The 69561-nt window shown below is 35.5% G+C and overlaps 3 protein-coding genes across 6 annotated transcripts in view; 1 reads left to right on the top strand and 2 right to left on the bottom strand.

Moving 5' to 3' along the window:
* LOC110025408 (CAAX prenyl protease 2) overlaps positions 1 to 17075 on the top strand; it is a 23295-nt gene extending 6220 nt beyond the window's left edge. The window contains exons 6-9 of one of the 3 annotated variants that reach the window (XR_002294118.1): positions 8660 to 8722; positions 8889 to 8969; positions 14770 to 14850; positions 16759 to 16829. Coding sequence is in view for 2 of the 3 variants with exons in the window: in XM_020725866.1 (XP_020581525.1) it covers positions 8660 to 8722; positions 8889 to 8969; positions 16759 to 16892 (278 nt within the window). In the remaining variant the exon portion in view is untranslated. Of the gene's footprint in view, positions 1 to 8659; positions 8723 to 8888; positions 8970 to 10883; positions 11511 to 14769; positions 14851 to 16758 lie in introns of those variants that run through there. The other 2 variants (XM_020725866.1, XM_020725867.1) reach the window with 2 other exon arrangements.
* A 2292-nt stretch (positions 17076 to 19367) lies between these two features.
* Positions 19368 to 19864, bottom strand: LOC110025426 (protein LITTLE ZIPPER 3-like). 2 transcript variants are annotated; one of them, XM_020725893.1, is made up of 2 exons: positions 19789 to 19864; positions 19368 to 19716 (listed from the first exon to the last, which is right to left on the bottom strand). In XM_020725893.1, exon 2 carries the CDS (start codon positions 19646 to 19648, stop codon positions 19433 to 19435), a length of 216 nt encoding a protein of 71 aa, XP_020581552.1. In that variant the 5' UTR covers positions 19649 to 19716; positions 19789 to 19864; the 3' UTR covers positions 19368 to 19432. The 2 variants fall into 2 exon arrangements, with proteins under 2 accessions (XP_020581552.1, XP_020581553.1); XM_020725894.1 differs by having other exon boundaries at positions 19368 to 19710; positions 19789 to 19855.
* A 17206-nt stretch (positions 19865 to 37070) lies between these two features.
* LOC110025243 (acyl carrier protein 1, mitochondrial-like) lies at positions 37071 to 66153 on the bottom strand. Its single transcript, XM_020725593.1, has 2 exons — positions 65805 to 66153; positions 37071 to 37500 (listed from the first exon to the last, which is right to left on the bottom strand). The coding sequence occupies exons 1-2, from the start codon at positions 66003 to 66005 to the stop codon at positions 37324 to 37326; spliced, it is 378 nt and encodes a 125-aa protein (XP_020581252.1). The 5' UTR covers positions 66006 to 66153; the 3' UTR covers positions 37071 to 37323.
* Positions 66154 to 69561: the final 3408 nt, after the last annotated feature.

Genomic DNA, 69561 nt, shown 5'->3' with positions numbered 1-69561 from the left:
TATTATTATTATTATTATATATATATATATATATATTAAAATTTGTGTTTTTAAATTTAAGCTCACATGACTTAAAAATATTTGAAATCGAACTTTTTAGTCTAAGGCTCATAGGTTTTGTAAATCAATTCAAGATTGATTTTATTTCAAACTTAGGCTCCTAGGGACGAAAAATAATTCAAATACGAGTGTGTCTGCTAGTTAACAAAAGATGATCCTTTTTAGGCTTCAAATGAAGTTATGTAAATACAAGATCACTTTTGCAAATTTCTCAAAATTTGAATGAAAATTTGAATGATTTCAAGGCTTTTAAATTTTAAGATTATTTTCTAAATCGAATGCAAAATGCAACACGTGGAGATCCGTGAGAGTATTTAAAAGCCCGCATAAGTTAAAAGTTTGGGTATTCTCAAGTTATATAAATTTAGAACTTCTACGTAAATGAGTCAGCTACGCATGATTTCAACTTGCTGCATATGCCAATTTTTGAAACAAATTATCTCTTAAACACATTTTAAATTAACATCTAAGTCACTTAAAAGTATGTAAAATCCTTGAAAGTGTGCTAAAATATAAAGTCAAACACCCGTATGTGTTTAAATGCTTAAATACTTAGTTCGAGATGGTTGCTCGGGCTACTTAAACTGTATTTCCTATAGATAGGGTTTTAGGTCTTACCCAATTAGTCTGATTCTCATCATCGTAAGGATTGGAGTTGATGAGTTTAACAATTTTGAAATAAATGTTCAGATCTTAAAATAGGAATTTTCAAGTCCAGATCATCTAGTCTGATTTTTCTTCATATAAAGATAGGAGTCAACATGGCTTATGTCTTAGAAAAGCATAACGCAATACATTAAACGCCTCTTCAAATATAAAATTTTCAAATACTTGAGTCCCTGTTGATGGTCATGTTAACTGAAAATATTAAAACCAGAGGTGTTAATTTCAAATCAACATTAAGTATAAGTTTTTAACCAATATTCAAGTGAAATAATCACTGAAAAATCTAAAATAAAAAATCAATTCACCCTCCATTATAGTTTATCGAGAGCGACAAATTTTTGATTGCATGAACTCACAAGAGAGCTGATGTTACTTTGAGTGTACCATTATATTCACAATAAAAGTAATCTCAAGCTAGTGAGGATGTGACACGAGTCATCTTTCTGCATGGTTTTGCGGCCAAATGACACCACAAAGTACTGGTTACTACCAAAACCCCTGACCGGGTTGTTGCCACCAAATGACACCATCATATTACGGTCACTACTGTAGCCCGTATGTTTCCCAATGAGTTTCTATCCTTTGAGTAGTGAACCATAAATGTACAATTGATTAACAAAAATCTTTCTATCAATTAAGACCGACTTAAGCTTGTCGTCTTAAACAAACATCCACCCCAAATATACAAGAATTCCTTAGATGATGCAACCAATGATTGATGACGAGGTTTTTTCAATCAAGTTAGATCAATCACCTCCTTTGACCAAGTAGATCTGAGACCACAAAATTCTGGGACGACGAAACTATTTGAACTTGATTGGGTTTCATAATCTTTTCCCTCATCATCTGCTTTAAGCTTCAATTGATAAAATTTTCAACTTAAATCCTAAGTCTGCTGCCATTATTTATTAAATATTCAATTCTTAATGATTAGTCTTAATTGAAAGTGCTCTCCTTCTTCAGGAAGGGTAATTAAACATAGGAGTTTGCGCTTATGGGAAATTTTGAATGCCATATCAAAAAGTCCTCGCAAATTGAGGGTGAAATCTCTGGGTAGTCTTTGATACGGGGGTTGTTTGCTCACGCCCGCCGACCGGGCGTGATCAAAGACCAATCCAATAGGGACTGATCTAACTTTATTAAAAGCATACTGTCGTGACCTAATCTTCCTCATAGACGTTGTAGCACTTCTTCCTCCTAGTCGTTGCATCCCCGCCTCTTGATTTTCTACCACTCCTGCCCTTCCTTTCTCAAATCTTATCATTGCTAGCTACTAGCCTCTCTATATTTATATGTGTTCTTGCTTAAGCCTTAAACAGTAGTTGATTTTCTGATTTCAGGTATTGTTCCTGGTGTTCTCCCTTTTACGAGGTTTGTATCCTTCGGCAGTGTGGTGCTACGGCTATATCCCGCCAAGGTGGTGTGTATCCCTGCTTTCTCTTATAGTCCCGACGTCACTTACCGCGACTGTCATCCTCCCTCACTCTAGCCAGTAGGGCCACCACGCTCGTACCCCATCACAGACTACAGGAGCCTCTATTCCCTCTCAGCTCCTCTCCGAGCCTTGCCATTCATTTTTGCACTTCCTACGGCCCTTCGTAGCCCCTCCGGGTTCAGGTCCACCCCTCTCCAAGCTACGCCTCCCCCGTCAGCCACAACACATCCAAGACCTCCCAACACCCCTTTCCAGCCAGCAATAGTATTTGCAGCCCACTCCCAACCCTCGTCCAGCCAGCTATAATACCTGCAACCCCCCTCTCGGCACTGCTCTAGCACTGACACTCACCCCAACATCTTCGTAGCTGTCGGTGACACCTCCCCAACCTTCCGACGGAGCTACAAACTCCATCTGAGCTGAATCAGGACTGTTTCTGCTCTTTGTAGTACTTATTTTACTATTTGTTGAGTCGTTATTTCTTATATTATTGTTCACAAATTGTGTTGTTTTCGTCCACTAGTCCATGTTGCACTTTCCTTCGAAATCATCAATAAAATTGTGTTATTTTGAGTCGTGGTTTGGGCTATCTGCAGTATCATTTGATATCAAAGCTAGCCCAATCTTAGTCCTACCCTAAGGTTCACTAGCATTTGCCTCCACCAAACCCACCAAAATTTTTTTCTTGTTCCTCTCCCCTTTTCACCTTTTTTTTTTCCTTCTCTTCTTGATTTCTCCCCATTCATTCTCTCGTCTCTTTCCCAAAACACTTCCGATCATGCCACCACGTCGATATGCACCTCCCCCGACCCGAGAAGAAATTCAACGAGAGATTCATCACTTACAACAACGATTGATCGAGATGGATGATAAGATTAAAGGCGACGTTACTCTCGACTGTGGCATCGAGGGTCAAAGACTAGACCGTGACAACAACCTAAATCCATTTCACCGTGAAAACGTCAACAATCACGAGTATCGCCCACATTGCTTTGGCATTTATTATCACAGGAGACCACACGAGGAGCCCACATTCAACACCCATCGACATCAAAACGGATCTGTCTGAATTCGACAGAACCTGACGACTTCATCGACTGGTTGCAAGCAATTGAACGCTTCTTTGATTACAAGGAGTTTCTCGAGGAAAAAAGAATTAAGCTTGCTGCTATCAAACTAAAGAAAAGTGCGTCGTTATGGTGGGACAACCTACAACTACAACGATAATGCCCTGGGACGACAAGATCACTAAATGGGCCAAAATGAAGAAAGTAATGCAAAATAACTATTTTTCGCTCTACTATCGCCAATACATGTTCCTCCTGCTCCACAAACTACTACAGCATGACCTATTGGTCATGGAATTCACGACACATATCAATCATCTACAGATAAAGTGCGACCTTATCAAACAAAAGGAGCACACAATAGCCCGCTACCTCTGGGATTTAAAGTCCGCCATTAGCAACATTGTGCAACTTCAACAATGTTGGATGCTAAATGATGTTCAGATTCTCGCTTTAAAAGTATAATGATAACCGAAGAAGTCCAATCTCAAAGCTCCTGCTAACAGTCGACCTAAAAACCATCACCTCAAGTCACACAACAAAACCATGACTGAACTTGGCAAGGCACTACTAGGAAACATGAAAACTACCCCGAGAGGCACCAAACCTGAAAGAAGTTTCCCCGGGACAATTCCTACACGAAAATTTTTTGGGTGCCACGGGTACGACCACGTCGCTACCAATCGCCTCACCTCCCGTGTTATCTCATTTACTGAAGATGGCATCGTTGAGGAAGTCGAACAAGTTGAGGAAGCCCAATCTGAAGATGATTCAGAAAAAGCATTGCCCCTCACCAGAGACGAAGACAAATTATTGGTCATATGAAGGGTCCTCCAGTCCGAACTCGAAAAAGAACTTTTATGGCTACGACATAACATCTTTTGTACTGCATGCACAGTCAAATGCAAATTCTGTAGTTTAATCATCAATGATGGTAGTTGTGAAAGCGTCGTCTCCACCATGCTAGTCTAGAAGCTAGGTTTAGCCACAAAAAAAACACCTACTCTTTCACATAGCTTAAAAAGAGGAATGAGTTTCACATTGATCAATAATGCTTATTCAAATTCTCTATCGGCAAAAAAACTACAAGAGCAAGTGTGGTGTGATGTAGTCATAATAGACGCATGTCACATTCTTCTCGAGAGGCTATGACAATTCGAAAATCATAGCACGATGGCTTCAAAAATACATATGCACATTCAAGAGGGATGGAAAACACATCATGTTATTGCCTATAAAAGATGTGCAAGCCTCGACCAACACAAAAGACATGTTAATCTCACGAGCCACCTTCAATGCCCCGATCGCATTAGCTCTGTTCCTCCTAGAAGGTACCAATCAAGATGATGAGATACCCACACAACTTAAACTGCTCCTGCATGATTTCCAAATTGTCAGGACCGACTCCCAGATGGATTACCTCAACTACGGGACATCCAACATACCATTGACCTCATACCAGGGTCGAGTTTGTCAAATAGTCTCGCCTACCGACTACGACCCGCGTGTATGAGGAAATCCAACGTCAGGCACAAGATCTTATTAAGAGGGGATTAGTACGCGAAAGCACCAATCTGTGTGATGTACCCGCCTTCATCATACCCAAGAAAGATGACTCTTGACAGATGTGCATTGACAGTCGTGCGATCAATAAAATTACAATCAAATATCGCTTTCCCATACCACGCCTCGATGATCTCTTGGATCAATTGTGCGACACCATCGTTTTCTCCAAAATTTGACCTACGCAGTGGTTATCACCAGATTAGAATGCGACTAGGAGACGAATAGAAACCCACTTTCAAGACATGAGATGACCTTTATGAATGGACATTCATGCCTTTTGGCCTATCCAACACACCCAACACCTTCATGTGCCTACTGAATCAAGTCTTTCAGGTTCATAGTGGGTGATTCGTGGTGGTCTACTTCGATATTATTCCGGTTTATTGTAAATCCAAAGAAGACCCTCATCTGCACTTTCGGGCAGTATTCGGGGTCTTACGATCCAAACAAATATATGCCCACCCTAAGAAATGTCACTTCCTCACAAACCAACTATATTTTTTGGGCTACATTATGTCTAACACGGGGATGCAAATGGACCCCACAAAGATCAAAGCAAGCATAAGCTAGACCGCGTCACAAGCTTTCATGGAGCTTCGACAATTTTTGGGGCTAGCTTCTTTTACCGAAGATTTGTTCGCAACTTCAGCACCATCACCGCCCCCTCATAGTGCTGTTGAAACATAAAAAATTCACATGGACGGTCACAACCCGGTCCAACTTTGAAATATTGAAGGAAAATCTAACTCAAGCCCCCAATTCTTGCCTTACCCGAGGTTGAGTGTGACACTTCCGGTGTAGGTATTGACACTGCAGGAAGTCATGGTGGTCATTTCATTGCCTATTTCAGTGAAAAACTAAACGAGGCTCGATGAAAATACTTCAACAACGATCAAGAATTTTATGCCATTGTTAGGGTTTTAGAACACTAGACTCACTACCTACTCACATTCGAGTTCACCCTCTTCACAGATCATAAAACTCTAAAATTTTTAAACAGTTAAAATAAATTCAAAGGGCGCCACACTGTCTGGTTAGAATTTTTAGCGTCATTCCATTTCGTACTAAAACACTAAGTCAGGAACCAGAAAAACGTCGTCAACGCTACAACCATCTCCACCTTCTGATCACATCCTTGCAAGCGCACACCGTTGGCTTTAAAGTTATAAAAGACCTATATAAGATTGATGAAGACTTTTAGGAAATCTGGAAACAGTGTCAGGAGAAACCTCATGGGTAGTTCTACTAAACAGACAACTACTTCCGTCACAACAAATTTTGCATTTCTGATGGTCACTACACGAAGCTGTCATCCAAGAGAACCACAGTAGCGGATTAGCCGGCCATTTTGGCACAGATAAAACTCTCACACTCGTAAAAGAACATTTTTTTGGCTCCGACTAACACGAGATATTGAGTGACACGTTCGATAATGTAGGATTTGTCATATCGTCAAAATTCATAGACAAAACACATGATTGTACAGAGCTTTACCTGTCTCTTAGGCGCCTTGGGTCGATGTCAGCGTGAACTTTGTCGTAGGACTACCACACACACAAGAAATAAGGACTCTATTATGGTCGTAGTTGACCGATTCTCAAAGATGGCGCATTTTGTCGCTTTGGACGTTAGATGCGTCTCATATCGCTGACCTGTATTTCCGCGAGATCGTTCTGCTTCACGACATTCCCTGGACCATTACTTCCGACCGGGATGTTAAATTCTTATGCCACTTATGGAACATCTTGAGCAAATTAGGCACAAAACTCCAATTTAGTTTTTCAGCACATTCTTAGACAAATGGCCAGACCAAAGTAGTTAATAGGAGCATTGAGAATCTTCTTAGCTGCTTCGTAGGGAAAAATATTAAATAATGGGATGACATTCTAGCTCAAATCGAATTTGTCCATAATAGTTCAACAAGTCAAACCACAGGCCATATTCCATTCGAAATTGTTTATAAATGTAACCCGATCACATCCCTTGAGCTGGTCCCACTCCTAGCCCCCGTAGATCAGCGAGGATGCTACATAACGTGTTTCCCAAATGCTACAACTCCACGAGGATGTTGGGAAACCAATTTCAAAGCAAAACCACAAATATCAAGTCCAAGCAAATAAGTTCAAGAAAAAAGTGAAATTTCAAGAAGGCGACCTCGATGGATACAAATAAAAAAAGAATGCTTTCCTTTAGGAGCATATTAGGCGATCTCGATGGATACGACTCGAAAAAGAATGCTTTCCTTTAGGAGCATATTGACCTTTCCGCGTTTTAAAAAAAATTTGAACAACACACATATAAAATTAATCTGCCTGGAGACTCTAAAATTTCAACAACATTCAATGCCGTTGATCTCACTCCTTACTACGAAGACCCAGAAGCTTCGACAAATGATGTCAAAGCTCGCCTAACCTCAAGGGATTGACGCGGGGGCCATTCGCTCGCGCCCGTCGTCCGGGCGTGATAAAAGACCGGTCCAACTCTATTAAAAGCACATTGCAATCACCACCCCTCCTCTGCCGCGATCTCTTCTCTCGTGACCTTTGCAATGCCTTTTCCTCCAAGTCGTTGCAGCCCCACCTCTTCATTTCCTTCCACTCCTCCCTTTCCTTTCTCAGATCTTACTGTTGCTAGCAACCAACCTTTTCTTTATTTATGTGTTCTTGCTTAAGCCCTAAAAAATGGTTGATTTTTTTATTTATTTCAGGTATTGTTCCTAGTGTTCTCCATCTTGTGAGGGCTAGATTCTTCGACGACGTGGTGCTATGGCTGTATCCCGCCAAGGAGTTGTGTATCCCCGCTTTGTCTCCTCCTCCCGACATCACTCTCTACAACTGTCATCCTCTCTCACTCTAGTACCCCACCGCAGACCGCAGGAGCCCCCATTTTCTCCCAGCTCCTTTCCGAGCCTCGTCTTTGCACTTCCCATGGCCCTTTGTAGCCCCTTCAGCTTCAGGTCCACCCCTCTTCAAGCGTTGCCTCCCCTTGCTATGCCTTCCCCGTCAGCCTCAACACCTCCAGGACCTCCCAACACCCCTTTCCAGCCAGCAACAATATCTGCAGCCCACGCCCGGCCCTCCTCCTGCCAGCTATAGTTCCTGCAACCCCCCTCCAGGCACTCCAACAGTGCTCACCCCAACATCTTCCTAGTTGCCAACAACACCTCCCCAGCCTTCCGACGGAACCATAGCCTCCATCAGACCCAAATCAGGACTGTTTCAGCTCTTTGTAGTACTTATTTTACTATTTGTGGAGTCGTTGTTTCTTGTATTATCATTCACAAGTTGTGTTGTTTTCATTCACGATTCCATGTTGTACTTTCCTTCGAAATCATCAATAAAATTGTGTCGTTTTGAGTCATGGTTTGGAGAAATTGTATCGTTTTGAGTCCTGGTTTGGGTTATCTCCAGCATCAGTGCCTAATATACAATCCAACCTTCTTTTGAAACCCTTCATAGCTCTCTCTCAAATAAAAAAGAAGAAAACAACATAAATAATGCAGAGAGTTCTGAGGAGGCGTCGGAATTTTCGTAGCCCGCATAAACCTTTATACAGAAATTTTACGAAGCTCTCCATTGAGAACAATAGAAATGCAGATTATTAGGCTATATCAGATTGGTACTATTTTTCTTTTTTATTTTCTTAATCCTTGTTAAATTGCTTCTGCTGTTCTTTAATTTTTTTTGGTTGCAGCTTAGAGTATGGCTGATATCCTTGAGTTTCATTATAAGATAACCTGCTAAAATTTTTATCAACATTTATTTTTTATGTTTCACTGTGAGGTCTTGTACTTTTTGCGCATACATAAAATTTTTTTTGGTACATCTTGCTGATCCTTTTTGTGTTAATATTTCATTACTACTAGGTATACAACTTGGATATACTGTGGTATTTGGATGGTATGCATCTTTTCTATTTCTTCGAACAGGTTTGTGTACTAAGTCTCTCTCCTTCCAATGGACTTGAAAAGTTTCAGAAATACCCATTTTTAAGATTGTGTATTATAGAATTTGTTATGTTGATATCTATGATTTACGAAGCATGGATCACTTTTCTAATTCACGCCATTGGCGTCTTTGTTGTGCTACATGTAGGTAATCTAATATCTGCGGTTGTTGCTCATATAGTTTGTAACGTGATGGGCTTGCCAATAGTGTTGTCTCCTAGGACCAGAGGTTAGTTACTAATTTAAACTGTGACTGCTAATTCAAATTGCTGGGTAGATTTGCCAATTATCTATTATTTTCTGTTACCTTTACTAACATGATATGCTCCAACAAGCTGATTTCATAATTGATGAGTGGTGCTTGCTGGCTATGCTTCACTGTTCTGCATCTTCATCTACTTCAAATCTTATATTCATAGATTTGTTGATGTTGATCTTATAACTCTGAAGTCTACTTATATTCTACTAAATTACAAATGATTTATTAAAGATGGGCAAATACTGGACCAATTATCGAACTACTATTCATGATCTTGCAAAATGATGGGCAGCTTCTACGTGATAATTTTATCATATCTTCATATATTAGTCTGCGATGTAACTGTATACGACCTGCTAATAATTCCTTGTGCTAATAAGTACATGTGTTGGGTTGGGTCAGCTGGGACATTACTGCTTTCACAAGCCTAGCGACTTTTATTGTGCGCGCAATTGCAAAATTGGTTACCTGTCATATGTTATATTAAGCTATGATACTAATGTGGTTGAAGAAGAGAACAAAGAACACCTTTAGACAAACCCAATCTTGTTACATTAAGTCATCACACAAGTAAGATTTTGTTTCCTTTATTTTTCCGCCTTTCCAACATGTAAGTTGGAGCTCTTACTGATTTTGAAATTCTTCCTCCAATTTATAATTAATTCTTACCCTCTAGATGGTAATTAAGATCACTCTGATTGAAGAAGCAAGAAAAGAATGCACCGCATTGGTTGAGAGCTCTTCTATTGTTTCTGCACATGATGCCATTCAAGGGAGGAGTGCAAAACTACTGCAAAAGAAGTGTTGTAGATACTATTGCTTCTCATAATTGCGTTAACAAAATTACTTGAGGGGAACAATTGTTGTAGATCGTTTATAAACTCCTTTAATCAATAAAGAAAGGATGATAACATTTTATCTCTCATGGATCAGCATTCAACGAGAATATTTTGAGAAGGGGGAGGTTCATAAGGTTTCTTTTGAAATACTTTTTGAATCCTTTATGACCTAACTAGGGTGACAGCTTGTGCAACAAACAACCTCATTGATCGACTTTTAGGGGCGACGGGGAAAATCTTATGGAAGCTCCACAAATTTTCTTCTTTAATTATTGCTCCACTGTAATGCCTTTTGGAAACCATGTACATAATATCAAGATGATGCAATGGTATCCTATCACATTTGGGATTGTATTTGTGCTTGCTTAAGGCTTGGGCTGACATCTTAAAGACCCTATACAACATACCAAGAATTGATGGACTTGCAAGTAAGAAGGTCATGGGGGTCGTTTTGAAAGAAACTTGGGATTGTTTTTATGTTAATGGAATTGTGGAACAATGTAGGGGTTCCTCTTGCATCATAATCTATGGCATGCTAATCTTTCATCCATTTTTAACATTTAAGACTTTAATAAAGTTAAAATAAATGGAAGTTTATACCTTTTCCCTAATGGCACCATGTGGATCTCTCGGCAGTTATGGGTTTCTGAATGCTTTAACTTCGGCTTAAAAGTTTCATTTCTTTATTACATTCATCACTTTTGGCTTTTCCATTTTTCTATATCACCATGTCTTTTGGTTGAAGGACTTGGAATTAACTGAGCCCCAATTGTTATGGCCTTGCTTTTACTTGGCTTAACGCGGGGCAGGTTGAGCTCCCACGAATGAACGGGGACGCAGGAAGTTCCGTGACGGGAAGGGGCCTTGATTCGTACCTGGACCGAACCGTTCTAAGTTTTTTTCGATGTTGAGGAGTCGGCCGGTCCACTTGGGCCACTCCTAATTATCCTACTACTATATATTTGTTTTTTCATGTTTTAGGTTTTCAATTGTTTTCATGTTTCTGTACAGGACAACTGTCAATGTCTTGATTTTTCTCTTCTAGGGATGTATCTAAAGGTTGGTGTGCTTTGGCTGTAGCTGGGACGAGGTGGTGACCTTCTTACAAGGGTTGAGTTGTGCTCTGGTTAGAGCTTGTTCCCAAGAGAGTATTTATACCCGACCTTTTCTTCCCCGCACCCCTCGCTTCACTACAACTCCCCATTCCTTGCTACAGTCGCTTTCTTTCCTGCATTTCTCCTTTTTCCAGCCATCTCCCTTCCACAAACCCTGTTGTCCTCCTTCTGAATTAGCCCCAAACCCTCCTTGTTGATTTCGACAGTCCACAGCCTTCTAGCCGCCCCATATCCGTTGTCATCTTCGTTCCAACCGTCCACCCTCAACGCCCTTGCTGTCTCAGCCCTCTGCCGTCGCTACCGCAGCCCGCCACACCTCCCCTTGCTATTTTCCTGCTGTCCAACCTGCCCCAAACAACAAACTGTCACTGTTTGGACTGCCATCCCTTGCTGCCATGTTGTTCCAGCCAACCATAATCACTGTCGCTCCTCATCCACAGCCCGAAAACCTCTTCCCTACCTTGCAGCCACTTCGCCAAGCCCCCTAATTGCACCACCATCAGCCGGGATCCGCACTAACTTGAGTTTGTGTGCCTATGTGCTTGTGTTTAACTGTAACCGCCTATTTGCTTTATGTAATAATATTTATTTTTCCTAACGTGATTTTGGTGAAGGTTAACTCCAATATCACGAGTTTTTTATACTTATTCTACCTTTCATTCTTTAATCCTTATGCTTTTTTACGTGCATATTTCTTTCACAAGGAAATGCTGTGGCATTACTTCAATGAGTTTAACCTTCATATTCCTTGTGAAATTTTATCTAGAACTATTGTAGAAGAGGATTCAAAGAAGATTTACAAAGAGTATATGTTTTTTGAGATAATTTGTGACAGAGAGCTATAAAAAATATTAGTATAATGATTGTAATTATAATTTGAAAACATGTAATTAAAAAATAAAGATTTTAGCCTTTTACTTCACAAAATAAATTGAAAAGGTTCTTCGTGAATATTATTTTAATTTGTTGTAATTATAATAATACTAAATAACAAAATAATACTGCTTGGTTGGATTTCAAATGTGAGTGAATTCAATGATAACAATTATTGATTGAAGGGGCAGAAAACCCTAGATGTAAATGTTGTTGGGATGTTATGCTTGAGATTTGATTGATTTTCAACCAAAATCATACTGCGGAAAAAACACACTAATTCGAGTGATCCAGAACAATAAATTGAGCAGAAGTAGACAACAAGGAAATCCAAAAAAAAAAAGGCACACCAAGATTTAATGTGGAAATTCATGAGAATGGAAAAAAACCACGGTGTCACTTCACAACAAAAATTTCACTGTAAAAGGAGAATAATACAAAATTTTACCACACAGATCCACTCTTTACGGTACTGGAACTTAGAATAATTCACACTCCTTTCTCTCTTGATTTCACAAGAGAAAACACTCGCTGAAATCCACCCTCTTCATCTGGTCCGTCACTTGCACGCCTCCTTGCTGCACCTCCCAAGCTACTTGATCTCGCTAGTCCCTCTGCCCTAGTATGTACTCGAGCTTTTCTTCACTTCTATCACCAATCCTTGTCGCTGCTTGCTAAACCGACTCGCTCCTCCCACTAATCTGAGTCCGCCGCCCTTATACTCTACTCACCCGATCCAAAACAATGCCTAACAGCTCTGTTTATTTACTTATATGTCTACTTTTTATGTTTTAATTTATGTTGTATACAAAAAAGAGAAGAAAATTTGTGATCTATTGTTATTTTTATGTTGTTGTTTCCATTGCCATCAACGAGATGGAGGCTCTAAAGGTATTATTTTAAAATAATCTAAAATTTCGGGTGAATCATTTGAAATTTTAAAATAATTTGAAAATTAGAGCTCTTAAAATGTAGACTTGTAAGATTTTAAAAGTATTTAAAATTTTGGGCTTTTAATATTTAGGCTCTTTAGGCTTGAAATTATTTTAAAATTCGAGCTTTGAAATCTTTAAGCTCTTAAGGTTTTAAAATTTTAAAATCTTTGACTTTTAAAATATAAACTTTCAAGATTTAAAATGCTTAAATTTGGATTTTAGAATTTAAAGATCATGAATTTGAAGATATTTTAAAAATTAAGCTCTTTAAACTCAGGCCCCTAGAGTTTAAAAAGCAATTCAAAAACTAACTTTTTTTGGACTTGGGCTCCTCGAGGGCGATGAATAATTCAAGTGTGGAGCTTCTGAAATTAATCTCCCCCCCCCACCACTAGATTCACAAAACTTTTGGTAACGAATAGAAGACGGTTCATTTTTAAAAGCCTAAAATCATAATACTTTTGAAATATTTTAAGCTTAAAAATTTTGTGGTTATCTCCAAATTCAAATGAGATATTTTGAAATGAGAGTCCACTCTTAAAACTTAGATGAATACTTTTTGAGATACTTTTGAGCTATATTTGCATTAAGGTGTTTATATAAGTAAATTATGCACGTTTTCAAAATCTTGCATATGCTTCTTGTTGTAAATTTTTATTAAATTGTATAAAATATGGCTTAATATTTATGCAAGTATGTAAAGCTTATTAAACTCCTTAAGCTATTTGAATATATGAAAGCTATATGCCAGTGTGTGCTACAACCAAAATATTAAATGTTTAAATATGAGGTTCGAGAATGTTGCGTGGGCTAAGCAGGTCGTTGTATTTATAGGATAAGGTTGTAAGTCTCGCTCAACTAGTTTGATACTCCACCTTGTAAGGACGGGAGTTGACGAATCTTGTAATTTCAAAATAAATGTCTAAATCTAAAATAAGAATTTACAAGTCCAAATCACCTCACTTGTCCGATCCTTCTACATACAAGGATAGGAGTTGATAGGATTTATATTTTGAAAAACTTAAACTATAATTCAGTCATTAAAAGCTAAAAGCAAATTTCCTCTGGTTGGGTCAAGAATTTATGGATCTTTTGGAAGACACAACTCATGGTTGCTGACAAGAATTTTTCTCTCAGGTTGGGTCAATTACCTCCTCTGACTAAGTAAATCAGGACCATGATGACCCAAGATGACAGAATCATGGGATCTTGATCAGTTTTCGTCTTCATTCCCCCATCATTTGCTTTAAGCTTCAAGTGATGAGTTCTACAACTTAAATCATGTGTCTGATGTTATTATATGTTCAATTTTTAATCTTTAATGACTAGTTTTAATCTAAAGTGCTCTCCCGTTACTGGGAGAGACAATTAACCACAAGGGCTTGCGCCTATGGGAAACCTTGAACCGCATATCAAAAAGCCCTCGTGAAATGAGGGTAAAACCTCTGAGTAGTGTATTATCTATAATTCAATCCGTCTTCTAAAAATTTGACCCTCCAAATCTCTCCCTCAACAAACAAAATAAAATAAATGCATAAATTTATCCTGAGGAGCAGTCGTGAATATTCAGAACCCACAACACCAAATTTATCACTATCAACAAACAATTGTGTATGGTAGATGAGATTTATTTTTAGTTCTAAGTGATAGAATTTTGCATGAATATTATGAAATTTATAGCTTGAAATATTGATTTATTTTTTAGTTTGAAGTGATAACCTTTTTCTTAAATTTTTAGATATTTGTAGCTTGAAATATTGATTTTATAAACGAACCTCTTCGTTTGAAATTTGCAATCATCATAGTCATTATGAGGGATTATTTGATTATTCATATTTAAAATTTAATGAACATTTATTACTTGAAGTATGTATTCCTGACAATGCACAAAATCTTTTATAAGCGGAGTTCTACTTAAATTTATCCTCTATAGAGACATTTACCTTAAGTCTACAAGCTTCTATTGAATGAAGCAATCCATGACTTTTGATAAGAATTCTTTTGTCAGGTTGGATCTAACATCTCCTCTTATTAAGTCAACCAAAGACCATGACAACTTAGGACAACAAAACTATAGGATCTTGATGAGGTTCATCTCCATTTCCCCACCGTCTGCTAAGCTCACAGTGATATTTTCATGCTTTCAATACTTGAATCTTTTATTACTATATATTAAATCAAAATACTTAGTGCCTAATGACTGACGTTGATTGAAAGTGCTCGTGCTCTCCCATTTTTCGAGATGGATAATTAACCGTGGTACTTGCACCCATGAGAAACCTCAAACCTTAGATCTTAAAAGTCCTTGTAAATTTTGGGTGAAATCTTTAGGAATTGTATTATCTACTTATCTCATTTACTCTCTGAAATTTAACCCGAAACTCACGTAGAACTCTCACTCATTCTTATTTAATTTTCAATCATTTCAAGGGAGGCTGGGCATCGAAGTTTTGGAGACCACAACCAAATAAACTAGTTTGAATTGAAATTGTCATGGAAAGTTCAGATTTTGTTAAACTCATTTATGGTGTAGGTTAGCACTTATGAGACTTCAAAAAATTTAGTTCAACACAAAATTTCAAACATAATATGTATGCTAAAAGGTTTCTCCTTTCTTTCTATAATAACTAAATGTATAGTTATTATGATTATTTGCTTGGCGCATACAAATCAGGTCAACATGTTTTTTTCCCCGAATTTATGCTAACCCAATATGACTCTGAATTTTGTTAGGTTGAGTTTGAGTTTTAATTGTGTTAGACTCTGGTTGAAGTTTTCAAACTGATTAATAAATGGGTCGGCTTTGGGTCGACTATTTAGATTGGATCATGTTTAGGTTTACCCAGACTCAACCTCTTAACATGAATTAATATCCCTATTCTCAATGTCAACAGTAAAGATAATCCTTTTGACTGCCAAATGCTCTAAAATGGTCTAGTAGCTTTGAATTTGGGCACTAGAAAATTATTGAAGGAAGTCACACGAACTCGTCGAGGAAGGATATGCTTCTTACAGGCAGCTTGGGAAACAACCTCAATGTGACATTTTTGGGTGACACACACCATATAGACAAATAACTAGCTCTTTAGCAAACGATATAGATTCTAATCAGTGGGATTATTTGTGGATGGGAGTCATTAGGAGAAAGTAAGAATTAGAGCAAATAAAAGATGGAAAGACAATGAAAGACAAACTATATTCAGTGTTGACCCTCGAGTGTTATTTAAAAACCTGAGCAGTTGGCTTGATGCAATTTGTGCATGATTAGATCCCTCAACTATAAGATCAGCATGTTGACTCAAATAGATGAGAATGTTTCTTGGAATGGGAGATGTGCATCCCACACCCATTAACTTTTGGGATCATTTTGTTTTTTTTTTAATATTTAGATCTGAAATATGTTTGATTGTGATAGTTGTTTTTAAAAGCATTCGAAATACATAAATATTAATTTTGATTATTTTGAAAAGCTCAGTTGATTTTCTTTTTTAGAACGAAAAAAAAAAATGCTCCAGCAAACATATTTTAAAAAATAAAAACAAAAACAAAATGATCCCAAACGAGAAATTTTTGTTTTCAATACTTTTATTGTCGTGCTATTAAACCACTAGGATTTAGCTAGTAGATTATACTCCATGATCGGGCATGATGTACCCAAAATATGATCCAAATCAAATTTAATCCAAGTAATTCATAATTTTGTAAATTCAACCAGGTTAAATGCACATCTCTTAACTCATTGCACCATGAAAGTTTCCCAAACCTTATCATAAGTTTCATTCTTCAGCACTCGAATGTGTAGCATATTAGTCATAAAACAAAATGAAAAATCTCAAGATGCCTGATTCAAGCGTCCACCTTACCCCAAAAAAAATGTCACATTGTTCAGCCTGACCTGTATCTGTTGTAATTATAGCTCTCTTATTTGCAAAAATACACATGCTTTTCTTCATCCATAGGGAAAGCTAACAGCATATAAATCCCACGTTTATTGCAGGTATAGCCAACACCGTATTCATTATTGGCCTGGCATGTTTCTTGATGCTTCTTTTTCCTGCTTCAAGCCCTACTTTGTACAACGATAGCATAGAGAACTGCAGTTGTTGGCAGGGTTACTGTAGCTGGCGTTGAATATTGCTGGAGAAATGTGAGAATGAGTGCCCATCCTTTTCATCTAATGTTTGTGTTTTAGGCTAACTAGTTAGTAAACCTCTTTGCTCGGGTCTTCGTTTAGAAAACTATTCTTATTAGAGAAATATAATTCCTTTTTTTTTTTTTTTTTTTTTGGGCTGCTGTGCAGGGAAGGTGGAAATTTGAGTGAAATAAATAGAAAAAGGAAACTTGAATAAATGACTTCAGATTCATAATCAATCAATAAATTATTTACATTTTATTTCATTTACTTCATTTTTTTGTTTGATGCAAACGTAGACTTTTGATTAGATTAGCTGGAAATATTTGTTATAAAATAGCATAGGGAAATTTACGTACATACTGCACAATTCTCATGTAATTACATACCAAACACCTAAACATTTATATGTACGTGCATAGCACTCAGATCTTTAACATAAGATCATAAGTATCTCCATTGTTATCCTTTTAAAAATAAAATATATATGTTCATACATAAATTTATGATATGCACCAAGTTTGTCAATAGCATAAAGAGTAAAATGCCACAATAGTGTCATCACTTACATTGGAGTTTTTTTAGCCCAGAGCTTATAAAAATGCCAAAATGGCTCTTGATTATTTCAAGATTGAGCTCCAGTAGTCCTCCATGATGACTATTATTTTCGTACTTTTGTAAACTCTGGGACTCAAACGGCCCTACGTAAACATCAATTTTTTTATGTTTGACATGTAAATACATAAGAATTGTGTGGTTTTTATGTAAGTTTTCCAGTTCACACAAATTGATTATTCCTTGGCATAATATGTGCTCGAGAAGATGCAGGGTCTGAGGGCACCTGAGGAACTCCTCTGTAATCCTAATCTCTGAAAAATTGTTTTAGATTCTCATAATAACTCATGGTCACAAATAAAGTATAGACTATCTTTCGTAGAACAAATCTGTATATAATATTTTGTCAATATACAAGTTATTGTCTTATAATAAAGAGCTATATTTTATATTGAATATTGAATTTTTTTTTTATCTATTAATATTTTTTAATATAAATTTATACTCATAGTTCGGGATTTATTTATTTTTTTAATTATTTCTTATTTGTCTTATTCTTATTTCCTATTCGAAAAAGGAGAGCTTTAAATGTGCATCGTATAATTCTTATGTATTTATAAGTTAAATATCTTAATTTTTATACATGCATGCATGCATGCATAATGTTGTATGCAAATGTGTTTCATTCAAAAAAAGAAAATTATATTATTGGTATTTTTTTTTGTGATTTAAAATTTTAGTCTAATATAAATAGATTTCAAAATTAAAAGGTTAGAATTATAAATACATTATAGTTATATATTATGTATGTAAAACGCAAAAATGTAAATACAAAGCCTAAAATTTATTGTTGAAAGCCGATATATTTTGGGCTAGCCTTGTAGCAGTCATTTGGTTAAGTTTTATGATTATTGCTAATTTTAATGATGCTTTTTAGGAGAACATGGCTTATTTGTTTGCATGTAGATAGGAAATATATATATTCAAAAAGATAATGCCTTGCTCACATCATTTTTTTCAATAATAATGATAATATGCAAGATATGAAAATGCGGTTGCATCCTATTGCATTATGTGTTGATGGCAAATTTTAAGCAATTTTTTAAAGGGAAATAAATCTATATTTGAGAGCACTTAGAGGTTTTTATAGCTTAAAAATAAATATTAATATATAAATTTTATAAATCAATCACCCTCTCTCGTCCAATTTTCAAATTCTCAGTCAATTATCAAAATTCATGGTAAAATCCCGACGCGGACTTTTCTTCTTTATCAAATTATCAATAATTTGATAGTGGCGCATGTAAATATATTAGTTTAGTAGTTCAAAAAATTAATTTGTAAATATCAATGTTTCATGTGCCTGTATGATATTATTTGTTAGTTTTAATTGCATCAAATCAAATGATTATTATAATTTTTTTTTTAAAAATGAAAGGATGAATCAAAATATGGATCAAAGTTTCTCAGGATGAAAGTTTCAGAATCATTTAAATGAATACAACTCATATTTATCATCATCTTGAAATAAAATTAACTCATCTGCACTCAAACCTTCTTCCCTTTTTTTTTGAACATATTAATTTCCTAGTCGGAAGCAAGTAGAGCACTAAAATTAAAAAAATATATATATCAGCACATCTAATTCCATCCCAGTCACTATAAACTACAATCATAGTTTATACATATTAATCATATATATTCATCATAGATTAAAGCCTCCATACATACATACACATATATGTTCAGGAATGGTTGGAGGCTATTATACAAGTTTGAACCAGTCCTCATGTGCCTAAGAATTCGAGTACCATGTCCTACACTCTGGGGATTCGAACCCCATACCAGAGGGGAATTACAACTGACAAACAGATGCCCGACCAATTGATCTGAGTATGCGGTGGAGAATATTATAGAACACCAGTACGTACAGGGTTTATTGCGGTGAAGAGTAGTATTTTCTTCTTCGACCCAGGAAGACTAACTATGGTTTGGTGTCTTCTGCTTTATTAGGCATGAATGGTTTAGCATTAAACTCAGGAAGGGGATGGGAGTTAGGTTTGGCCAACCTTTGCTTCATAAGCTGGAAGAGGAGAGCCTGATTCTCCTGGTTTAGCAGCTGGGCTTTCTTCCTCAACCTCTCGTTTTCCTTAATTATACAGTAGTTCTGCAGGTACAGCTTCGAGTTAAGCCTCTCCATGAATGCTGCTCTTTTATTAATCTTCCTTCCCTCTATATATTTCCTTCTTGCAACTAATAAACCTGCTTCTGATCAGATAGAGATAGATAGAGAGAGAGTTAACAGGGGGATTTCTTAATAGTTGAAGGAAGAGAAATCACCTTCTTTGGCTTAGGGTTTGCTTCAGGCTTCTGCGAAGGAAGCAACAAAGAAATTAACTAAGTTGATCCATCGAAGAAGAAATGAGAGGTTATTATATATAGAAAAGCAAAGAGAAGAACGAACATGCATGTGTTGTGGCTTTGTGAAGTTCGTCGTCCGGACGTATGGACAACGGTGTAGATTGCACCATGATGTCACTGTACAAGGCATGAAATTTGCTCGGTTGTATGAAAGATGGTAGCGGCCAACCCATATAAAATTTTGCATATATTTTTATATCACCTTATATAATATAAGTCAATATGATGTAATGTACTATAAATTTTAGGCGGGATATATCAATATAAATATAGTTTAGAGTTTACAACAACTACAACAAGCTTTTATCCCGCTAAGTGAGGTTAGCTACATGAATTCTTTTTCTCCATTGCATACTATTGAATGTCACATTTTCATTTAGTTCCAATTGTTAGGTATGACTCATATACCATAAATGGAACAGATGTTGGAGCGGAGTGGAGCCCACGAGCGGAGTGGAGCAGAAGGATCTGCCCAATCGGGGGAGTTTTAGATTTCATTATATGGGTTAGGGGTGTGGGGTGGTTTGGTCAGGGGTAATTTAAGTAATTGCATATTGTACTATAGGGTTATATACATGTCATGTTTGTAACCCTAGGTGAGATTGTAAATCTTGTATCATGTACTCTTTTCTGAATATTGAAAAAGAAGATGTTGCTCTGCTCCTGAGGATGTAGACATCTTTGCCGAACCTCATAGATCTATGTGTGTTCTTCTGAATTTGTGTTGATTCCTATTTTTATTCGCCCTAATCTTTTAATAAGTGGTATAAAAGCAAGATTCTTGGGCAAGGAGGAAAAATTTCAGCGGCACTGGAACAAAGAAGATTTTGGCTGAGGAATTCGGGGGCTAGGGCCTTCGATTCGGCATAGAGGAGTTCAGCGAAGAAGGGTTCGCGACAGATCAGACCAGGCAACGACGTCGGCGGATTCTGGACGGATCGACTTTTCACTGCAAGAAGAAGATTTCAGAGAGGGGCAAGGAAGTCACGATCGTGATCGGTTCGGTGCGGAGGGCTGCTGGGCGAACGGACCAGGAAAGAGGAGAGTTCGGCGTGTTCCTAAAGCGAGAAAGGAAGGTTCACGGGAGGTGCGAAAAGGATTGCAGGTGATTTCACATAGAGGGAATTCCTTTGCGGAGCTTCAGTGTGCAAAAGGAAGGTTCAGCATAAGAGGGAATTCCTTTGCACGCTGGTCCGATTTGTTTCCTTACTAGGAGAAAGCGGAGGAGGAATAATCAGACTATTCTTAGATTTCCTTTTACTGCTGTGGAGATTAGAAGCCAGATTCGTTGATTGTTGCTTTCCCTTCTTGGTCTGTGCGGAAGATCAGTTTCCTTTGCCTGAGATGGAGCTTTTCTGAGAAGGAAAGCTCTCTGGAAGGAAAAAAAAAGAAGCTTTTCTAGAAAGCGAAAGCGGAGCTTTTCTGAGATGGCTAGCAGTGTTTTCTGGAAGGAAAAAAGGAGTTTTTCTGGAAAGCAAAAATGAAGCTTTTCTGAGAAGGAAAGCAAAGATTTTCTGGAAGGAAAAAATGAGCTTTTTTGGAAGGCGGAGGCGGAGCTTGTCGGGAAGGAAAGAGGAGCTTTCTTGGAAGTTCAAGGAAAAAGATTTTTGAGATAGTTTAATTAAGAAAAATTTAATTAAGGGAAATTCATTTTTCTGTGAAACTTAATTAAGGGAATTTTGATTAAGAGATTATTTAAAAAGATTTGTGGCAGGATCAAAGTGAGTACAATTTCTGGCTCAAGCAATTTGGAAATTCAATAGAGGAATTTGCAGAGGAGTTCGTTGCAGGATCAATTTCAGATGACAATTTCTAGTATAAAATTCGAGGTGGTGAAATTCAATAGAACTGGTAACTTCGGATTGTGGCAAATAAGAGTGAAAATTTTTTTAGCTCAACAAGGAATCTTGAAAGCTTTGCAGACAGCAAAATCAGATGATATAGAGGATGAAGATTGGGAATAATTACAATAACGAGTGACAGCAACCATATGCCTATGTCTAGCCGATGAAGTTTTGTATCACGTGATGAGTCTGAAATCTCCAGGGGAGGTATGAAAGAAATTGGAAACTCAGTTTATGTCCAAATATCTGACGAATAAATTATATCTGAAGCAAAAGTTGTATGGGTTGAAGATGCAAGAAGACTCTGATCTGGCACAGCACGTGAATGACTTAAGAATGACTTTAATCAAATAATCACGAATTCATCAAGGCTTGATGTAAGTACCGAGGATGATGATTGAGCAATGATTCTGTTGTGTTCATTGCTTTCTTCCTATGAACACATGGTGAGTAATCTGAAATATGAGAAAGAAACTATCAAAATTGATGAGATTATTGCAACATTGCTGGTTCATAATCAGCAAAAGCAAAATGCAGGGAAAAGCTCTTATGGAGACAGTTTATATGTTCAGGGTAATCAGGATCAAGGAAGGAAGGATGAGAAGGAGAGCTCTGAAAGCCGAAATTCCAAAGGCAAAAAGACTTTTCATTGCTACAAGTGCAAGGAGTCAGGTCATATGAAGAGAGATTGTCCAAAGCTTAAGAAGCTTACTGGGGAGAAATGTGATGTATCATCCAAGTCTGTAAATGTTGTGCAGAGTGACAATTCAGATTGCAGTGATGATGATATGCTTTCAGTTTCATCAACTTAGTTCATGGAAGCATGGATTCTTGATTCAGGATGCTATTATCACATAACACCTAACAGGAAGTTGTTTACTTCATACAGGATAACTAATTCTGGTTCAATATATTTATGTGATGATAAATGTTGCAATATTGTTGGTATTGGGGAAGTCAGAATTAAGTTGTATGATGATACTGTTAGAACATTATGTGAGGTCAGACATATTCCGAATTTGAAGAATAATTTAATTTCCTTGGGCACTTTACATAGAAATTGTTTTATTCTTAAGGCAGGTGAGGATAGGGAAACCATCAGATTTGTTAAAGGTGCGCTGATTGTGATGAAAGAAAAGTTAACCGCAAGTAATATCTGTAAACTGTTAGGGAGTACAGTTGTAGGTGAAGTTCACTCTGTTGGATCATACGATGAAAATGCAACATATATTGACCAAGCCAGGTATTATCAACAAGTTCTTGCATTGCTTGAACTTGTTGAATGTTTGCAATTGTTAGACGACATGGTGGCCCAATCCACATTGGTGCATAATAAACTCCATGATATATTTCTTCTAAGGAGCTGAATATTCGCCAAGGTGGAGATTTGTTAGGTATGACTCATATACTATAAATGGGACAAATGTTGGAGTGGAGCGGAGCCCACAAGCGGAGTGGAGTGGAATGATTTGTTTAATCGGGAAAGTTTCATTATGTGGGTTGGGGGTGCGGGGGCAACATCCTGCGATTTTGTACAAGGGTAATTTAGGTAATTACATCTTGTACTATAGGGTTATATATATATATATATATATATATTAGGTGAGCTGAATCTTGTATTTTACCCTATGTGAGATTTTGAATCTTGTATTCTGTACACTTTTCTGAATATTAAAAAGGAAGTTATCGCTCTGCTCTCGAGGAAGTGGCATCTTTGCTGAACCTCGAATTCTCTGTGTGTTCTTCTGGATTTATGTCGATTCCTATTTTTCTTCGCACTAATTTCTCAACACCAATCGATCGAGATCATTTTTTATATAATATGCATAAATCTTTTTAAGTTTACCTCTGCCCTTCTTAACATAAGTTGGATCTAAAATATATACTCACCTAACTGGATGATCACATGGTCGACATTTAATGTGACCAAACCATCAAAGACGACTCTCACTAATCTTATGGGCCACTGAAGCTACACCAACTCCATCAGGGATCTATTCATTTCATTTTTTTGTCGCTCGCTAAGTGCCAAGCCACTCATCCACCTAAGCATTCTCATCACAACAATACTTAAAAGTTGTTTAATGCTTCTCTTTTAACAGCCAACATTCTCTACCATAGAGCGTTGCAGGTCTCACCATCATCTTATAAAATTTTCCTTACAGTTTAAGAGGTACTTTTCTATCACACAACAGGCCCGATGCATTCCTCCACTTCAACCAACCAATTTGAATTCAATTATTAACATCCTCATCTAAATCACCATCACTCTGAACTCTTTAATCACTCCTTGTTTCAAAAGGAAATACTATTTTGGGCCGTTAAAATGTAAAATTTTAAGTTTAGGAGATTAAAATATCATATTTAAAAATTTGGATGGTTGATAGGAAAAAGCCATTAATCAAATAAGCGTCTGTGAATAAGGGCGATAGGAGAGGTTAAAAAAAAAAAAGGCGAAACTTAAGTCAAATTCCCGGTTTCCCGGTCTATTTGCGGAATAATTATGCTGGGCTCGACTTGCTCAATATTCGCAATGATTGGGCTTTTTAGGAAGCCCACTTTAGCCGTCATCATTTGGCCTATGAACATCGATGGCGTTTTGTTTGGTATCGTTGGAATGCAAATAATACTCTGACACCTCCCCCCACCCCCACCCTATTTTACTATTTACGTATTTACCAACATTTATTTTTAGGGGCATTACATGCATACCACCCAATTCTTACGTATTCACAACTCTAATGCCTAAACTTTAACTTTGCTTTTACATTTATACCACCTAATTTAAACTTTAAAAGCAAATTTAAGGTGTTAAATATGTAAATACATAAAAATTGTGTGCCATCTACGTAAATGCCCGTAATGCATAAAAATTAAAATTTAGATATTAGATATGTAAATATATGAGACTTTGAGTGAAATGTACCTTCCTTGAATTTTCTCAAACTCGTTGAAGGCGCCCTTGAAAGATTTGGGGCAGGGTACAACGCAATTATGCCCCTGCTGTTCATGAGCCCAGATCTTTCAGTGGCCTCATTCAATGCTTCAAAGACCGTTAAAATGATTCCAGATTTTCTTTTTTCTTATGAATTACATATTGACTTAAATTTTGGTACTTTTACATAAATATCATGAAAATCTCGTTATTTACTTATCCAATATTTAAGCATCACATTAACAATATCACTATCATTAGGTTTTTGGTAGCACCTATCTATCTATCTCTGGATTTACAAAATTCAACCAAATATAAAAAAATGCAAAGGGTCCATTGATTTATGAAAATGTTGATGTAAGGTCTGAATTTTACCTTCGATTTATCTAAGGGGTTGTTTGGTACGCTATTTAAGCATTGATTTATGTTAAATAAAAAAAATTGAAGTTAAATCCAAAAATTTCACTATTTTAGCAGTAATTTTGGATTTATTAAATCTAATTTCTTGATGGATTTAACAAATTTAAGAGAGAATATGTGAGTTATCGCTTCTCTTGTCAAACACTTCAAAGGGATTTCATTGGATTTCACTTTAATTGAATCATATGTTTTTTTTGAATTTAACTCTTTTAGATTTGTTGAATCCGTATTTAAAGGATTTATTAAATCCTATTTAAATTAAATCTTGGGTGTAGCCAAACACCCCCTAAATCAAGATATAAGAAATTCAGCAAGGATGCGGATTTCATAAATCTGGATTTACTAAATCCTACTAACCCTAAAACTTGCCTGCAGCCAAACATCTCCTAGAAGTGGAATAAGTCTTTTCATGCGTGGGTTTACACTGGAATGTTGTGTAAATATCAAATTTTGGGTGCTAGATGTACTAACGAGTAAAGTGCCAAAATAGTCACCAACTATTGATATGAGACTGTTTTAGTCTCAGAGTTTATAGGTATGTCAAAATAATCTCTTAATTACTTTAAGTTTGAGCTTTAATAGTCCATCATGTGGACCATTGCAGCCCCAATTTAAAAAAATATGATGACTATTTTGGCACTTTACTTGAATACTCATATACAAATAAATGATGGTCAAATGATAATTATTAGATAATAATGATTGAACAACGATAATCACATATTAGTGATCGGATGATGGCAGACTGACGATGACAATTAAATAATGATAATTGAGTGTTTGCAATTAGACAGTTGAAGATGATATTGGATGATAATGAGAGGACATCGGATAAGTAAAATAACAATCAAACAATATTGGTCAGGTAAAAACAACCGATCAACGATAGATGATTGATGTCTGTTAGAAGATAATGGTTGCTTGTAGTACTCTTCAGCACTACTCGTTATATAGAGCTCTTAAGTTCTTACAATCTTCGAGCTCATTTTCGCGAAAGGTTTGGGTTCCCTCGTTTAGAAAATGGGATCAATTTAAGATTTTTAGTAGTGTATTTTAATAATTTTAATCAAAATTTCAAAACATTGCACCAAACATCTTATGCTAATCATAGATTTTTATTTTAGTATAAATTAAGTGATGATAAACTATTTTAATATATATATTAATTTTTATTATTGATCAAATTTATTAAGCTTGATAGGTAAGATGTTCATAAATTCAAGTAATTTTAGACCACTAGTGACAAATTGTGATGAAAATTTTAAATTGGAGGAAATTTTGGGGCTGTATCTCAATGCATTTTTGTTCTATTTATTTAAGAAATAATTATACAATATTAAGAAAGAAGTTTATAACTTAATCCTCAATGAAATGTTTATTTAATTTTTTTAATATTAATTTTTTAATCTCAATATATTTAAAATATTAATTTATCATATTTAAATTGCATAATTTTCATTCTATCTGTATATTTTATTGAAGCTGGTCCAGCGAAGTTTCTCCCTGAGAAATAAAACTGATTTACCTGCCATAATCAACGATGTAAGAAGATAGTCTAATCCTATTCAAATAAATCCTTATTTTTATATATACAGCATGATATATAAATCATAAAGAAGAAAGTATATCAATAATTATAAAAATTAAATAATATAACAATAAAATATGAACACTTGTGATGACAATTAAATCTCAAATAATAATAATAATAATAATAATAAATTGCATAATGTTCTGATATATAATAGCATCAAGTGTAAGACATACATAAAAATTCAGAGTTAAGGGCATTTACATACATACCACTCAATTCCTACATATTTACATATCTAAACACCTAAACATTACTTTTCACATTTATACCCCTAAATCTTTCATATCATATCAAAACACTAATTTTAACTTTTAAAAATTTGAAATTCACTTGTTGATGCATAGGTAAGGTGACATATAAGTGAAAAATAAAGCTTAGGTGTTAGACATGTAAATACATAGGAATTCAGAGGTATGTATGTAAATGTTCCTAAAATATAAATAAATGTTTGAATGTGTTATAATTTTTATAAAATTACATCTACAATTTTCTACCATCGACCCATGAATAGGCACCAGGCAGTACCACTTTTTGCCTCCAGATAGATGGCCTGTTCTGCAAAAAAGCTTTGCTATTCCATGAATTCCGCCTACTATTTCCGTTAAAACATAAAAAAAGTGTTCTTTGCATAGTTCCAAAACATTATCATTAAAAGCACTATTCATAGGAATATATATATATATATAATCAGTGTCTCATGATAAACTTATACATAAAATAGAGTTTACACTCACACCGTATGGTAGAAGGATAGGATATGAAGAAGTTCAACAACATTATTACTGACATGAAGATAATCGAGGTGAAGTATGATGTTCTCTTTCACCTCCATGTCATAACTTTTGTGACTCCATAATATATGGAAGGAAATCAATTTGTCTAGAAAATTTCAGCAAAACATTGTTATCCAAGGATCTGTTTGAGAAGAATCACCCTTGATAACTTACTCATCAGAAAAAAAAATCTAAAATAAATCAAATTAGTTGAGGTCTTGTATTGGATCAAATCCCAGAAAGAAGAATATTGCTTGCTTTTATTGCAAAAGGAGCGTGGTTGGAAAGTTGATTGCCCAAAATTGAAAAACAAAGGATCTTAATAGATGTGTGACCATAAGAACTCGGAACAAAAATGACATGCGAATATCACAGTAGAACATGAAGAAATCAACATCTTTGTGTTTGAGGACTAACAGAGGTCTTCATCTGAATGAATCATGGATTCCGGTGTTTGTTTCACATGAGTCCCAATAGGAAACATTTCTCCACCTATTAATATGTTGAAGGTAGAGTTGTCTTGGTGGAGAATGATTCTTCATGTCCTATAGTTGGCATTGACTCAATGAAGATTTAGATGTACGATGGTATCATTGGGACACTAACCAAGACGAGGCATGTCCCCAAACTAAAGAAAAGCTTGGTCTCTCTTGGTACCCTTGGTGATGAGGGTTTACAACGCGCTGGGTGAAGGTGGAATCATGAAGGTTTCCGAAGGAGCACTTGTGGTGATGAGAGGTCGAAAGATCAGAGAAACTTCTACAGTTTGGAAGGTTCTGTCATTGCAAATTCAGTAGTAATTTCAACTTCCATGTCTAATCCTGCTACCACTGGGTTGTGGCACTTGAGGTTAGGTCATTTTAGAGAAAAGTGCCTTCAAAAGTTAAAGAAACGATATCTACTATGTGGTCTACGCATTGGTGCTTTGGAATTCTATGGGCAATGTGTTTTGGAAAATAAAAAAAAGGTCTCATTCATTAGTGCAGTCGACAAAACCAATGAACTGCTTGATTATATTCACTCTGATCTATGAGGACCTTCAAGAGTTATCTCGTGCAGTGTAAGATACATGTTGATAACTCAATAAAAAAACATCTGACATATTTAGAGTCTTCAAGCAGTGGAAGGACATGATCGAAATTAGATATCTTCAGACATAATGGATTGAAGTTTTGTCCGCGCGAATTTGATGATTATTGCAATAAGAGCACTCGGCACTGCAAAATAGTGTTGTTGAGAGGAACAAACGTACCATTCTAGAAAAAAACTCGTTGCATGCTTTTTCAACTACTTTTGATAAGAATTTTTTAGGTTGAAGTTGTCTCTACTGCATTGTCGGCGATAAAAAGTGGGGTGTTGGGGGAGGAGTCGCCCGTAAGAAGCTGTCGGGTCACCGAAATCGAAATTCTGTTGCCCGCTTCAGAAGAACGTTTTAATTTAGAAATAGATTTAATTTTAAAATAAAATATGAAAATCAAACTGATCCCATATTTTTCATAGTTTAAATGAAAGAGCGTTTTACCTCAAACTTTGTATCTATCCCGATGGATAAACACAAGACTTGAATATCAGACTCGATCAAATAAACTAAGAAATACATGACGTCCGTTTGGTCTGCAATACCGTTTTATTTGCCGACAAACTCTCCTATTTAATATGAAAAATTAAATAGAATTTATTTTAAGCTGAGTTAGGAAAAGTTTCCTATAAGGGCAAACCCTTATAGTTAATTACATCTTAAATGACCGAAATTACTTAAGAATACTCTCGATAAAAATCATGAAAAATTATCTTCAAGGGTTTCAAAAGGATGAGACTTTTCAACGAAATCGGACAAAGATGTGTGGAAGGGAATGACTCAAATTTAGAACATTTATTTCAGAATCCAAAGGAAGAAGAACTAGGATATGCCACAGATCCAAAGGAGATCCTCAGTTACTTCTCAGTCTACCTTACAGTTTGGCTTCAGTTTCGAGGAGAAATATCCAAGTGTTTCATCCTATCAATTTTATTTAATTATGGCTTAAATTCGTGTGAAACGATCACACAAATTGCCTGAAAGATGAACCTCAGCATCCTAAAACGAGTTAGGGCTTAGATCGTATAGCAGAGCTATACAAATGCCTAAAGAAAAGGTTGAAGATTTATGTTGCGCTAGGCGAACAACCTCAAAATCCTATGGCTTGTTGTTTAATTCTAAGGAAAGATATCCTGCTATGAAAGGAACGGTTTAACTGGGGAAGACATGTTCTGCTGTTGAAGATGGTTGTGCTGCCCACCGCGCTAGTTTCAAGTTCCTTGTCGTGACGAGTTTGAGTTTTCTAAGGTGTCAGGTTATGATGTAAAACCCAGCGGCCCTATGGTTGCAGTTCTTCAAATAATTTATAGATAACATGTTGAAGTTGTACAGTGTATAGCATGACAGTAGCGTATGTAGCACAAAACAAGCAGTAGAATATGCAGTAAAGAAAGCAGTACAAAATACGGTGTAAAGGAAAAGTAAAAAGAATACAGCAGGTAGGTGATTTGCAAGAAAGTAACATGTTGTAAACATAAAACAAACTTGTATACTTGGGAGGTCCGCTGTTCCTTAGGTGTAATTGATGCAACAGATACAAGCAACAAAACTTGAGGAAACAGACTGAAATGTTTTATATGAATGAAAACAAAGAAACGTCGTCCAGAAATCTCGAGAAAGATCGTCAAAAGACCCACAACAGGAAAAATGCGAGGAAAACGGCGAATCGACAAATCGATTAAAATTGTAGAAAACATGGAAAAATCTCGAAAAGAGGCCACGAGTGCTTTGTCCAAAAAATTCGATAATACATATGAAAAAATCTGAAAAGAGTAGACCGCAAACACTCAGGTCGGGGCTAGGCTCGAAGGCTACTCGGTCACCCGGATGTATAAAGTCCGTCACTTAACTAGAATGGTGTCCTATCGAACCAAACTCAGGAGAGTACTCCTTAGTATAAACAGATGATCAAGATGTGGACAACCGATGTTTAAAATGTATTTAAAGTTTATATTTTCAGCATGCACATAGGCTTCAAACAAGCAAAAAGTGGGCTGTATCAATTTTGTTTATAGTAAAAAATGTATTTTTGTTTTAGAAAAAAAAAGGTGTATATGTTTTTGTCAAATTTGTTTTTATCAATTTTAAAAAGTAGTTGTCCACGAGTCGATCGCGCTGTCGGGCATAAGGTTACCAACAACCTAAGAAGGTTCGCGTCAACTCCCGCTAGTCTTGTGTCGGTGAATGATATTGTCATCCTACAGCTCACCAGGTTCCTGAATCGGATCCCGATGTCGTAGGATGACATATCATTCTGCTCTATCTCCGGTGTGCCTTTGTCATCACCACCCTAAGCCCCAAAATAAAACTGACCTACTTGCAACATTGTTTGATGGTTTCACGTATAGCAAAAGGCTATACGTGGGCACTTATGTATCAGACATAAGCATAAAAAATCGAACCAAGAAGCAATGAAAAAAAAGGAACAAAAATGGGGTGAGAGAGAGAGGAGGGACTGATTCACCTAAAACATCGAAAAGAACGAAGGATGAATCAGCTCTCAAAACTCGTGACGAAAAGACCTGAAAAGGAAAGCCCAAAGATCCTTGAAAGGGTATCATTTTCTCACGTTTTCATAAGTGGATCAACCCAAGTCAAAATGACCTCCTAACGCCTGTATCCAAACCCCAAAGATATCTTTTATGAAATCAATTCATCTCAGCCATACATTCTCCCAAGATGAAATTTGAAAATCTCTCAAACTTCATAAATCAAGCAAAAGGAAAGTGACCCCGGGGAAACCACCATTAATATTTCCAAACGCATACAAAAATCAGTCCCTTCCCACTTTCAAATTAATCAATAGCCTCATATATCAAATAAGCATAAAATCTTCCCATATAACCAAGTAAATGCTCACGGTCGGGGTCAATACAAAGAGATGAACAGCAGGTAAGGCTCTCGGCCAAGGCAACCCACAAAGTAGGCAACTACTAAGGCTCACGACTAAGGGCAGCAAGGGACAGCTGCTAAGGCCCATGACTAAAGGCAACCCAAGGAACAACAAGTAAGGCTCACGGCTAAGGAATCCAAAAAGGAAAGGGGGAGCTATTAAGGCTCACGCCCGAGGCAACCAAAGGAACCGCCAGTGGCTGCTAGGCTCCCTCGACATACATAAGAGGATAACTAAAATGATTATAATTTTTTGAATGACAAACTTGATTCATCAACAAAATATAAGCTAATTAAGTACAGCAAGAAAGAGCCAAAAGACTCCAAATAACCCACCAACAAGCTCACAGGTAGGACCAAAGGGGGAGACTAACTCAACCACATCACAAACTCACGGCAAGGAACCAAGCAAATACAAAGACCGCAGCCTTATAAACTTCCAAACCAATCCATCAAAACCAGCTGACTGTTCTCGAATAAGGATAACACAGTACGCCAAAACAGGCTCTCGGTTAGGAACTAAGGCCAACAAAAATCAAAACCCAACCCACTTCTCGGGTAGGAGCTAAGGCAAGCAAACCAAACCCCCAAACAAAGTAAAATCGAACCGCAGCTAAGGTTCAAACCCAAGCCACAACAAAAGGGTAGAAAACACTTTCATGCCTTCAAGACATAAAAATGCAATGCCACCATATATTTCGGATGAGGATAGCTATGGAACTTTTCCAAATCAAAATAAGTTCCCCCACAGCATGCACTTTTAAGCCAAATATGGTTATGGTCATGAAATGCCAAAACTGAGTCAACCCAAGCCAAAACCGAGCCCAACAGGGGCCAAAGCAAATAGAACCGAACCTTTGCACAGCTATTGAGCAGGGGCAGGAATGAACACCACAACAGGCTCTCGAGTAGAAACTAAGACAAGCAAACCGAGCTCCCAAATTAAGCCAAAACCGAGTCTAGCAGGGTTAAAACAGGAGCCAAGCATCAATATAAACTCAGGCTTTAACAGAAATTAAATTTTCGGCTACTTCAAGGTGAAACCGATCCATTTAGAACCAAAGAGTAGTCAACATGCCTTTTGAGACATCAAGATATAGAGCCAACATATGTCTTAAACAAAAGCAACAATATAGAGAGCATGTTTAGGCCCCAACTCAAATATTCCAAACATGAAACAACTTCCAATAGAAGTTTAAACAAAATGATGCCTTGTGAGGTGTTAAACCCAAACACCAAAACAAGTTACAAGACTTGTCGAATTAAATAAATCATCCTACAACATGTATTTCAAGCAAGGAAGAGCCATAAGAAATCAAAGTTGAGCTCCTAAACATGCATGAAAGACCAAATAAACTCTCCAATATCTCATGCTAAATGAGAATAGATGAAAAGCCTCATAATACATATCCCAACATGCTTGCAAGGGGAGCTAACATTGTCTCAAAGCCATGTTTCAACCTTCTTATTCACAGTAATAGAAATATGTCATAATTTCATCTCAAGCAAGTAGAGAAAAGAGGAATACTTATATCATGCTATATTTTCACCATTTTAAGCAAGTAATCAAGTCCAATCCCTAGAACATGCTCATACTTCCATCTCTAGATGCTGGAGTAACATGTCTTTCAAAAATATAAGTGCAACACTAAGCTAACATGTCACATTATCCATTGCACCAAGCTAACAGAGACTCAGAATAGAGCAAAACCGAAAACAGGGCAAGGCACAAAAGGGGAAAAGGCACCTCCTTGAATCAAAAGAAAGTAACACAGGAACTTTAAAGGCACTCCCCAACTTCAATTTCTCCTCCAACAGCAAGAGGAAACCAATTCAAGCACCATAAAGTTAAAGAAGTGAGAAAAGAAAATGACAGAATTTTTTTTCCTTAGAGATTTTCGGCATTACTTTTTAGGTCTCCCCCAATGGGGTAAATATATCTATCAGGGAGAAGAAGAGCTCGCTTAAACTCACGCACCGCAGACCAGAGGCGAGGGAAACGGGAAAAATGGCGACAATCGTCGCAGAGAGGAGCGGGGATAAGAAATCGCGCATGGGGGGTTGCGGCTCGAGAGGCTGCGACATCATGAGAAAAGAGATAAGGATTTGCCGCAGGGGATGGGTCTCACAGATGCGTGCGCAAGAGGCGTCAACTGGCTCACGAACGAGATAGAGGAAGGTGGGGCGAGCTAAGGCTCGAGCAAGAGATAAACCCTGAGGGTTTAATGGGAGGAGAGAGATGGAGTTAGGTTAAGGATTTTAATATAGGTTATTAATTATAATAATAATAATAAAATATTATTTATCATTATAATTAACACTTAAATAGGTATTTTCCCCAAATCGCGCCGTCGCAATGAAGCGAACGTCCCCTTTAGGCAAAATCGATGTTCCGGACGCATCGGCGCAATCCGTTTCGTCATCTGGAGTTGTCGAGGCAGCCTCGTCGTCGATCGGGTTAAAAACGCGTCGCGGTCCGAATCCTATCAAAATTTCGGCTCGAATTCAATTAAAGAGGACGGCGAAGAGCGCAGCGGCGCCAAATTAACGAGTAAAGTCAATCCTAAGACTGGCAGTCCTATAGGAATGCTCCCTGAGTTCCTTCGAAGTAGTCTTACCTGCTAAGCAATAGCGGTCAAGACTGCCACATGGAACGTCAAGTCGAGCGAAGAAAAGTTCAGAATTGCTAACGGGGAGGGCTCCTTCACTAGTTTTCTAGGAGTAGTCGACAGAAAGGTCTTACGGCTAGATCCTAGGCTACTAAGGAGGGGAACACTACACCTCGAGCGAAAGCGAGGTCAACAAATTTGATTGTTATTGCAATAAGAGCACTCGGCACTGCAAAATAGTGTTGTTGAGAGGAACAAACGTACCATTCTAGAAAAAAACTCGTTGCATGCTTTTTCAACTACTTTTGATAAGAATTTTTTAGGTTGAAGTTGTCTCTACTGCATGCTACCTGATCAACTGATATCCTCATGCCACTATTGATTTGAAGTGTCAGTTAGATATTTTATCTGGTAGCCCTTCGGGTTATTCTAACTTAAAAGATTTATTATTGTCTAGCTCTTATGCCACGCCCCTATCATGGATGGAAATTAGATTCCCATAAAAAAGGTGTATATTCTTAAGTTAGGACATACAGAATGGTGTTGGAGTCCTAAAAATTCCAAAATCCTCATAAGCAGATATGTGTTTGATGAAAGGTCTCTACTATAATGAGTGACATCACTAACAAACAACCTTGATGGAGATGAGCTCGCTATATCAAAAAGCACTCAAATTGAGGTGGAACACTTTATTTCTGCATCACCTCGGCAAATTAGTGCTAATAAAGAGACTTTTACTGTTGCACATTCTTATTCATTGGTCGGGGATAGAGAGAGAAGGGTGATTTACCCACCTAAGTAATGCAATGAGGTAGATTTGAATTGATTGTTGCATGGGAGACTCTTTCGAGCAGTGCTCATATGATGACTACAAAGTAGCTCATGGCTATGGATAAAAAGATGGAGTCATTACATAAAAATCAAACTTGGGAACTCACCACTTCCAAAGAGAAAAAATGTCATATGATGCAAGTCGGTTTAAAAGAAAAAATATGATGCTTCAAAGGATGAAGGACCAATGTATAAAGCTCGATTGGTGCCAAAGGGATTCAATCGGATTCTAGTTCCTCCAGTTGTGAAGAACAAATCTATTTGTATGTTGTTCAGGATAGTTGATGCTTATGATTTAGAGCTTGAGCGGTTATATTTAAGACCACATTTCTACATAACAGGCTAGAAGAAGAAATCTACATGATCCAACCTAAGAATTAAGTTATGGAAGAAAAAGAGGATTATGTCCAATGGTTTAAGTGATTTGATATGTTCATGATTAGTAATGGCCTTATTAGAAGCAACTTTAACAGTTTTATGTACCTGAATAAGCAGACAAATACATCATTTGTGTATCTCTTTCTCTATGTGGATGACATGTTGATTATTGTTAATGAAAATTTTGAAGCTCCGAAGTTGAAAGATCTTAGATTTGAATTTAATGTTAAGGATTTTGGTGCAACCAAAAAGGTACTTGGGGTGGAGATTTTTCAATCAAAATTAGAAGGAATTTTGTTTTTCAAATAGTCTATGTTCAAAAAGTATTTGGTAGGTTCAAAATGAAGAATGCAAAATATGTCTACAGTCCATTGGCCACACGTTTTAGATTATCAACAGAGATATCTCCAACTACAGATACTAAGAAGAAATATATGAAGTTTGTTCCATATGCTAACATCAATGGTAGCTTAATATATGCATGATCTGCCCTTGTCTAGACTTAGCTCAGGCAGTAAACATATTGAGAAAACACATGAAAAATATAGAATAGCAACACTAGGATGCTGTTAAATGGATTATGAGATATTTATGCAGCCCTGAAAATACATGCTTGAAATTTAGCTCCTCTAAACAAGATTTCGGTATGCAGACTCTGATTATGCTGATGACTTAGATTGGAGATGTCTACTCAAGGATTTACATTCGCCCTACAAGAATGCGTTGTTATTTGGAGTTCTTTACAACATATTGTGCTGTTATCTACGACTAAGGCAAAATATATGATCATTTTGATTGTTGTAAAAAAAATTTACTTGATTGAGAAGCTTACATGAAGAGTTCAACGAAAAGATGATTGTCTTTTGTGATAATCAAAGCGTTATCCGTCTCAGTGAATATACCATGAGCAAACCAAGCACATCAACATCAGATTCCATTTTATTAAATATATCATCACCCAATGTAATGTTACAATAGAAAAAAATCAGTACATTGGAGAATCCAATTGCATAGTGACAAAACCTCTTCTAGCATTCAAGTTTGAGCATGGACTTAATTTATGTCCGATGCAGCTGAGTCGAAGGGGCATTGGAGAGCAGAGTGTAATTTGGGGGTTCACCTTTGATGCAGTTTTAAGAAAATGTGAAGATTTATAAATTAATGTCTTAAAATTTCTTACTAAATATTTTTGTTTTCAAATATACTTATCACTAAATATATTCTCTATCAAATATATTTCTGATTTAAAATATTTGATATCTAATATATTTTTGTCAAATACACTCTTTTTTAACTCTATAAATACACATTGTAGGTCATGGTTAAAGAGGGGAGTGAGAAATCAAGCAAGAAACCAATAAGCTTTGTATTCAGCAGTATCATCGATCTTCTTTTGTTAATAAAATTTTTGCTCCACCTCTAAGTGTTTTTTTCCCGTTTAAGAGTTTTCCCCATAAATCACGTGTTCTTAAGCCGTCTGATCGATTTTATTTGACAAAAAATAGTGTTCTTCTCATAACTATATATATATATAAATATATATTTACGTAACAAATAGACGACGAGTATGAAATTAAAAAAGACTTAGGCTGCTATTACAATTATATAAATAACTTATGAAATGCATGAAATAAGAAAATTAATATAATAACATAAAATAAGTTATCAAAAAGCAACAAACGATGATTAAAACAACAACTAAATATAGTTCAATGTTCAATCTCATTTATTTACATAAATTTTTTTTTTAAGTTTATTTAATAGTCTGAACTAGCAAACAAAAGTGAACCTTCTATGAACAAATATCAAAATATTAATCGAAAATATTAATTCATTTACAATCCTAATTGCGCCAAACAGCCAAATCACAAGCATCAAATGGAAAAGGCAGTATTTAAACGTATTTATAATCCAAAAAACATGTATATTTCAAATACCGCAGAAATTCTGGCTTAGATAAACAGAGCTCCAGAATGAAGAATATATAGCCTAGCATTCCTTATGCACGCATTACTGAACAAAAACACTGAAAAGGGAACCCTCTGAGTCCAAAGGTTTTGTTACAAACCTGTGATTTCCAGAATTGGAACAACAGCAGCTTCATTTGGCTTGTGGATGAGTTGAGATGTATTGGATGAGTTGAGAGGTGTTTGAGATATTGTCTGCCTCAATATCCGGGATTTCAATGGCAAATTCATCTTCTACTGCTGTGATAACTTGGACACTCTCGAGCACATCCAACTGCAGATCACTCTTAAAATCCGCAGCAGAGTTCACCTGACGAGAAACAAATGAAAAACAAACCAGTTTAAGGAAACTGTTCTAAAAAGTATATATAGACAGCAAGTCAGCAATTCACACCATTCGCTCCCCTTATTTTTGGTAAAAGAATTTTAGAATATCTCCTATTAAACAAGATATCATATTCTAGGATGCAGTAAAAATTTGTGCAATGTTTGGGGGCCATTCAGGATTACTTCTTTTAGTTCTTTTTCTTTTTTTACTTTGTTTATGTTTCATAAGTTTAAAATATGCTATATATTACTCCATTTACGTCGTCGTGGTGGTTAGTGGCAATCAGGCGATGATGGCTGCGGTGGCTACCGATGCCAGACGAGGGTGATAGTGGGGAAGCGGTGGCGGTTGCATACAATTATTTTTAAAAAATAATCGAAACAACTAAATTTATTAAGATTATTGTTGAAATCATGATTTATTTTAAAAAAAGTAATAGGAAATTACGAAATATTTTAAAAAAACAAATTTTTTTAAATAAAAAATAAAAACCAAAATGGAGATATCACATAAGTTGTTATGCATTAAAAGATCTAACACCTACACATAAATCTCTAATATCAAATAAAATATGCCAACATTAAAAAAAAAAGAAATACTCCATGACATGCATATTTTTTTATTTGATTACGACACTAAAATGTTAGATACATAAATATCAAAGTTCAAATGTTAGACACACACACACACATATAATATATATATATATATTTCTAAAAGGAGATAGATATTTGGTAGACGCTCAAATATCGATTTCACATGCACTTTTTCACCCCATGATGAGAGCCCGCGCCATGTGTCTAAAATTCCAGAGCCCTTGCGCCATCATGAGATCGAACCCTTAATTCTTCCTTCCCGCTCTGCTTGGGTTTCGCCCGAAGGCAAAACCCTGGTTTTGATTCCTTCGGTCGGTCGTAAATCTTTTCTCTCGTGCTCAACGAACTTCCCGCGCGACAATGACAAACATCTTTGCGTTCGTCGTCTTTGACGAAGGGCTTCGACGCAGTTCCTTTTCGAGATTTCGAGTTGCGGTTTCGAACTTACCGCACTCAATAACGACGACGAAGGCCTCTGCAGTTTTCGACGAAGGGCTTCGGCGCGGTTTCCTCGAGCTGCGGTTCTGTCTGCTTTCCTGTTCGCAGAAGGGCACGCCTTCTACTCCCTTCCTGCCCAGTAGAAGGTTCCCGTTCGCCTGTCTACTCTTCCTGCCCGCCAGACAATTTCTCCTGTCTTGTGAGGGACATGGCCTCGACGCTCCGTTCCTATGCAAATGCTCTAGCCGACAACTTTCCTACTCGTGCCCCTCCTCCGGGTTCAGCGTCTGGTTTTGCTATCGGTCAGTCCCGCAATGTTCCAGAATCTTTCCATGAGGCTCTTGAAGATGGAGGTGATTACACATTTATTAAAAAGCTTGGAAAAAAAAATGAGAACCTTGCACTTATTCTCACATAGGTTGAAACCCGCACTCTCGCGTCCTCTTGGCGCTTCTCTCTAGTAGGGAAATTCCTTTATGGTTACCCAAAACTGGAGATCATTAGGAAGGAGTTTGATACTATGAAATTATTGAACAGTTGGAACATTGGACTACTTGACGGTAGACATATACTTATTAAGCTATCTCATGATGTCGATTACACTCGCATTTTCTCTCGAAAAGCTATCAAGATTGACAATAGTTTTATTAAAATTCTGAAGTGGATTGTCGGTTTTGATCGAAAAGCGGAGCCCCCTATCATTCCTGTTTGGATAAAGTTTTCGGGGTTAAAATTACATCTGTTCAACATGGAAATCCTCTACTCTTTAGCATCTGCTTACGGTAAGTCTCTCAAGGTGGATAGTCTTACGCTTGCTGTCACTAGACCATCCGTGGCTTGTGTGTTAGTTGAGAGAGATATCACTCAACCAGCTCCGGATGAGATATGGATTGACACTATGCACAACGGGTATTAGCAAAATGTTGAAATGAAACCATATCCTCCTTATTGCTCTCATTGTAGTATGTTTGGCCACAGCTCTATTATGCTATCGTTTGCATCCTCATCTAAGGCCGAATATCGCTAAAGAACAACCACCTACTATCCCTGTTGAGAAGATGCAACCCGATCCTCTTCCCAACACCCATCTTCCCAACACCGCAGTTCCTGAAGAAGAACAACATATTACAGCTACAGATCTAGTTGTGGTCATACCACCCATTGTTATTGAAGACTCACTCACATGCCAAGACACGCGAGAGTGTTCCTTTGATCCAATAACAGATCAGCCAGTACAGCAGGTAGTTGCTTCTAATGTCCAACAATCTGTACATCCCCAGCACACTTTAGACAAAGATCAAGTGAACCAATCTTCGGAAGAGGAATGACAGGTCTATTCCAGAAGGAAGAAGAAGAATGGAGGCCGACTCCAGCTTGGGAACATAATGGATGATACATTGGTTACTACTGGCAATGACAATCATCTTACCAACTTATTAGCTTGCTCCTTTCCTAGAACCAGAGGTAGAGGCAAAACCAAATTGGGTTGCTCTCTAGCCACCTGATATTATGTATTTCTGCATTTTTAGGCTTTTTCTTTATGTCTAGTATTTACTTTTTAGTATTTTTTAGTTGTGGAACCCTTTGTGGTTTTGTTGTGAGCAGGGTGTCATGTTTGGGCTCTCCATCACATCGTATATGTATCTTTCTTTCTAGTTAATATATTAGCATTTTGGGGCTTTCAATATATATATATATATATATATAAAAGAAATATCTAGTATGTATGTAAATCCCCCGAATAGTATGTATGTAAATCCCCCAAATAGAAAACAAAAAAGTTCAAATGTTAGACACACACACACACAGATAGATATACATACATATAGTAAATCCCCCGAATAGAAAACAAAAATGATCCCGAAAAGGTCCTTAATTGTCATGCAAGAATAATTTGCTGGATCAAAAGATGACAAACAAAGGTGATCTTTGGCTTTTTGAAAAATAGGCTTGTAAAAGGAGATAACGGTGATCAAAACTGAAAGAAAATCATAAGAATTCATGCTTTCGTAGTTCTTTAACAGTTAATGCCGTGCTGCAATTTCCAGAAGCTTTTTGTTTTTTTCACTTTACTGATTTCCTTTTTAAGAAAATGATGGAGCAAGCAGTATACCACTTTGCATAAAAAAGATTGCCTCACTAATCAATTCCAAGTAGAAGAATGCAAAGAGAACGCTACAAAATTCCCTTCAACTGCATAATCTGAATTTCCAGATCAAATGAGCTTAATTCCCACCTTGAAGATACCTTACGTCGTATGCAGGTTCACTTAAAGAGGTTCCAGCATTTGGTGGTCTAATTTGTGATTATTATTATGTTTTATTTTTTTTATTTTTTTAGCTCTGCTAATTAATTTATGCCTTCGTGTTATCATTATCCGAGTTTGTTTTATTAGCTCCACTAATTTGCGAGCTAGGACCTTCAAAGAAAAGGAATAATCAAAAGAAAACAACCTCCGAATGGGCGCTTCTGATCTAGTTATTGAAATTCAAAAAGGGTCCAAAGTTTGTGGATGTGAATCAACAAAACGAGCTTGCAGCTTCATAAAATATGAATGATGACTATATTGAGTGAGAGGTGAATTGAAGGGATTACTGTCATGTTGGCTTCTATAAATATGTCTGCTTATCCAAAATAAGATGAACTTATCTATCTTCGGATTTTATCTATGAATGATCCAATCTTTAAAGCTGAGGGTTGTCTCATCCCCATGTTGTGGTATATAGAAATAGAATAAAACGATCGACGATGAAGCGAAAAATAGAACAAGAAAATTCACACCAAAAAACAGTAACACAGCGGAACACAGATTTACGTGGTTTGGTAAATTGACTACGTCCACAGAGTTGCAAAGGATTTTACTACTTGAGGAATTTACACCAGTCGATCGTCTCGACTTACACAGATTTACGTGGTTCGGCAAATTGCTCTCTTCTTCTCTCTCTACTCTGAAATACACCGAAGAAGATAAACGTACAAGAGAAATAAATCTAATTTCTCTTATGTCACAAGCCACCAAGAAGAAGCTAATGGGGAGCAATATTCTTCTTATTTTTTCTTCTTCCTTCTGCCACAAGGAACTACTACTTGCACTTCTCTTCCTCTGTCCAGTGAAAGCAGAACTGCCAAAGAAGAACACAAAAAAGGTCGTGTCAAATCTGAAGAAGAGCCGCTCCTTTTATCGCGAAGAGGAGGTTCGCGAACAGCAGGGAGGCAGGAGCGGTTCGCGACATTTCGCGATCGGCAGCGGGAGATGTCGCGACGTTTTGCGACAGATGAGCGGGAGCGGGAAGGCTAGATTGGGCGGACGGGCTCCATCCAACAAATCTCCCACTTGGAGACCGGTACACAGACTACGTCTTTTTCCTCAAACTGATATCCTTCACTAGCAGCGTAGCTCTTTTCTTCAATTATGAATCCTCCACCTCTGCAACTCAAAGTCATTGCCTTCACACCAAAAGACCAACTGAAGCTACGCACAACTGCAGTTTCTCAAGAGTAACACCCTTAGTCAACAAATCAGCAGGGTCAACATAGCCTTAGACCTCCAAGCTATTTTTAGGGTTACTCTTATATCTGCTTATAACTCTCAGTGCATGGGCAATGTCCTGTCTCTGCTGAAAGTCTTTTTCAACAAGTATAGTCTTATACATCTTATTGTCATCAAGCTCAATTTTCACCTGGTACACCCACTTGTAGTGTAATGTGTTCTTTCATGGTGAAAGTTCTGTCAGCTCCTACTTGCTCAAAGTTTCATCTTTTAAGTTTTATTCATATCTCTGTGGTTCTTTATCATCTGTCTGTGGAACAATAAGAATGAGTGTCCCGGACCCTCTCTTTTTCACTTCCATCACTGTCCTACGATGTAGCCTCTGACAGATCAACAAATATTTCCTTTCTACAGTAACTAGAGTCTCCAAGAGATGCAACTGAAGAAGGTTCCCACAATTTTGTGTGTACAAGATCTAGTTTTTTACCCTTGGCGTTCTACCACCTTTCAAGAAACTGACATTCTTCTGCTTCCCCACAATGCACCTCTAACTCATGTGTCCACGCATGAGTAAATCTGTAGTCATATATAGTATGTCAGTTTTCTTACTCCAAGTCAGTACTAATGCTCTTTTGGTAACATTTCAGGTGTTATCTGAGAACACTACTGAATGAACATCCTCATTGAGCTACACAATAGAAATGAGATTTTTCTTTAACTCAGGAACGTGTCTGACTTTTTGAAAAATCCACTTGTTCATATTTGGAAGTGTAATTTCAATGTCTCCAATTCCTACCACATTCAATGCTTCTCCACTTGGCAAATATACTTTCCCAAAGTCACTTGCAACATAATTTCGTATCAATTCTCGATGAAAAGTTGTATGAAAAGAAGTCTTTGAATCCAATATCCAGTTATCAACAGAACTATGAACTGTCAGTAGTGCATCATGTGTTTCTTTAATTATCATATTTGCGCTATCATTCTACTTCTTAAGATTCTTACAGATTCTCTTTATGTCGTCAGCCTTGCCACAATTTCAGCAGGTTGTCTGCTGACCAGACTTTGATTTTGATTTCTCTTTATTTGAGTTCTTGTCTTGTGATCTCCCTTTAAAATCAACACTTAGTATCGAACTCGACCCTGAGATCTCACCAGAATCTTTCATGCGCATCTTCTTAGCCAAAATCAAATCACAAATATATTTCAGTTTAGATCTACCTACATAACTGTTAAATATCATTCTCATGACTTCCCAGTTATTTGGCAATGATGTCAACAATATCAGCGCGCGTATCTTATCATCAAAATCAATTTCAACAGACGACAATTGATTTGTGATAATATTGAAATCATTCAGGTTTTGAGCGACAGAAATATCTTTCGTCACCTTCAAATTGAATAATTTTTTCATCAGATATACCTTGTTATTCGCCGATGGTTTTTCATGCATACCTGACAAGGCTGTCATGAGATCTGTGGTAGTCTTTTCCATAACGACGTTGTGTGCAACGAATCTCGATAGGGTCAATCGAATAACACCCAAAACTTGTCGATCCAACGGAAAATGATGTTTCTTCTCATAGAAATTGTCATCTATCTGTATTCTCCAATAACCAAAATTTGTGTCATCAAATTTCTCGATCCTTGAAACTTTCACTTCATCTGCAGTCATCGTCTTTCCTCGGATCTGAAACATGGGCTCTGATACTAGTTGTTATGATATATAGAAATAGAATAAAACGATCGACGATGAAGCAAAGAATAGAACGAGAAAATTCACACCAGAAAACAATAACACAGCGAAACACACAAATTTATGTGATTCAGCAAATTGCTTACGTCCACAAAGTTGCAGAGGATTTTACTACTTGAGGAATTTACACCAGCTGATCGTCTCGACTTATAAGAGGGATCTCTCACTTCCTTACGCTCTCTTCTCTCTCTACACCGAGATATATCGAAGAAGATAAACATACAAGAGAAATAAATCCAATTTCTCTTCTGTCACAAGCCACCAAGAAGAAGTCAATGGAGAATAATCTTCTTCTTATTCATCTTCCTTCTGCCGCAAGGAACTACTGCTTACACTTCTCTTCCTTTGTCCCGTGGAAGCAAACTGTAGAAGAACACAAAAGGGCCGTGTCAAATATGAAGGAGAGCCACTCATTTTATCGCGAAGAGGAGGCGGGAGCGGTTCCAGACATGTGATCGGGAGCGATAGATGTCCTGACGTTTCGCGAAAGAGGAGCGGGAGCGGGAAGGCGAGATCGGGCGGACCGGGCTCCATCCAACACCTCTCTCGTTCAAAAATTTGATAATCTTGTCAAAATTATATGTATTATCTATAAAAAATAAAACAATAGAAAGACCCCAATAGTATTCACTTTTCTTTATAGGAGATATATATACATGTCCCATAGGAATTACAGAATATGAATAAAACCAAAAAATTAGGGAAAAATAAAGAGAGACCAACAATACTTTAGGAAAGCACGCGGATTAAAATCCGAAGATCATAATGAGACAAATTTAACAATACAAAATCTTGAATTGTGTGCCTTAAATTCTTACTATGATTGGAATAGAAATTTAGCACTCCCCTTCAAACTTGATGGTAGAAATCTACCATTTCAAATTTGCTTATAATATTTTTAAATATTAGGCTGTGAAATCCTTTGGTAAATATGTTGGTCAGTTCATTTCCTATAATATTATCCCGTATCTACATCAACTCCTTCATTAAAGTCAATTTTTTTTCCTGTTTCAATTAGTGTTTTACACGGCTTGCAACCATCATCTTGGTTTCTTTCAATAGTCTATAACATATTTCTATTGGAAGAGAAACAAAAAAGGCCTACTGATTTCCGATAGCATGATATTTCATGACAATATCATGATCACGGAATCGGTATATCTTCCTAACGTAGGAACTTTGGGTCTTTGGCTTCAGAGATAGATTCACAAGGTGTTGGATCTTTCTCTTTCACTTTAGAAAAGTCTTCACGATTTGGGACCATTTAAGACGATTTTTCCCATTCAAATGATAAGATAATTAAAAAATTTAGAGTTTTTTTATCTGATTTCCATCACTAATCATGGTCGATTCTTTTGAAGAGAAGTCAAAGCACCTTGACATGGTGAATAGATGGAGAATTTGACAAAACGGATAAGGTTGGAAGTACGAACCCTAATATGTGGTATGTAAGTAACTCCCCTGAACAGACAACAAAAATGATCCCGTAAAGGTCCTTAATTGTCATGCGATAAGATCAAAAAATGTCAAACAAAGGTGATCTTTGGCTCTTTGAAAGATAAGCTTCTAAACGGAGATGATGGTAATAAAAACTAAAACAAAATCATAAGAATTCATGCTTAGTTCTTTAACAGTTATGCCGTGCTGCAATTTCCAAAAGCTTTTTTTTTTTTTCACTTTACTGATTTCCTTTTAAGAAAATGATGGAGCAAACCTTGTACCACTTTGCATAAAAAAGATTGCCTCACTAATCAATTTGAAGAAGAAGAATGCATAGAGAACGCTACAACATTCCCTTCACCTGTATAGTCCGAATTTCCAAATAAAGTGACCTTAATTCCCAGCTTGAAAGACACCTTACGTTGTATGACGGTTCACTTAAAAAAGTTCCAGCAATTGGTGTAATTTGTGATTATTATTATTTTTTAAAAAATTATATTTTAGCTCTGCTAATTAATTTATACCTTCGTGCTTTATCATTACTCGTGTTTATTTTTTTAGCTCCACTAATTTGTGAGCTAGGACCTTGAAAGAAATTGAAATAATCAAACGTTAACAACCTCCAAATGGGCGCTTCTGATCTAGTTATTGAAATTCAAAAAGGGTCCAAAGTTTGAGGATGTGATTCAACAACACGAGCTTACAGCTTCATAAAATATGAATGATAACTATATTGAGTGACAGCTGAATTAAAGGGATTACTGTCATGTTGGCTTCCATAAATATGTCTGACATATCCAACATATGATGAACTTATCTATCTTGGGATTTTATCTATGAATGATCGAATCTTGAAAGATAAGGGCTGCCTTATCCCCTCTCATTCACACATATCATAATCTTGTCAAAATTATATGTATTATCTGTGAAAAATAAATCAAAAGAAAGACTCTCAATAGTATTCACTTTTCTTTATAGGGCATATAGACATGTCCCATAGGAATTACAAAATATGAATAAAATCAAAAAAATGAGGGAAGATAAATAGGGGCCAGCGATACTTTAGGAAAGCGCACAAATTACAATCTGAGGATCATAATGAAACAAATTTAAGGATACAAAAGCTTGAACTGTGTGCCTCAAGTTCTATACTATGATTGGAGTAGAAATTTAGTACTCCCCCTCAAACTTGATGGTAGAAATCTACCGTTCCAAATTTGCTTATAATATTTTTAAATATTGGGCTGTAAATTTCTTTGGTAAATGTGTCGGCCAGTTCATTTCCTATGATATTATCCCGTATCTACATCAACTCTTTCATTAAAGTGAAATTTTTTTCTTGGTTCAATTAGCGTTTCACACGACTTGCAATCGTTATCTTGGTTTCTTTCAGTAGTCTATAAACATTTCTATTGAAAGCGAAACATAAAAGGCCCACTGATTTTCGATAGCATGGTATTTCATAACAATGTTATGATCATGGAATAAGTATAGCTTCCCAAAGTGGGATCCACAAGGTATTGGATCTTTCTCTTTCGCTTTAGAAAAGTTTTCATGATTAGGGACTATTAAGCCAATTTTTCTCATTCAAACCATAAGATAATTAATATATTTGGAGTCCTTTAGTCTGATTTTCACCACTAATCATAGTTGATTCTTTTGAAGAAAAGTCAAAGCACCTTCACATGATGAATAGAAGGAGAATTCCACAAAACAGATAAGGTTGGAAGTACAAATCCTAATCTTAGAGAATAAGAACAAAGGGTAAAAATGAATGCATTAATCTTAGAGAATAAAAGTGAATGTTGGAAAAAGAAACTCTAACCTTAGAGAATAAGAGCAAAAACTGGTAGAAACACTCTAATCTTGCTCGATACCATGTAAGAATAAAATAATGGAAAGATAGTAAAGAGTCTTCACTTTTCTTTGTACAAGAGAGAAGATACACATACATCTTCCATAGGCATTACAAAATATGAATAAAAGCAAAGCAAAACAATAAGCCTTTATACCAATAAGTGGGGTCGGCTACATGAATTTTTTTTTCTCCATTGTGTCCTATTAAGACAAAAAAGGAGGGAAAATAAATAGGGGTTAGCCATACTTTAAGGAAACACAGAGTATAATTCAAGAGTCATAGAGAGACAGATCCAATAGACTAAAGACTTGATCCGTGTGTCTTAAGTTATTTGCTATGATTAGAGCATAAATTCAGCATTATCCCCTAAAGTCATTTGTATAGGCTTTATAGTTTAAAAGATTTGCTTTGTTCTAACGAATCTTCATGTAGTATATTATTTGCTTCAACCACATAAAGCTTACTCAGGGGTAACCATGAAGGCAAAGAAGCCTCACTTGACAAAAATACAACAGTAAAACTACCTCTCAAGACCTACTTTTATGCAATGATCGTCATAACTATTAAAAATAATAAAAAATGCTTCATGATTGTATTATGACACTCCAATCAAGAAAATGATGATTCAATGATCCTTAAAGACAACACATGCCTCCCATAGTTATTGAATTGTTTAAGCATGCCATATAATACCAATATCTTTGAGGACCACATCTGTCAATTAATACGAAGATACACTTTTCTATCTCTGTTGCATTTTTCATAGTGACATCTCAACCAACATTTTCAAGAACTCTCAAGCAATCCATACTTTAAAATAAAGGCATGGGACTCTATGGTTTTTCATTTTGAATATCGTATCGAGATCTCATTGTATCTTCTAACAAAATATTATTCTAACTATAGCATCAAATAAGCTTCTTGAGTGTCTAAAGCCAACTCACAATTTCCGATGGTCGGCTATTAACTATAGATAAGGTGTCTGTGTTAGTTGTGTGCAATTAAGAACCTCGCTTGATAACTACCTTGTAGACATAATCTCTGACACACAATAATAAGCATTAACCACATTTCATGTATCATAAACATAGTTTAGAAAATAATTCAATCACTTGCTTACCACTTCTGTTTCTTAACTTGTTAATCACTGATAAAGCTGCTCCATTCTAATTTTCAACCTTCAAAATATACAATAGTGTCTATAGTCAATAAACCTAGTTAATGTTGCATGACCCAATGAGTCAAATAGATGAAAGCCAAGCCCTAGGCTAGGATTAAGTTAACTCCAGAGTGGATAAGCCTCTAAATTCAACAACTTTAGTAAAAGATAAGTTGAGGGACAGTAAGGGATACCTAGGAACTGACTTTCTATAATACGCATTTTCAGAATATTTATAAATCTAAAAAAGGAGAGTTAACTTAAACGCAATTAAGGCATCATGAAAAATAATTTACAATGGAAATCAATCACTTGCTAAACCCCTATCACATGAACAAATTTTTAACCTGTTAGTTGCTAGTATACCTACTCCATTCTATTATTAACCTTCATAACATACAAAAGTGAATGAGCTTTCTTAATTTCTTTAGAATTCTCTTTCAAGCAATTTATCTCATAAATGTGGTGTTTATCCTTTCTTTTAATCAACATGTTCCCTAATTCCCTAGTCTTTCATTCATATTCTCCACAATCTATATGATAAAATAGATCTCATTTTTGTATCTAGTCCATTTTAATCACTACTGGACTAAGTTATGATGCATCACTTATTGACGATAACCTTACCATCATTGACGCTTGCAGGTTGCGTTCTAACCCTCGACTACTCACTATAACCACAATCAATAATAGATCAATAATATGGTTTGTTGACTTAGGCCCGCTTCATGAACATTGAAAGTTGATCCAATTTATCAATTTTAGACATAAATTTTACATGTTTGGTAGCTATCAGTTAATTAAAAAAATAATTTTCAATCTTCCTGACTCAAATTTTGTGGCAACAAATGTGATGCTAATCATCACGCAACCTATAAAATGCGTTCTAAGTAATTTTAAATTTTAACAAATTTTAAATATCTTATACATTTAAGAAATTAAATGTGTTAGAGAAAATATTAAGGAAATTGATAATTTAGATTTTAAAATTCAGTATTCATATGAAAATCAGACTAGAAATTGCGTATGTGTAATTATAGATAAGAGTTTGAAAGATAATGTAGTAAATATTAATAGAATTTCAGATAGAATTGTAGCTCTAAAATTTTATTGATGCTAATATTCTTAATTTAATAAATGATTAGACTCCTTAAGTAAGTTTAGATTTATGTTAAAAAAAAATTTAAAATGACTTAGAAGAATTAATACAAATGATAACTCTTGAAGAAAAAATTTTAGAAATATTCATTGTGCCAACGATTTTGGAGTGGCTAATAAAGAAGGTAGAGTCATATTTGATTTTATTTTAGCTTATAAATTTACTGTTGCTAATATTTTATTTAAGAAAAGAGGTGAGCGTATTATTAATTACAAAAATGAATCAAATAAAGGACAAAACGATTATTTTCTAATGAGAAAAAGAGACGTAGAGATTGTAAAGATTGTAAAGTAATTTCAAGTGAAAATTTAAGTACTCAACATCGATTATTACTTTTTGAATTTTAAGATGAATGGTTGTAAGATAAAAAATACAACAAAATAATATAATAAAATTAGATGAAGGCACTTAAAAGATATAAATAAAATTAATTTTCTGAGTAAGTTTCATGATCTTAAGATTTGGGATATTCATGAAAAAGTTAATGTTATGTGAGATAAATTAATGGACTATTAAGCAAGTTACATAAACCCTAAACCCTAAACAAAAGAAAAAAAAATTATTATAAATAAAAATAGTTGATAGTAAAATAATAATATGCAATAAAAAATAAAATATAATAGCTTTTGTTATAAAATTAGTTTAAATATAAAAACTTAAAGAATTGAGAAAAATATAAATTGGCCCAAATGGAGTCTAAGGGAATAATTTGTGATGCTAAAATTTTTATTTTTAGTAATCTTTATAATAGATTAGATATTAAAAAAGATAAAAGATATATATATATAGATAAGGATATTCAACATAGCCATGTGAGATATTTTGATTAAATTTTCAATGAAAATTTTGAAAATACAATCGACTTTATTAATTTTAATATTATTAATAATCATAATTTTTTTTATTTTTACTGTCGCATAATAAAACAGAAGTTGAGGAGGCTTTAAGAAATAAATGGTGAAAAATCAATAGAACATGATGGTATGTCAATGAAGTGTAAAAATATTTAAAATATTTGAGAATTTCTTGGATTACTAATATTTTTAATATTATTTTAAAGACTAAAAAATTTGTATGATGAGTGGAGGAAGAGTATTTTGATCTCTATTTTTAAGAATAAAAAAGATACACAAGAATGCAAATTATAGAGAAATTAAGTTAATTGTGATACATTAAAATTATGGGAGAGAGTAATTGAACTTAACTGATTAGTAAAACAGAATTTGAAGAGGCTTTAAGGAAAGTGAATGGTAAAAAATTAGTAGGACTTGATGATATCCAATAGAAGTGCAGAAATATTTAGAAGATTTAAGAATTTTTTGGCTTATTAAACTTTTTTAATACTATTTTAAAAGCTAAAATAGATATTTGAGTGGAGGAAGAGTATTTTGGTCCCTATTTCTAAAAATAGAAGGGATGCACAAGAGTGCACAAATTATAGAGGAATTAAGTTAATGTGTCATACATTAAAACTATGTCAGTAATTGAACATAGGTTAGAACGTGATACAAAAATTTCTCAAAATCAGTTTGGATTTAACGCATTGAGAGGCTTGATAGAGAAGCACATAGTAAGTAAGAAAGATCTACATAAGGTTCTAAGAGAAGTTCTTTGAAAATTTCTAAAAAAGAAAGGTGTTGGTAAGACTTATATTCAAGTTATTAAAAGTATGTATAAGAGAACTATTACCTATGTTTGAATGGAATGAGGATTGGCCAGGTATTTCTCTATTTCAAATGGATTACATCAGCGATCAGTTTTAAGCTTGTATATTTTTGCCTTAGTTATGCATATTCTTACTCCAATATTTACAGAAGAATGTACCTTGGTGTATATTATTTGTTGATAATATCCTTTCTGTGGATAAACTCGAGAAAGAGTTCAGAAAAAATTTGAATTATGTAGGTTAACTTTAGATTCTAAAGACTTTCGTTCGAGTAGATCTAAAAATAATTCATTTAATGTAATTTTAGTAGTACTAAATCTAGTGACAGGATTGCAACAATCGGTGATCAAGTCATTAAAAGGAGTAAATGTTTTAGATATCTTGAGTCTATCGTTCAAAGTGATGGTGATATAGATGTGGATGTTATTAGAAGAATGCATGTTGGACGGTTGAAGGGATGAATGCATCAAGCCTATTGTGTGATAGAAAAGTACCACTTTTACTTAAAAGAAAGTTTTATAAGACAGTGATGAGATCTGCAGTGTTTTATGGCGCATAATGTTGGCATAAAAAGGAGAAAAATAAAATTAAGTAGAGTGTTGTTATGATGAAAGTGCTTAGGTGGATGAGTGGTTTTACACTTAGATAGTGGTGAGACATGCAATGTTTTATGGCGCAAAATATTGGCATATAAAAGAGAAACATAAAACTAAGTTGAGTGTTGTTAAGATGAGAATGCTTAGATAGATGAGTGGCTTTACACCTAGAGACAAAATGTGAAACGAATATATCCGTGAAAAAGGTTGGTGTAGCTCCAGTGACAGACAAGATTAGAGAGAGTCGTCTTTGGTCACATTAAACGTTGACCATCTAATATCCAATTAGGAATGATGTTTTCGATTCGATTTATTTTTAAGAAATTAAATGAAAATATGATATTCTATAGAGCACAATGGAGAAAAAGGATTCATGTAGTTGACCCTATTAAGTGGGATAAAGACTTGTCATTGTTGTTGTTGTATTAACAAAATTAGCCGATATGATGTTTAACTTTCTTAAATGTCTTTGTAATCATTTAACTATTTTCCCAAGCATCATTATATTTTTTTCTTAAAAACTTAAATTTGATCTCAAGCTTGCCTCAATGGACATTAAATTAGGTATTTTATTTCCAATCCTTGAAGGCAGCTTGGTGTCTCCCATAGTTATTGAATTATTTAAGAATGCTAAATAATATCAAAATACTCTAGGATTACATTAGTCAATTAGCATGATAGCACACTTCTTAAGACAAGCATTCTTTATTGCTTTCTTCACACCAACATCTCAACCAATAATTTCAAAAAATCCTAAAGCAGCCTATACCTCACTTGCAAATAAATTTATGGGGCTTTTATGTTTTTTTTTTAATTTATTTTGAATATCTTATTAAAATTTAATTTTCTCTTCTAACAAAACACTATTCTAACTACAACATCAATGAAGCTTCTTGAGTGCCTAAAGCCAACTTGTCATTTTCTTATGGTTGATTATCAATAGCAAACAAAGTGTGTGCATTATTAGCGTGCAAGGAAGAACCTTGATGATTCCCATGTAGGTGCAGTCTTTAACACACGATAATAAACATTAACCACATTTTTTGCATCATAAACAACAATTTACGAAAGAACTCATTCACTCGATTGCCCATTCACATTAACAGTTTTTACCTTGTGAATTGTTAATATAACCACTCTATTCCTATTGCTGGCCTACATAACATAAAATAGCATTTAGGGTCAATAGACATAGTGAATAGCTCATGACCTAATGGATCAAATAGATTAAAGCCTGGCATAGGCTAGGGTTAAATTAAACCTAGAGTTTAAGCATCTAAAGTCACCAACTTAAATCAAGATATGGAATCGACTTTATTATTTATGTATTTTTAAGTATTTATAAATCCATAAAATGAGAGCCTTGTTTGATGACTCCCATGTAAGCACAATCTCTAAAATGCAAAAATAAGCATTAAAATCATTTTTTACATCATAAACAATAATTTACAAAAGCAATAATTCACTTGCTAATCCCCCACATGAACAATGTTTTTAACGTGTTAGTCACTGTTATACCTACTCTATTCCCATTGTTAACCTTCATAGAAAACAATAGTCTACAATCTTCCTTAGTGACTTTAGAATTTCCTCTGCTCTTTTAGTTTTGGCAGGAATATAGTGTTTATCCTTTCTTTTAATCAAAATGTTCAATAATTCTCTAGTCTTCCAACATTCTATATGACAAATTTTCTCTCATTTTTATATTTAGTTCATTTTAAAAACTATTGGACTAGATTATGATGCATTATTTATTGATGATATCCTAACCGGCTCTAAATTGCAGGTGGCATTCTAGCACTTGATTACTCACTTAATCGGGTTAAGTAATAGTACATCAAAAATTGATGATTTTCTAAACCAGCGTCCACTTCTCATCATAATCAAACAATGTCAAGATCATCACTTTATAAGAATTATTATAAACATTGAAATATTATCTATTTTGTCATTTTTAGGCAGGTTTTACATGCTAGCAGAACTTTGGAATTTTCTAAATCCATTTTCTTCTTTTTTTTTTCATCATCTAAAAGAAAACAGCCCATTCTCTTATTTCACGATTAAAAGCATATGTTACATGTACACTCCAATTTTTATAGATTAGGAATATCTCTAATAGAGGAGAGAACTGGTGATTAAATCTCTAATTATGTTACCTAATATAGAAAATATAATTATTAGATTTCCTATAATCAAGCTTCCTAATATACAACCATTAGATTTATTTCTTTCCATAACACACTCTCAAGTTGAAGAATAAATATTTATCATGTCCAGCTTGTTATAAATATAAGTGACCCTAGCTCTATTAAGAATCTTTGTGGAGATATACCCTAGTTATTTCCAAATTTTTACATGAGCTATAGAAATCAAATTTTGTTGAATCATTTCAGGAATAAAATGACAAAATATTTCAATGTGTTTAGTTCTTTCATGGAAGGCAGGGTTTGAAACAATATAAATTGCAACTTGGTTATCACACAACAGTTTTGATGGAACTATCATTTTAAAACACATTTAAGTCAAGAATTGGGAGACCCGCATCAATTCACTCAAAACTTATGTCATTGTTTGATGCTAAGATTTCGCACTGGATCGTGACACTACATTTTGTTTCTTACTCTTCCATGAGACCAAATTACCACCAATAAAAACACAATATCCAATAATGGATCTCCATCAATCTTGGAACTTGTCCAACCTTCATCAAAGTAATGTTTAATATTTCTATGCCGGTGATTTTGATATAGAATACATTGCTCAGGAGCTCCTTTGATGTAACATAGTATTTTTTAAAAGCTGATCAATGATGAACAGTGGGAGAAAACATAAACTGACTTACAGTGTTAACTAAATTAAAAATGTCAGGGCAAGTCATTGTGAGGTAGTTTAATTCTTTCACTAACTTCCTATATAGTTCAGGATCATTAAAAGACTCTCCAGCCTTGATAAGTTGTTGATTAGAAAGCATGAGTACTACATAGTTTGACCCCTAATTTTTCAGTTTCTACTAACAAATCCAAAAAATACTTCCATTAAGATAGATATATGTCCTTCTTGCTCGTTAATAACTCAATGCCCAAGAAGTACTTCAAAAAATCCAGTTTTTTAATGTTGAATCAATTTTGAAGAAATGCATACAATGAAAAGATTCCATGCATATTACTTCCAGTAATAATAAAGTCGTCAATATACCACCAATAGAATGATCCCAGAAGTAGATAGTTTGTAGAGTACAATCTGATCATTTTTCTTTTTCTACATCCTAAACTCTTATATTGTTTGGCTAAATTTTCCGAACCATGCCCAAAGTCTTTGTTTCGATCAATATAATGATTTTCAAAGACCATATACTTTTACAGACTCCCCCTGAGCAAAAAACTGGGGAAGTTGCTCTATATATACTGTGGGAAATCAGAGAAATAATTTTGTATTTCACTTACTTCTTTGAATTGATAATACAAGGTATTATATAGGAAATTACAAGTAGAAAAAACTATGAAACTATTTCACTAATTCCCTTAATTTAAGGAATTACAAATTAATTCTAATTCCCTTAATTTAAGGGATTACCAATTAATTATAATTCCCTTAATTAAGTGAATTAGAATTAATTATTCCAACCTTATTTCCATCTCATACACATCTCGACACTCACCCTTAAGCTGAGGAATATATGTCTTCCATTCCCAGCTTGGATACAAGATCATGGAAACTTAAATTGTTCAGCTTCTTTATTAGAACATCAGCTAATTGTCTTTCTGATGAAACATAGGACATACACACTAACCCTTCCTCCAGTTTTTCTTTGATGAAATGTCTATCAATTTTAATATACTTTGTCATATCATATTGTATAGGATTATGAGCTATATTAATAGTTGACTTGTTGTCACAGTAGAGCTTCATAGGACCCTCCCATTGGATTCTCGAATCATCCAAAATGATTCTCAGCCACAGTAATTCACATAATCCTTGAGCAATAGCCCTGAACTCTAACTCTGCAGATGTCACTTTCACAGAAAATAAACTCTTTTTTTTCAAGTCCTCTCTTCAGGGGGAGATTTCCATGATGAAAGATAGTACTTATGAGTCATTTGAACCACTTAAAACCCTTGACCTTCCACATGTGTCAGCTCGTGTTATTGAACCTGAATCAAACTCTCCTGTTCCAGCTGAACCCGAGTCCTCTGAACCAATCACATCTGAGTCATCTGATCCTGAACCCTTATCATCTCCTACTCCAACCAGTGTCACTCACGATTTCCCAAGGTTTTCTCAGGTGTATTCAAGGAGAAAGACCGTTCCTGAAGTGGCACAAGTCCAAGAATCCAATCCACTCTATCCACTATCTCACTATGTATCTCTCAAGCGCCTATCACCAGCCCACAAAAGATTCATTGTGATTTTGAACACCATTGTCATTCCTAACAATGTGTCTAAGGCATTGTCAAAAGGGGAATGGAGGGACGCTGTGAAAGAGGAAATAAGTGCATTAGAAAAGAATAAAACATGGGAGACGTTGACAAACCGAAAGAAAAAAACATTGCTGATTGCAAGTGAATTTTTACATTGAAGTACAAGGCTGATGGATCCCTTGAAAGATATAAAGCAAGGTTAGTAGCCAAAGAGTACACTCAGACTTACGGGGTGGATTATCAGGAAACCTTTGCTCCAGTTGCAAAAATGAATGTTGTGAGAATCCTATTATCATTGGTTGCTCACTTCAATTGGCAACTGCTACAGTATGATGTTAAGAATGCATTCCTTCATGGTGACCTAAATGAGGAAATCTACATGAACATCCCTCCGGGATTTGAAGGGGACACAGGTAACAAAGTATGCAAGCTGAAAAAGGCTATTTATGGGTTAAAACAATCTCCTAGAGCATGATTTGGCAGATTTGCAAGAGTCATGAAGGAACAAGAGTCATGAAGGAATCTGGCATGAAGGAATCTGGGTATAAACAAAGCCAAGGTGAACACACTCTTTTCATTAAACATTCAGTTGTATGGGGAGTGACTGCTCTTTTAATTTATGTGGACGACATCATAGTAACTGGAAATGATGAGAAAGAGAAGCATGAATTGAAGCTGGGACTAGTAAAAGAATTTGAAACAAAGGAACTGGGGAAATTGAAGTACTTCCTCGGTCTTGAGGTGGCATATTCCACACAGGGGATCTTCATATCTCAGCAGAAGTACGTGATTAATTTATTGGCAGAAACAGGGAAGACAGGGTGCAAGCCAATCTCTACTCCAATAGATCTAAACTATAAGTTGGGAGAAGCTAAAGAAGCACCAGCTGTGGATAAAAGAATGTACCAGAGATTGGTTGACATACTCATATACCTTGCTCACACTCGACCAGACATAACATATTCTGTAAGTATGATCAGTTAATTCATGCATGATCCAAGAGAACCTCATCTTCAAGCTGCCTACAGGGTACTGCATTACTTGAAAGTTTGAAAGGCAATCTGGTTAAAGGAATCTTGTTCAAAAGGAATGACACTCTTACTCTGGAAGCCTACACCGACGTTGACTATGTTGGCTCCCTAGTGGATAGAAGATCAACTACAGGATATTGTACTTTTCTAGGAGGTAACCTAGTGACATGGAGGAGCAAGAAGCAGAATGTAGTGACAAGTTCATCTGCAGAATCAGAGTTCAGAGCTATTGCTCAAGGATTATGTGAATTACTGTGGCTGAAAATCATTTTGGATGATTTGAGAATCCAATTGGAGGGTCCTATGAAGCTCTACTGTGACAACAAGTCAGCTATTAATATAGCTTATAATCCTAAAAGTGATGTAAAATTTTCTAGTAGAGGGGTTGTAAAATTTATATCCCTTTTGAGCGGAGGAGTAACCCAGGAAAACACATTTGATGGCTCTGGGATCTAGCTTCCCTCTATGTTGTTTATGGGCATGAATAAAGGCAGTACACCCAAATACCCTGGGAGTGAGGTCATTTGAGGTTCTAAAGTGAGAGTAGAAGCTATTTAGGACCTCTATGGGGCTTTTGTTTTCTAACACACGGGAAGGAAATCTATTGATCATATATGTGGCAGTAAGAACGGCTTCTCCCCAATAGGACTTAGGAACATTCCCTTGAAATAGTAAGGCTCGGGTGGTGTTGAGTAAATGCTCATTCTTTCTTTCAGATACACCATTTTGTTAGGTTTTGTCCACACATAATGAGTCATGGATATTCCCCTGTGATTGAAAGTAAGGTGATAGAATTTGATTGAAGTAGTCTCTAGCATTTTCTTTCCTAAAGCCTTTTATTTTGACCCCAAATTGATTTTGAACCATTGAATGGGAATTAGGTATAACAGTGCTAACATCAGATTTTTGTTTAAAAAGAAAGAGCCATGTAACCCGGGTGCAATCATCAATTAAGAATACAAACCAACGAGCCCCAGAAACATTAGATATAGTGGAAGGACCTCATATGTCACTATGAATCAGATGAAAAGGATGAAAACTTTTATTGCTAATAAGAAAAGATACACGAGTATGTTTTGTCAATTCACAAATGTCATAATGAAACTCAGAAATATCTAATCCTTGGAATAAATGAGGAAATATTATATTTAGAACCCCAAAAGAGGGATGACCAAGACGTAAGTGATACAACCAAATGACATCTTTGTTTGAGGAACTAAGGAAAGATGAAGACAAATTGCTCCTAATTTTCAGAGATAGTTCAAGGTGGTAAAGACCGCTCCTTTCCTTAGCAAGTCCAATCCTCCTCCCCGAGTCCTGTTCCTGAAAAACACAATAAGAAGGGAAAAAAACAACATAACATTTGAGATCATGAGTCAATTTTTGGATGGACACAAGGCTTGTTGACAGTTTGGGTACATGAAGAATGTTTTTAAGAATAAGGCTAGGTGTGATATGTATATCACCAATCCCTGCAACGGTAGCTAAAGAGTCATTGGCCATGATAATTTTTCTATTACTTGGACATGGCGTATAAGCGTGGAAGAGTTGAGATGTGGGGGTCATATGACCAGTAGCACCGGAGTCTATGATCCAAGAGTTGGTATAGAATTTGTCTAAGACAATCATACAAACAGTTTTACCATAAAGAGCTATCGAACATGCTCCAAAAGACTTCTCAAGAGATCCCAACAAGCTTCTCAATTTCTCAATTTCTTCAGTGCTGAACCCCCCTATTGCTGATTTTTTTCTCAATATTAGGTTGTTCTGCCATATGCGCTTGAAGCCTTTGTTGCCCCCCACGGTTGCCCCATTCTCGGCTTGGAGGTTTATCATTCAGCTTCCAACACTTCTCCCTTGTATGCCTTGGTTTCTTGGAATAAGTACAACACTGATTGTCTTTGTTCTTCTTCCCTTGGTTATCTCTACCCGAGTGTTTAAGCAGATCATTCTTCGACTTCTCCTGATTTGTTTTTGCTGCTAAGACTGATCGATCCATAGTATGTGGTTCAAGCATGACACTCCTCCGACTTTCTTCTGCTCGGATTAATGAGATTGTCTCTTTTAGAGATGATGTATCCTCTTTGCCGACGATTTGCATCCTAACCTGATCAAATTCAGAATTCAATCCTACCAAAAAATCATATATCTGATCTTTCTCAATGAACTTCTTCAAAGTGGCAGCATCATCAAGGCATTTCATCTCAATTCTATGATAGTGATCCAGTTCCTGCCAAAGATTTTGCAACAGAGTTGCATACTCTGTGACAGATTTGACTCCTTGTTTGGTGGCTCCGATTTTTGCCTTGATTTCATACACAATGGCAGTATCACGGGCCTTCGAGTATGTGCGGTTGATAAAGTCTCAGATTTCCTTTGCGGTATTCAAGAACATGCAAGTGTCACTGATCGTTGGGTCCATGGAATCCCATAGCCAGGACATAATCATGGAATCCTCCGCTTCCCATGCTGTAGAGGTTGGATCCCTTTTTCCTGGTCCGGTTCCAAGTAGGTGATTAAGCCTCCCTTTGCCCTTTAGGTATGTGCGGACAATTTGGGACCATTTGAGATAGTTCTTCCCATTGAACATGTTGGATGTCCAAATATTCTGCAACTCTCCAATTTTCTGAGCAACATTGATTCTTCGGAAGGGTTGGAATTGCCAGAGACAGTGGTTTCGGACATTGACATGGTGGAGAAGAGGAATTCGCAGCAATTAAGGATGGAATTAACGGCTGCAGCGGTAAAAGAATCGCAGCAATTAAGGCAACGAATAAAAGAATCAGCGGCTCAGGAGCGGCAAAGAAGCGACTCAGCAGCAAAGGATTCAGCGGTAATGAAATGAATGCCTTGATTGAAAATGAAACTTGGAAACTAGTTGAATTATCTTATGACAAGAAGGTTGTTGGCTATTAATTGGTATTTGCAGTTAAGTTTTGTTCTGATGGATCTGTAGCTTGTCTAAATGCTTGGTTAATTGTTAAGGGTTATGTTTAAATGTATGAGATTAACTACTTGCACTTGTTTTCTCCAGTAGCTAAGTTGACTTTTGTTCTCCTCTTTTGTCCATAGTTGCAATAAATATTTCACCTTTGCTCCGGCTTAATGTGAAAAATATTTTTTTGTATGATGATCTTTTAGAGGAGGTATATGTCGAGATGTGTCTGAGATGGAAATAAGGTTGGGAAAATAAATTCTAATTCCCTTAATTAAGGGAATTAGAATTTATTTTCCCAACCTTATTTCCATCTCAGACACATCTCGACATATACCTCCTCTAAAAGATCATCATACAAAAAAATATTTTTCACATTAAGCCGGAGCAAAGGTGAAATATTTATTGCAACTATGGACAAAAGAGGAGAACAAAAGTCAACTTAGCTACTGGAGAAAACAAGTGCAAGTAGTTAATCTCATACATTTAAACATAACCCTTAACAATTAACCAAGCATTTAGACAAGCTACAGATCCATCAGAACAAAACTTAACTGCAAATACCAATTAATAGCCAACAACCTTCTTGTCATAAGATAATTCAACTAGTTTCCAAGTTTCATTTTCAATCAAGGCATTCATTTCATTCAGCATGATTGCCAGCCACCCATAATGGGATAAAGCTTGCTGAACAAAACTCGAGACCTTAACAAATTCAAGAGAAGCAATAAAATAACAAGAAATAAAAGATAACTGATTATAGTTAGAATGAGAGGCGCATTGATGTTTACCTCTCCGAAGAGCAATAGGTAAATTAAGATCACTAGAAGGAGGATCCGCTGAAGAAGATGATACCAGTGTTGAACTAGGATCAGGGAGATGAAATCTTCTAGTGTAAAATTAGTGATAGCTGGCCTGGGATGGGGCACTTGTGAGGGAGGTGGAGTTGGAGCAAGATATGAATTGATTATGTGATAAATTAACAATTCATTAGAATCTTGTGAGAATTTAGGCAACGATTGGCCACCAAAAAAGGGGATTTGCTCACGAAATGTGATATCAGCAGAAACCATACATGAGTTAAAGAGAGAGGAAAAACATCAATATCATTTTTGCAAATGAGTATCCTAGAAGACGCATTAATGACTTTGGGTCCAGTTTAGAAACTTGTGCACAAGTATCACAAACAAAATAAGTACACCCAAATATACGTGGCTCAATGAAAAAGAGAGTTAATTGGAAATAAAACTTGATAGGATATATAGTTTTGTAAAGTCATTAAAGGCTCTGATTGATCAAAAAAAAATATGCAGAAGAACCTGCATCAACCCAAAACTATTTGGGAACATTAATTTGAAACAAAATGACTCTAACTGTCTCAAGCAGATGTCAATTTTTCCTTTCAGCTATTCCATTTTCCCTTTCGCTAGTGTTGTTGAGAGGAACAATGGTACCATTCTAAAATAAACTCGTTGCATGTTTTTTTCAACCACTTTGGATAAGAAATTTTAGGTTGAAGTCGTCTCTACTGTATGCTACCTGATTAACTGATATCTTCATGCCACTATCGATTTGAAGTATCCATGAGATATTTTATCTGGTAGCCCTCCAAGTTATTCTAACTCAAATATTTCTTATTGTCTAGCTTATGCCCATATCAGAGATGAAGAATTAAATTTGCATGTTAAAAAAGTGTATATTCTTGAGATATGACATACAAAATGGTGTCAAAGATTGCAAACTATGGAGTACCAAAAATTCCAATACTCTTTTATGTATTCGCGGTTGTATCGTTTAGATTAGGTACTAGCATAATAGAATATCTTATTTATGTTGAAACTTGTTCGTTCTTATCAAAATCATCCACAAAGATGATAAAATATCAAAATTCACTAGATATAAGAGAATAAGGTCCTCAAACATCAAAACAAAATAGCATAAAACTATGACTCACTCTTTTATTAACTCTGGTATGTAGTCATGATTTTGGGTGTGGCAATGGTATGGTTTTGGATGTTCATGTTAACATGTGCCTCGCCGAACCCACTTAGTGGGATAAAGGCTTGATGTTATTGTTTTTGTTGTTATTGATGTGTTAACATGTTGCCTTCAGTAGGTCATGTTATGGTTGGTGCAGAAAAAACAATAGCAAACTTAGTTTGGTTGCTGCGACAAGCTATTGGGCCAACATCTGGAACATGATATTATATATATATATATATATATATATAGAACAATACATTCATATCTTTTGTTCATCCTCTAGTTGTCATATATGTATGTATATATATCATGAGTTGACTCACCCCAACATCGCATCTACATTTAAAATGGGCCAAGCACCTGCACAAACATCCATGCCATTAAGGTGGCTCATGCGAACATTTTGCAGGGACAGCTATATCGACCTGAGTGACGTTGAACTTACTAAACATAGATGGGTATACATCTTGTTTAGCATTGACTCCTTCTTACTCTCAGATACATTTTGGGGTTCACTCACAATGCATGTTACTGCCAGAGAACTTGGAGCTCTTTAGCACTCCTTCATTGGGAGGGGCAGTGCTAGCCCATTTATAAAGGAAGTTCTTTGAGTCAACAATACCGAGATGGGGTAACATATCAGGCTGCATGCACCTACTACATATATGAGCTTGGAATCATATCAATATTGGAAAGCACACAATATATATACCATATCCATGAGAGCGAAATGAATTGAGAGCTGGCTTCAGGTAAATATCCATATGAATTAATATTTCATTTATGATTGTATTATGCACTTCATTTTACCTATAATTATATGAATCAAGTGGAACAAAGACCATGTGCTAGAAATGTCAGTGGGGAATGTCGAGGTATACTGAAAAGAGCTTGATGGTCTTATACAAAGTCAGATATGCATTTTATTAGGTATATTCTAGGTATTCTACTTAAAGATTGAATTTAACTATTATGTTTTTATTATGTAGGATATTTGGGAGGACTATGGCAATCAAGTAAGATTATGCGAGACAGATATGACTTATGGGTGAAGATGTTTGGCTAGAACATGTGCTCCTTATCAGTAGGAAGAGGTCCAGTGGCACCACCTCACAAGGTTTTACGACAGTTCGGGCATCTATCAGTACAGATGTGGCACAAATGAATACTAGATTTAAAAGGGTCGGTAGTCAAGAAAAAAATGATGTTGATTAAGTCGACTATCACCAACACCAAGTGCAAATAGGCATGTGGGAGAACCACAGAGATTTGATTGTAATTATTCATGATGACAAGGAGGATAAAGAGAATTAAAGCATGAGTTGGTAGAGGTCATAAGCAACACTATACTGATTGAGTTCCCCTATCTGTCTCCTGAACATAAGTTATCCAAGAATACCAGGAAAACAAAAATCTGTAAGTCCTTCTCACAACTTCTAAAGTTATCTACTATAAGGTGAATACAAGCTTGAAATTTTTCTAATTCATGTAGACTGAATATTTTCTGGCATCTGAGGAGATATTCCAATCGTACTTCGGTCAACTTGATGACTCTGAGTTACATGCAGTTTACGTAGGTTTGAGGAGTTAACCAGACATTTCAGAGTAAACAAGCATATTGCGAAAACCCGCTACAGGCTCATGTCGATTGAGGGTATGGCGCATCATTTTACTTCAGCACAAGCTGCAAAAACATCAAACGTAGGAAAAGTGTCATCTGCATATGCTGATCATGGACCATCGAGTTAACAACATCATTCCTAGTCACAGTTATGACCTACATTTGATTATGTCTTCCGCCAGCAATCATATGTGTCAATCACCCCATCTCCGTATGTCATGTCACAGTCTTTACGGATGGCATGAGGAGCATCACAGTACGATGATAGTCAGCAGTGTGGAGTTACTCCCTTACAACTTGCATCATACGAACTGCAACCAGAAGCACAAGAAGTACACTAAACTCGAGAAGAAGCTGGTGTTGAAGGAAATCATCATCTGCGTGAGCGACCTCTATGCCTAATCATTACAATCTTGGGAATGATGTAATTCCACAAAGACACCTTCATTGGCAGTAGCTTAGGAAAGTTACATTTGCCATTTTCTTATTTTACATGATCATTTTTCATCCATGTTAGGCTTGCTTTGGAGGGGTGTCATTCGATTCTATTTGCATCGGCAATAAACCATTTTTATTTATTCTTGCTTGGTTACTAAGAGGGGATCATTTTTTGGCCCTACTGGGTTGCTACTTGAAATTTTCATGATCGCTTCCTCTATTTTTTTTTTCTTTGCTAAAAACTTGTTATAATGTCAAGCACTAATGGATGTAGGTAAATGTATGGTGTTTTAGCTTATATAAATGTTCCCCACTCTCTATACATGTTGTAACGCCTTTAGATCATTTACCTAAAATGACTTGCTCGTAGAGAATTAGCAAATGATGTCAGCATGAAATGTTGCTATCTTTCCAGCAACATAAAATTGTTCGATTAGAATAAAAATTGAGCGAGTTACGCTCAGTTAACGACTAATGGGTCACCACAGTTTGATTTTAAAAATGAAATTTGAGCACTCGCAAAAAAGTGTAACTTCCTCATGCAGAATCACTAAAAGTGGTCAGCACGAAAGTTGTAGAAAACATTCTTAGCTTTCCAACAATACCAAAATAGTTCAGTTCCTATAAAAATTGAGTGATTTACATCGAATTAACAGCTGCTGGATCGACACTGCTTAGGTTTGCATCATGAAACTTCATAATAACCAAAAACTACAAGTTGCTCGTAGAGAATCAGCAAACGATGTCAAACATGAAAGTTGTGGGAAATTTCATTATCTTCTTATCAACACTAATATTGTTTGATTTAGATAAAAATTGAGCAAGTTACATCATGAGTTGATTTTGGGACACGAAATTTTGGCAATCGCACAAACGGCGACTTGTTCGTGGGAATCACTGAAAGGGATCGACATGAAAGTTATAGAAATTTTTGTTAGCTTTCCAACGATATCAGCATCATTCAGTTCGGATAAAAATGGAGTGAGTTGCATCGAATTACATTTGATGCTCCTTGAATTTGCACCACAAAGCTTTGGAGCAATCAAAAATTGAAACTTGCTCACAGAGAATTATCGAAAACTGTCAACATAAAAGTTGTAGAAAATTTCATTATTTTTCAGATGGCATAGAGATTGATATCTTCGGATACAAATTAAGCTGAGTTACTTTCAACTTAATGGCTGATAGGTCAGCGCAGGTTGGGAATCACCGAAAATTGTCAACACCAGAGTTTAAAAAAAATTATTAGAAAATAAGATTGTTCAGTTCTAATAAAAATTAAGCTAATTAGGTCCTATAAAGAGAAAGGTGTTATATCAAAAAAAATTAGCAGGGACAGTCGCATGCTAATTTTCTGCGGAGCTAATCGCCCGTTAGGGTGGGGGGGGTGGTGGAGATTTTTTTTTATTTCGATTCAGCTGAATTATATTAATAGAAGATATATTTTTAAAATTACACCAGAAAAGCACTTCGAAGCCAACGATCGCCAGTGTTCTCATGAGGAGAAAGCATTTTTAGATCTCACTGCCTATCTCGATATTTTCCTGAATAACTATGTTTCTAAGCTCAGTAATAAAATGTATCAAATCTGGGAAGAAGCATGAATCATTTAGAAAATTCTTAAAGCGAAACCAAAATCAGCATAAGAAATAACAATTTTAAAATCGATACGAAGGAAATGGACAATATAAAGAAGTTCAACCTTGGCAGGATCAATGAATGGTGAGGATCTGAGAAGATCGATAACTCGATCAGTGATATCCTGTTCGTTGAGGTGAGTGGTAGTGGAGGACAGTGCCGATTGTGCGAAAGCTCTGGAAACGTGCCCGTATGGGGAGCTTTCCGTTCTCGACAGAGAACGACTGGACCTGAGAAGAAGAACAGCAGTCTTTGCAGCCTGCATGTCGCCGCTCCCAACTTCTACTGGACCAAATTGTTGGTTAGCGGAGAGAGAGAGGCACGGAGGGATACCCTGCTCTCTAAACAGAGCAAATATTGTGTACGCGCCCTCCCGCTTCCTGGCTCCCCTAAAAAATCAGTGGAAAACTTCAGGCTGATATTATTTGTGTGGTCTTCCGGTTGATATTCTATGTTGTTTACGGCTATTCTTGCTATGTTAATGTGATATTATTAAAGTTATTTTATTGGAGTGATTGTGGTATTATTATTTACACAACCCTCTAGGCGGTGTTATTGGTGACAACCCTCTAGGCGGTGTTATTGGTGACAACCCTCTAGGCGGTGTTATTGGTGTTGTTCACCGATGTTATTATAGTATTATTGTTGTGTTATTAGAGTTGTTTTGTCAGGTTTTTGAAGCGAAACCGCATTACATATGGTATTGTGGTATTATTTAAGTTGTTTTGCAATAATATCACAATAAGCAGATTTTCGTCAATTTTTAGGTGGGTCTAGTCAGATACTCGTGGCAAAATTTTATTGGATTCCTGACGTTGAGCTGCGTCTGGACTCTGTATGGAAAAAAAATTCTTTCCGTGCACTTGAAATCAGATTTTTACAAATTAGAAAATATAAAAAAATTGTTTTCCACCAAACCCGACCTAAAGACTTTTTAGTGGTATTCTAATAGCATTTTGATAGTATTCAGGTTATTAGGGTATTCTTATTGTATTTTTTTTGGTATTCTTGTAGTATTAAGATGATATTTTGGTGATATTCTTGTATACCAGCAGAATACTATCAGAATATTACTAGAAATACCATCTCGTGATATTATGGTGGTATATGTTGATAAATTTGTGATATTTTGTTGGTAAGTTTGATGTTATTATTGGTATTTTGGTGACATTATTATGATTTTTTCAGGTATTATTGTTGTATTATAATTGTTTTTTTTTTATTATGGTGGTATTTTTGTATGTCAACATAATATCACTGAAATATCACCAGAATACCATAAGAATAACATCAGAATACCTCCATAATATCACCAGAATGTCATAAGATTATCACATGAATACCACCAAAATATCATCATAATACCTCTATAATACTATATAAATGATGTTTTTTTAGTAATATTAAAGTTTTAGGTTTAATGTGTAATTTATGAAGTTTGGTGTTTCATGTATGATTTGTTGTGCTACAATTATGTCAGATAAAAAGTACACTTATGTCCTTGTAGATGTAAATTATCTAGATAACTGTTGTTTTCAAAAAAGTATAACTGAAAACTGGAAATAATTTCAAAGATACAAAAAACATGATGAGATTCTAACTTCTTCAATACATCAATGTTAACTTTGCACGTAATATCACAATAATAAGAACTATAAAAATAGACATTGATTTTTTGATGTTTTTTTTAGAAACTCATGTTTAACATTTATGACACAAGTTCTAAAAAAAACATAATTGTCAAGATCTTTTAAATTCATGATTTTTACATATCTATAATAAAGTACTGCACACATGTATTCACGATAATAAAAGTTTGATCTTGAAGAGATGAAGTTTCTCTCTCTAATCCCTTGAAACTTTTTGTAATTTCTGATTGAGAGAAATGTACGGGGTGTGTTAGGAAGAGAGATAACGTATTCTCTGAATTATGTTATATTTAACTACCATTCATCAAAGGGGTTACTAACCAATATGATTTATAATAATTTAATAAATTAATTGATTTTTGTTATTAAAATCAATGACATAAGTTAATAACCCCTATTCATTTTAAGGATTACATGAGTTACAAAAATAAATATCAAAAGTTATCATGAGTTATGACATAAGTTATGAGTTAAAAAAATTAATAACTTAAGTTATCATAAGTTATGAAAATAAATATCATAAGTTATGACATAATTTATGAGTTATGAAAATAAATAATTTAAGTTATCATGAGTTATAGAAATAAATATCATAAGTTATGAGTTAAGAAAATAAATAACTTAAGTTATCATGAGTTATAAAAATAAATAACTTAAGTCATCATTTATTATGACATAAGTTATGAGTTAAGAAAATAAATAACTTAAGTTATCAAAATAAATCTCATAAGTTATTAAAATAAATATGAGACATAAATAAAAATTTAACAGTTTTTTGTCTTTATGTCAAGACTATAAAGTCTTCGGGATAATTTTTTTCCATAACATCTCTCTTGACTTTGTTACTATCCAAAACAAAATTTTTTCTATCATCGACACATAGAAAAAAATATGCATTCTTCATGTGTCATATTTATATAATAACAATAAATTCTTATCTTCTCGTAGTTGTCTTACCATTTTAGTGTATTCAAAACACTTTGTACCGCAATGGCAATACAGAGCTCTTAAATTAATTGATAACATTCAACTCGTTTTTCCGAAAATTATAATACATTGTATTTTTTATTAATAATTTGATTAAATATGCAATCGAACAATAAAAATAATAAGTTAAGTTATAAGTAAACAACTGCATAATTAAAATACTACAACTAGTGTAAAACATAAATGATCAAATATCATGTAACAGGATATTATTCAGCATAAAGGTTCAAATTGTTGCGCATCAAAATGAAACAAAAATTTAAAAAAAAATGCAAACTAACTAAACTGATTATTTAAGAAAAAGCACAACAAAATAATTCTCTGTTCCAACACCATTATAATGAATGTCTCCCACTTTGTTCGGTATTCTAAAAACTATATAACAAATAAATATTGGGACATGTCATCAAATATCTCACGAATAAAGTGCAACTTCTTCGCAACTATTGCCCGGGTTAGGCATCTCTGAATATTTTTCCAAGCACTGAAAGTCATGTTTGTGCAGACCGTAGTAACTTGTGAAAACTACAATATAAATGTTGAATGTTGACCTTCATTTTATTTTTATGTTTCTAGGTGGCAGGTGTATAGTGATTTGAATGAATGACTTGATTCACCATATTCTCTATTTTTTATGCTTTCTCTTGAAATTCATTTGAGCTAGCATATTTGGGTTCATCCAAATTATGAGGAAAGTCATGTGTTGCCTGTAAATTAGAGTCTATAACCACAACATCGAGAAACATACAATCAATTTTATCCTCCAGCTCGGGGTCTATGTGGAAAATCTCAATTTTTTTACGTTGGACAAGATCCGCGATTGATAAAATATTAGTTTATTTAATATGAGAATATAAATAATTCATATAACACTTTATGTTCCCTAAATTTGTTTCTTTCCTCCACTCCTTTGATGCATTTATTGATTTCTTAACAAGGTCTCGACATAAATCAAGTTGCCCGTCTCTTTAATTCATTCCATAATTTTTCAGTATTTTTTGAGTTGATCTCATTTGTTCTTTGAATTTGTTTTATGGTGCAATATTTACTTTTTTTCTTAGAAGTATTTTTTTTATGTTCCGTCAACCTTTACATCAGTAGTTAGTTTATTTACAAATTCAACTCTTTTTAATCATAAATCACATAATATACTTTTGTCGGCACTATTTTTGGTGTGGGGTTTGC

The sequence above is a fragment of the Phalaenopsis equestris genome, unplaced genomic scaffold, assembly GCF_001263595.1.
Source record: "Phalaenopsis equestris unplaced genomic scaffold, ASM126359v1 Scaffold000297, whole genome shotgun sequence".
Lineage (NCBI taxonomy): Eukaryota > Viridiplantae > Streptophyta > Magnoliopsida > Asparagales > Orchidaceae > Phalaenopsis > Phalaenopsis equestris.
Note: the sequence above shows the minus strand (reverse complement) of the source record. Positions and strands in the feature narration are given on the sequence as shown.

Bases quoted from the DNA above. Each gene is read 5' to 3' on its own strand.
- LOC110025426 (XM_020725893.1), bottom strand. From the start codon at position 19,648: ATGGAGAGGCTTAACTCGAAGCTGTACCTGCAGAACTACTGTATAATT.
- LOC110025243 (XM_020725593.1), bottom strand. From the start codon at position 66,005: ATGCAGGCTGCAAAGACTGCTGTTCTTCTTCTCAGGTCCAGTCGTTCT. The intron at 37,501-65,804 runs GTTGAACTTCTT...GTTTCTCGTCAG, and splicing joins CATTCATTGATCCTGCCAAG to GTGAACTCTGCTGCGGATTT.